We start from the raw sequence: 69,721 nt of genomic DNA on the forward strand, positions 1-69,721 counted from the left end.
CCCCCCCCCCCACCCCCCCCCCCCCCCACCCCCCCCCCCCCCCACCCCCCCCCCCCCCCACCCCCCCCCCCCCCCACCCCCCCCCCCCCCCACCCCCCCCCCCCCCCACCCCCCCCCCCCCCCACCCCCCCCCCCCCCCACCCCCCCCCCCCCCCACCCCCCCCCCCCCCCACCCCCCCCCCCCCCCACCCCCCCCCCCCCCCACCCCCCCCCCCCCCCACCCCCCCCCCCCCCCACCCCCCCCCCCCCCCACCCCCCCCCCCCCCCACCCCCCCCCCCCCCCACCCCCCCCCCCCCCCACCCCCCCCCCCCCCCACCCCCCCCCCCCCCCACCCCCCCCCCCCCCCACCCCCCCCCCCCCCCACCCCCCCCCCCCCCCACCCCCCCCCCCCCCCACCCCCCCCCCCCCCCACCCCCCCCCCCCCCCACCCCCCCCCCCCCCCACCCCCCCCCCCCCCCACCCCCCCCCCCCCCCACCCCCCCCCCCCCCCACCCCCCCCCCCCCCCACCCCCCCCCCCCCCCACCCCCCCCCCCCCCCACCCCCCCCCCCCCCCACCCCCCCCCCCCCCCACCCCCCCCCCCCCCCACCCCCCCCCCCCCCCACCCCCCCCCCCCCCCACCCCCCCCCCCCCCCACCCCCCCCCCCCCCCACCCCCCCCCCCCCCCACCCCCCCCCCCCCCCACCCCCCCCCCCCCCCACCCCCCCCCCCCCCCACCCCCCCCCCCCCCCACCCCCCCCCCCCCCCACCCCCCCCCCCCCCCACCCCCCCCCCCCCCCACCCCCCCCCCCCCCCACCCCCCCCCCCCCCCACCCCCCCCCCCCCCCACCCCCCCCCCCCCCCACCCCCCCCCCCCCCCACCCCCCCCCCCCCCCACCCCCCCCCCCCCCCACCCCCCCCCCCCCCCACCCCCCCCCCCCCCCACCCCCCCCCCCCCCCACCCCCCCCCCCCCCCACCCCCCCCCCCCCCCACCCCCCCCCCCCCCCACCCCCCCCCCCCCCCACCCCCCCCCCCCCCCACCCCCCCCCCCCCCCACCCCCCCCCCCCCCCACCCCCCCCCCCCCCCACCCCCCCCCCCCCCCACCCCCCCCCCCCCCCACCCCCCCCCCCCCCCACCCCCCCCCCCCCCCACCCCCCCCCCCCCCCACCCCCCCCCCCCCCCACCCCCCCCCCCCCCCACCCCCCCCCCCCCCCACCCCCCCCCCCCCCCACCCCCCCCCCCCCCCACCCCCCCCCCCCCCCACCCCCCCCCCCCCCCACCCCCCCCCCCCCCCACCCCCCCCCCCCCCCACCCCCCCCCCCCCCCACCCCCCCCCCCCCCCACCCCCCCCCCCCCCCACCCCCCCCCCCCCCCACCCCCCCCCCCCCCCACCCCCCCCCCCCCCCACCCCCCCCCCCCCCCACCCCCCCCCCCCCCCACCCCCCCCCCCCCCCACCCCCCCCCCCCCCCACCCCCCCCCCCCCCCACCCCCCCCCCCCCCCACCCCCCCCCCCCCCCACCCCCCCCCCCCCCCACCCCCCCCCCCCCCCACCCCCCCCCCCCCCCACCCCCCCCCCCCCCCACCCCCCCCCCCCCCCACCCCCCCCCCCCCCCACCCCCCCCCCCCCCCACCCCCCCCCCCCCCCACCCCCCCCCCCCCCCACCCCCCCCCCCCCCCACCCCCCCCCCCCCCCACCCCCCCCCCCCCCCACCCCCCCCCCCCCCCACCCCCCCCCCCCCCCACCCCCCCCCCCCCCCACCCCCCCCCCCCCCCACCCCCCCCCCCCCCCACCCCCCCCCCCCCCCACCCCCCCCCCCCCCCACCCCCCCCCCCCCCCACCCCCCCCCCCCCCCACCCCCCCCCCCCCCCACCCCCCCCCCCCCCCACCCCCCCCCCCCCCCACCCCCCCCCCCCCCCACCCCCCCCCCCCCCCACCCCCCCCCCCCCCCACCCCCCCCCCCCCCCACCCCCCCCCCCCCCCACCCCCCCCCCCCCCCACCCCCCCCCCCCCCCACCCCCCCCCCCCCCCACCCCCCCCCCCCCCCACCCCCCCCCCCCCCCACCCCCCCCCCCCCCCACCCCCCCCCCCCCCCACCCCCCCCCCCCCCCACCCCCCCCCCCCCCCACCCCCCCCCCCCCCCACCCCCCCCCCCCCCCACCCCCCCCCCCCCCCACCCCCCCCCCCCCCCACCCCCCCCCCCCCCCACCCCCCCCCCCCCCCACCCCCCCCCCCCCCCACCCCCCCCCCCCCCCACCCCCCCCCCCCCCCACCCCCCCCCCCCCCCACCCCCCCCCCCCCCCACCCCCCCCCCCCCCCACCCCCCCCCCCCCCCACCCCCCCCCCCCCCCACCCCCCCCCCCCCCCACCCCCCCCCCCCCCCACCCCCCCCCCCCCCCACCCCCCCCCCCCCCCACCCCCCCCCCCCCCCACCCCCCCCCCCCCCCACCCCCCCCCCCCCCCACCCCCCCCCCCCCCCACCCCCCCCCCCCCCCACCCCCCCCCCCCCCCACCCCCCCCCCCCCCCACCCCCCCCCCCCCCCACCCCCCCCCCCCCCCACCCCCCCCCCCCCCCACCCCCCCCCCCCCCCACCCCCCCCCCCCCCCACCCCCCCCCCCCCCCACCCCCCCCCCCCCCCACCCCCCCCCCCCCCCACCCCCCCCCCCCCCCACCCCCCCCCCCCCCCACCCCCCCCCCCCCCCACCCCCCCCCCCCCCCACCCCCCCCCCCCCCCACCCCCCCCCCCCCCCACCCCCCCCCCCCCCCACCCCCCCCCCCCCCCACCCCCCCCCCCCCCCACCCCCCCCCCCCCCCACCCCCCCCCCCCCCCACCCCCCCCCCCCCCCACCCCCCCCCCCCCCCACCCCCCCCCCCCCCCACCCCCCCCCCCCCCCACCCCCCCCCCCCCCCACCCCCCCCCCCCCCCACCCCCCCCCCCCCCCACCCCCCCCCCCCCCCACCCCCCCCCCCCCCCACCCCCCCCCCCCCCCACCCCCCCCCCCCCCCACCCCCCCCCCCCCCCACCCCCCCCCCCCCCCACCCCCCCCCCCCCCCACCCCCCCCCCCCCCCACCCCCCCCCCCCCCCACCCCCCCCCCCCCCCACCCCCCCCCCCCCCCACCCCCCCCCCCCCCCACCCCCCCCCCCCCCCACCCCCCCCCCCCCCCACCCCCCCCCCCCCCCACCCCCCCCCCCCCCCACCCCCCCCCCCCCCCACCCCCCCCCCCCCCCACCCCCCCCCCCCCCCACCCCCCCCCCCCCCCACCCCCCCCCCCCCCCACCCCCCCCCCCCCCCACCCCCCCCCCCCCCCACCCCCCCCCCCCCCCACCCCCCCCCCCCCCCACCCCCCCCCCCCCCCACCCCCCCCCCCCCCCACCCCCCCCCCCCCCCACCCCCCCCCCCCCCCACCCCCCCCCCCCCCCACCCCCCCCCCCCCCCACCCCCCCCCCCCCCCACCCCCCCCCCCCCCCACCCCCCCCCCCCCCCACCCCCCCCCCCCCCCACCCCCCCCCCCCCCCACCCCCCCCCCCCCCCACCCCCCCCCCCCCCCACCCCCCCCCCCCCCCACCCCCCCCCCCCCCCACCCCCCCCCCCCCCCACCCCCCCCCCCCCCCACCCCCCCCCCCCCCCACCCCCCCCCCCCCCCACCCCCCCCCCCCCCCACCCCCCCCCCCCCCCACCCCCCCCCCCCCCCACCCCCCCCCCCCCCCACCCCCCCCCCCCCCCACCCCCCCCCCCCCCCACCCCCCCCCCCCCCCACCCCCCCCCCCCCCCACCCCCCCCCCCCCCCACCCCCCCCCCCCCCCACCCCCCCCCCCCCCCACCCCCCCCCCCCCCCACCCCCCCCCCCCCCCACCCCCCCCCCCCCCCACCCCCCCCCCCCCCCACCCCCCCCCCCCCCCACCCCCCCCCCCCCCCACCCCCCCCCCCCCCCACCCCCCCCCCCCCCCACCCCCCCCCCCCCCCACCCCCCCCCCCCCCCACCCCCCCCCCCCCCCACCCCCCCCCCCCCCCACCCCCCCCCCCCCCCACCCCCCCCCCCCCCCACCCCCCCCCCCCCCCACCCCCCCCCCCCCCCACCCCCCCCCCCCCCCACCCCCCCCCCCCCCCACCCCCCCCCCCCCCCACCCCCCCCCCCCCCCACCCCCCCCCCCCCCCACCCCCCCCCCCCCCCACCCCCCCCCCCCCCCACCCCCCCCCCCCCCCACCCCCCCCCCCCCCCACCCCCCCCCCCCCCCACCCCCCCCCCCCCCCACCCCCCCCCCCCCCCACCCCCCCCCCCCCCCACCCCCCCCCCCCCCCACCCCCCCCCCCCCCCACCCCCCCCCCCCCCCACCCCCCCCCCCCCCCACCCCCCCCCCCCCCCACCCCCCCCCCCCCCCACCCCCCCCCCCCCCCACCCCCCCCCCCCCCCACCCCCCCCCCCCCCCACCCCCCCCCCCCCCCACCCCCCCCCCCCCCCACCCCCCCCCCCCCCCACCCCCCCCCCCCCCCACCCCCCCCCCCCCCCACCCCCCCCCCCCCCCACCCCCCCCCCCCCCCACCCCCCCCCCCCCCCACCCCCCCCCCCCCCCACCCCCCCCCCCCCCCACCCCCCCCCCCCCCCACCCCCCCCCCCCCCCACCCCCCCCCCCCCCCACCCCCCCCCCCCCCCACCCCCCCCCCCCCCCACCCCCCCCCCCCCCCACCCCCCCCCCCCCCCACCCCCCCCCCCCCCCACCCCCCCCCCCCCCCACCCCCCCCCCCCCCCACCCCCCCCCCCCCCCACCCCCCCCCCCCCCCACCCCCCCCCCCCCCCACCCCCCCCCCCCCCCACCCCCCCCCCCCCCCACCCCCCCCCCCCCCCACCCCCCCCCCCCCCCACCCCCCCCCCCCCCCACCCCCCCCCCCCCCCACCCCCCCCCCCCCCCACCCCCCCCCCCCCCCACCCCCCCCCCCCCCCACCCCCCCCCCCCCCCACCCCCCCCCCCCCCCACCCCCCCCCCCCCCCACCCCCCCCCCCCCCCACCCCCCCCCCCCCCCACCCCCCCCCCCCCCCACCCCCCCCCCCCCCCACCCCCCCCCCCCCCCACCCCCCCCCCCCCCCACCCCCCCCCCCCCCCACCCCCCCCCCCCCCCACCCCCCCCCCCCCCCACCCCCCCCCCCCCCCACCCCCCCCCCCCCCCACCCCCCCCCCCCCCCACCCCCCCCCCCCCCCACCCCCCCCCCCCCCCACCCCCCCCCCCCCCCACCCCCCCCCCCCCCCACCCCCCCCCCCCCCCACCCCCCCCCCCCCCCACCCCCCCCCCCCCCCACCCCCCCCCCCCCCCACCCCCCCCCCCCCCCACCCCCCCCCCCCCCCACCCCCCCCCCCCCCCACCCCCCCCCCCCCCCACCCCCCCCCCCCCCCACCCCCCCCCCCCCCCACCCCCCCCCCCCCCCACCCCCCCCCCCCCCCACCCCCCCCCCCCCCCACCCCCCCCCCCCCCCACCCCCCCCCCCCCCCACCCCCCCCCCCCCCCACCCCCCCCCCCCCCCACCCCCCCCCCCCCCCACCCCCCCCCCCCCCCACCCCCCCCCCCCCCCACCCCCCCCCCCCCCCACCCCCCCCCCCCCCCACCCCCCCCCCCCCCCACCCCCCCCCCCCCCCACCCCCCCCCCCCCCCACCCCCCCCCCCCCCCACCCCCCCCCCCCCCCACCCCCCCCCCCCCCCACCCCCCCCCCCCCCCACCCCCCCCCCCCCCCACCCCCCCCCCCCCCCACCCCCCCCCCCCCCCACCCCCCCCCCCCCCCACCCCCCCCCCCCCCCACCCCCCCCCCCCCCCACCCCCCCCCCCCCCCACCCCCCCCCCCCCCCACCCCCCCCCCCCCCCACCCCCCCCCCCCCCCACCCCCCCCCCCCCCCACCCCCCCCCCCCCCCACCCCCCCCCCCCCCCACCCCCCCCCCCCCCCACCCCCCCCCCCCCCCACCCCCCCCCCCCCCCACCCCCCCCCCCCCCCACCCCCCCCCCCCCCCACCCCCCCCCCCCCCCACCCCCCCCCCCCCCCACCCCCCCCCCCCCCCACCCCCCCCCCCCCCCACCCCCCCCCCCCCCCACCCCCCCCCCCCCCCACCCCCCCCCCCCCCCACCCCCCCCCCCCCCCACCCCCCCCCCCCCCCACCCCCCCCCCCCCCCACCCCCCCCCCCCCCCACCCCCCCCCCCCCCCACCCCCCCCCCCCCCCACCCCCCCCCCCCCCCACCCCCCCCCCCCCCCACCCCCCCCCCCCCCCACCCCCCCCCCCCCCCACCCCCCCCCCCCCCCACCCCCCCCCCCCCCCACCCCCCCCCCCCCCCACCCCCCCCCCCCCCCACCCCCCCCCCCCCCCACCCCCCCCCCCCCCCACCCCCCCCCCCCCCCACCCCCCCCCCCCCCCACCCCCCCCCCCCCCCACCCCCCCCCCCCCCCACCCCCCCCCCCCCCCACCCCCCCCCCCCCCCACCCCCCCCCCCCCCCACCCCCCCCCCCCCCCACCCCCCCCCCCCCCCACCCCCCCCCCCCCCCACCCCCCCCCCCCCCCACCCCCCCCCCCCCCCACCCCCCCCCCCCCCCACCCCCCCCCCCCCCCACCCCCCCCCCCCCCCACCCCCCCCCCCCCCCACCCCCCCCCCCCCCCACCCCCCCCCCCCCCCACCCCCCCCCCCCCCCACCCCCCCCCCCCCCCACCCCCCCCCCCCCCCACCCCCCCCCCCCCCCACCCCCCCCCCCCCCCACCCCCCCCCCCCCCCACCCCCCCCCCCCCCCACCCCCCCCCCCCCCCACCCCCCCCCCCCCCCACCCCCCCCCCCCCCCACCCCCCCCCCCCCCCACCCCCCCCCCCCCCCACCCCCCCCCCCCCCCACCCCCCCCCCCCCCCACCCCCCCCCCCCCCCACCCCCCCCCCCCCCCACCCCCCCCCCCCCCCACCCCCCCCCCCCCCCACCCCCCCCCCCCCCCACCCCCCCCCCCCCCCACCCCCCCCCCCCCCCACCCCCCCCCCCCCCCACCCCCCCCCCCCCCCACCCCCCCCCCCCCCCACCCCCCCCCCCCCCCACCCCCCCCCCCCCCCACCCCCCCCCCCCCCCACCCCCCCCCCCCCCCACCCCCCCCCCCCCCCACCCCCCCCCCCCCCCACCCCCCCCCCCCCCCACCCCCCCCCCCCCCCACCCCCCCCCCCCCCCACCCCCCCCCCCCCCCACCCCCCCCCCCCCCCACCCCCCCCCCCCCCCACCCCCCCCCCCCCCCACCCCCCCCCCCCCCCACCCCCCCCCCCCCCCACCCCCCCCCCCCCCCACCCCCCCCCCCCCCCACCCCCCCCCCCCCCCACCCCCCCCCCCCCCCACCCCCCCCCCCCCCCACCCCCCCCCCCCCCCACCCCCCCCCCCCCCCACCCCCCCCCCCCCCCACCCCCCCCCCCCCCCACCCCCCCCCCCCCCCACCCCCCCCCCCCCCCACCCCCCCCCCCCCCCACCCCCCCCCCCCCCCACCCCCCCCCCCCCCCACCCCCCCCCCCCCCCACCCCCCCCCCCCCCCACCCCCCCCCCCCCCCACCCCCCCCCCCCCCCACCCCCCCCCCCCCCCACCCCCCCCCCCCCCCACCCCCCCCCCCCCCCACCCCCCCCCCCCCCCACCCCCCCCCCCCCCCACCCCCCCCCCCCCCCACCCCCCCCCCCCCCCACCCCCCCCCCCCCCCACCCCCCCCCCCCCCCACCCCCCCCCCCCCCCACCCCCCCCCCCCCCCACCCCCCCCCCCCCCCACCCCCCCCCCCCCCCACCCCCCCCCCCCCCCACCCCCCCCCCCCCCCACCCCCCCCCCCCCCCACCCCCCCCCCCCCCCACCCCCCCCCCCCCCCACCCCCCCCCCCCCCCACCCCCCCCCCCCCCCACCCCCCCCCCCCCCCACCCCCCCCCCCCCCCACCCCCCCCCCCCCCCACCCCCCCCCCCCCCCACCCCCCCCCCCCCCCACCCCCCCCCCCCCCCACCCCCCCCCCCCCCCACCCCCCCCCCCCCCCACCCCCCCCCCCCCCCACCCCCCCCCCCCCCCACCCCCCCCCCCCCCCACCCCCCCCCCCCCCCACCCCCCCCCCCCCCCACCCCCCCCCCCCCCCACCCCCCCCCCCCCCCACCCCCCCCCCCCCCCACCCCCCCCCCCCCCCACCCCCCCCCCCCCCCACCCCCCCCCCCCCCCACCCCCCCCCCCCCCCACCCCCCCCCCCCCCCACCCCCCCCCCCCCCCACCCCCCCCCCCCCCCACCCCCCCCCCCCCCCACCCCCCCCCCCCCCCACCCCCCCCCCCCCCCACCCCCCCCCCCCCCCACCCCCCCCCCCCCCCACCCCCCCCCCCCCCCACCCCCCCCCCCCCCCACCCCCCCCCCCCCCCACCCCCCCCCCCCCCCACCCCCCCCCCCCCCCACCCCCCCCCCCCCCCACCCCCCCCCCCCCCCACCCCCCCCCCCCCCCACCCCCCCCCCCCCCCACCCCCCCCCCCCCCCACCCCCCCCCCCCCCCACCCCCCCCCCCCCCCACCCCCCCCCCCCCCCACCCCCCCCCCCCCCCACCCCCCCCCCCCCCCACCCCCCCCCCCCCCCACCCCCCCCCCCCCCCACCCCCCCCCCCCCCCACCCCCCCCCCCCCCCACCCCCCCCCCCCCCCACCCCCCCCCCCCCCCACCCCCCCCCCCCCCCACCCCCCCCCCCCCCCACCCCCCCCCCCCCCCACCCCCCCCCCCCCCCACCCCCCCCCCCCCCCACCCCCCCCCCCCCCCACCCCCCCCCCCCCCCACCCCCCCCCCCCCCCACCCCCCCCCCCCCCCACCCCCCCCCCCCCCCACCCCCCCCCCCCCCCACCCCCCCCCCCCCCCACCCCCCCCCCCCCCCACCCCCCCCCCCCCCCACCCCCCCCCCCCCCCACCCCCCCCCCCCCCCACCCCCCCCCCCCCCCACCCCCCCCCCCCCCCACCCCCCCCCCCCCCCACCCCCCCCCCCCCCCACCCCCCCCCCCCCCCACCCCCCCCCCCCCCCACCCCCCCCCCCCCCCACCCCCCCCCCCCCCCACCCCCCCCCCCCCCCACCCCCCCCCCCCCCCACCCCCCCCCCCCCCCACCCCCCCCCCCCCCCACCCCCCCCCCCCCCCACCCCCCCCCCCCCCCACCCCCCCCCCCCCCCACCCCCCCCCCCCCCCACCCCCCCCCCCCCCCACCCCCCCCCCCCCCCACCCCCCCCCCCCCCCACCCCCCCCCCCCCCCACCCCCCCCCCCCCCCACCCCCCCCCCCCCCCACCCCCCCCCCCCCCCACCCCCCCCCCCCCCCACCCCCCCCCCCCCCCACCCCCCCCCCCCCCCACCCCCCCCCCCCCCCACCCCCCCCCCCCCCCACCCCCCCCCCCCCCCACCCCCCCCCCCCCCCACCCCCCCCCCCCCCCACCCCCCCCCCCCCCCACCCCCCCCCCCCCCCACCCCCCCCCCCCCCCACCCCCCCCCCCCCCCACCCCCCCCCCCCCCCACCCCCCCCCCCCCCCACCCCCCCCCCCCCCCACCCCCCCCCCCCCCCACCCCCCCCCCCCCCCACCCCCCCCCCCCCCCACCCCCCCCCCCCCCCACCCCCCCCCCCCCCCACCCCCCCCCCCCCCCACCCCCCCCCCCCCCCACCCCCCCCCCCCCCCACCCCCCCCCCCCCCCACCCCCCCCCCCCCCCACCCCCCCCCCCCCCCACCCCCCCCCCCCCCCACCCCCCCCCCCCCCCACCCCCCCCCCCCCCCACCCCCCCCCCCCCCCACCCCCCCCCCCCCCCACCCCCCCCCCCCCCCACCCCCCCCCCCCCCCACCCCCCCCCCCCCCCACCCCCCCCCCCCCCCACCCCCCCCCCCCCCCACCCCCCCCCCCCCCCACCCCCCCCCCCCCCCACCCCCCCCCCCCCCCACCCCCCCCCCCCCCCACCCCCCCCCCCCCCCACCCCCCCCCCCCCCCACCCCCCCCCCCCCCCACCCCCCCCCCCCCCCACCCCCCCCCCCCCCCACCCCCCCCCCCCCCCACCCCCCCCCCCCCCCACCCCCCCCCCCCCCCACCCCCCCCCCCCCCCACCCCCCCCCCCCCCCACCCCCCCCCCCCCCCACCCCCCCCCCCCCCCACCCCCCCCCCCCCCCACCCCCCCCCCCCCCCACCCCCCCCCCCCCCCACCCCCCCCCCCCCCCACCCCCCCCCCCCCCCACCCCCCCCCCCCCCCACCCCCCCCCCCCCCCACCCCCCCCCCCCCCCACCCCCCCCCCCCCCCACCCCCCCCCCCCCCCACCCCCCCCCCCCCCCACCCCCCCCCCCCCCCACCCCCCCCCCCCCCCACCCCCCCCCCCCCCCACCCCCCCCCCCCCCCACCCCCCCCCCCCCCCACCCCCCCCCCCCCCCACCCCCCCCCCCCCCCACCCCCCCCCCCCCCCACCCCCCCCCCCCCCCACCCCCCCCCCCCCCCACCCCCCCCCCCCCCCACCCCCCCCCCCCCCCACCCCCCCCCCCCCCCACCCCCCCCCCCCCCCACCCCCCCCCCCCCCCACCCCCCCCCCCCCCCACCCCCCCCCCCCCCCACCCCCCCCCCCCCCCACCCCCCCCCCCCCCCACCCCCCCCCCCCCCCACCCCCCCCCCCCCCCACCCCCCCCCCCCCCCACCCCCCCCCCCCCCCACCCCCCCCCCCCCCCACCCCCCCCCCCCCCCACCCCCCCCCCCCCCCACCCCCCCCCCCCCCCACCCCCCCCCCCCCCCACCCCCCCCCCCCCCCACCCCCCCCCCCCCCCACCCCCCCCCCCCCCCACCCCCCCCCCCCCCCACCCCCCCCCCCCCCCACCCCCCCCCCCCCCCACCCCCCCCCCCCCCCACCCCCCCCCCCCCCCACCCCCCCCCCCCCCCACCCCCCCCCCCCCCCACCCCCCCCCCCCCCCACCCCCCCCCCCCCCCACCCCCCCCCCCCCCCACCCCCCCCCCCCCCCACCCCCCCCCCCCCCCACCCCCCCCCCCCCCCACCCCCCCCCCCCCCCACCCCCCCCCCCCCCCACCCCCCCCCCCCCCCACCCCCCCCCCCCCCCACCCCCCCCCCCCCCCACCCCCCCCCCCCCCCACCCCCCCCCCCCCCCACCCCCCCCCCCCCCCACCCCCCCCCCCCCCCACCCCCCCCCCCCCCCACCCCCCCCCCCCCCCACCCCCCCCCCCCCCCACCCCCCCCCCCCCCCACCCCCCCCCCCCCCCACCCCCCCCCCCCCCCACCCCCCCCCCCCCCCACCCCCCCCCCCCCCCACCCCCCCCCCCCCCCACCCCCCCCCCCCCCCACCCCCCCCCCCCCCCACCCCCCCCCCCCCCCACCCCCCCCCCCCCCCACCCCCCCCCCCCCCCACCCCCCCCCCCCCCCACCCCCCCCCCCCCCCACCCCCCCCCCCCCCCACCCCCCCCCCCCCCCACCCCCCCCCCCCCCCACCCCCCCCCCCCCCCACCCCCCCCCCCCCCCACCCCCCCCCCCCCCCACCCCCCCCCCCCCCCACCCCCCCCCCCCCCCACCCCCCCCCCCCCCCACCCCCCCCCCCCCCCACCCCCCCCCCCCCCCACCCCCCCCCCCCCCCACCCCCCCCCCCCCCCACCCCCCCCCCCCCCCACCCCCCCCCCCCCCCACCCCCCCCCCCCCCCACCCCCCCCCCCCCCCACCCCCCCCCCCCCCCACCCCCCCCCCCCCCCACCCCCCCCCCCCCCCACCCCCCCCCCCCCCCACCCCCCCCCCCCCCCACCCCCCCCCCCCCCCACCCCCCCCCCCCCCCACCCCCCCCCCCCCCCACCCCCCCCCCCCCCCACCCCCCCCCCCCCCCACCCCCCCCCCCCCCCACCCCCCCCCCCCCCCACCCCCCCCCCCCCCCACCCCCCCCCCCCCCCACCCCCCCCCCCCCCCACCCCCCCCCCCCCCCACCCCCCCCCCCCCCCACCCCCCCCCCCCCCCACCCCCCCCCCCCCCCACCCCCCCCCCCCCCCACCCCCCCCCCCCCCCACCCCCCCCCCCCCCCACCCCCCCCCCCCCCCACCCCCCCCCCCCCCCACCCCCCCCCCCCCCCACCCCCCCCCCCCCCCACCCCCCCCCCCCCCCACCCCCCCCCCCCCCCACCCCCCCCCCCCCCCACCCCCCCCCCCCCCCACCCCCCCCCCCCCCCACCCCCCCCCCCCCCCACCCCCCCCCCCCCCCACCCCCCCCCCCCCCCACCCCCCCCCCCCCCCACCCCCCCCCCCCCCCACCCCCCCCCCCCCCCACCCCCCCCCCCCCCCACCCCCCCCCCCCCCCACCCCCCCCCCCCCCCACCCCCCCCCCCCCCCACCCCCCCCCCCCCCCACCCCCCCCCCCCCCCACCCCCCCCCCCCCCCACCCCCCCCCCCCCCCACCCCCCCCCCCCCCCACCCCCCCCCCCCCCCACCCCCCCCCCCCCCCACCCCCCCCCCCCCCCACCCCCCCCCCCCCCCACCCCCCCCCCCCCCCACCCCCCCCCCCCCCCACCCCCCCCCCCCCCCACCCCCCCCCCCCCCCACCCCCCCCCCCCCCCACCCCCCCCCCCCCCCACCCCCCCCCCCCCCCACCCCCCCCCCCCCCCACCCCCCCCCCCCCCCACCCCCCCCCCCCCCCACCCCCCCCCCCCCCCACCCCCCCCCCCCCCCACCCCCCCCCCCCCCCACCCCCCCCCCCCCCCACCCCCCCCCCCCCCCACCCCCCCCCCCCCCCACCCCCCCCCCCCCCCACCCCCCCCCCCCCCCACCCCCCCCCCCCCCCACCCCCCCCCCCCCCCACCCCCCCCCCCCCCCACCCCCCCCCCCCCCCACCCCCCCCCCCCCCCACCCCCCCCCCCCCCCACCCCCCCCCCCCCCCACCCCCCCCCCCCCCCACCCCCCCCCCCCCCCACCCCCCCCCCCCCCCACCCCCCCCCCCCCCCACCCCCCCCCCCCCCCACCCCCCCCCCCCCCCACCCCCCCCCCCCCCCACCCCCCCCCCCCCCCACCCCCCCCCCCCCCCACCCCCCCCCCCCCCCACCCCCCCCCCCCCCCACCCCCCCCCCCCCCCACCCCCCCCCCCCCCCACCCCCCCCCCCCCCCACCCCCCCCCCCCCCCACCCCCCCCCCCCCCCACCCCCCCCCCCCCCCACCCCCCCCCCCCCCCACCCCCCCCCCCCCCCACCCCCCCCCCCCCCCACCCCCCCCCCCCCCCACCCCCCCCCCCCCCCACCCCCCCCCCCCCCCACCCCCCCCCCCCCCCACCCCCCCCCCCCCCCACCCCCCCCCCCCCCCACCCCCCCCCCCCCCCACCCCCCCCCCCCCCCACCCCCCCCCCCCCCCACCCCCCCCCCCCCCCACCCCCCCCCCCCCCCACCCCCCCCCCCCCCCACCCCCCCCCCCCCCCACCCCCCCCCCCCCCCACCCCCCCCCCCCCCCACCCCCCCCCCCCCCCACCCCCCCCCCCCCCCACCCCCCCCCCCCCCCACCCCCCCCCCCCCCCACCCCCCCCCCCCCCCACCCCCCCCCCCCCCCACCCCCCCCCCCCCCCACCCCCCCCCCCCCCCACCCCCCCCCCCCCCCACCCCCCCCCCCCCCCACCCCCCCCCCCCCCCACCCCCCCCCCCCCCCACCCCCCCCCCCCCCCACCCCCCCCCCCCCCCACCCCCCCCCCCCCCCACCCCCCCCCCCCCCCACCCCCCCCCCCCCCCACCCCCCCCCCCCCCCACCCCCCCCCCCCCCCACCCCCCCCCCCCCCCACCCCCCCCCCCCCCCACCCCCCCCCCCCCCCACCCCCCCCCCCCCCCACCCCCCCCCCCCCCCACCCCCCCCCCCCCCCACCCCCCCCCCCCCCCACCCCCCCCCCCCCCCACCCCCCCCCCCCCCCACCCCCCCCCCCCCCCACCCCCCCCCCCCCCCACCCCCCCCCCCCCCCACCCCCCCCCCCCCCCACCCCCCCCCCCCCCCACCCCCCCCCCCCCCCACCCCCCCCCCCCCCCACCCCCCCCCCCCCCCACCCCCCCCCCCCCCCACCCCCCCCCCCCCCCACCCCCCCCCCCCCCCACCCCCCCCCCCCCCCACCCCCCCCCCCCCCCACCCCCCCCCCCCCCCACCCCCCCCCCCCCCCACCCCCCCCCCCCCCCACCCCCCCCCCCCCCCACCCCCCCCCCCCCCCACCCCCCCCCCCCCCCACCCCCCCCCCCCCCCACCCCCCCCCCCCCCCACCCCCCCCCCCCCCCACCCCCCCCCCCCCCCACCCCCCCCCCCCCCCACCCCCCCCCCCCCCCACCCCCCCCCCCCCCCACCCCCCCCCCCCCCCACCCCCCCCCCCCCCCACCCCCCCCCCCCCCCACCCCCCCCCCCCCCCACCCCCCCCCCCCCCCACCCCCCCCCCCCCCCACCCCCCCCCCCCCCCACCCCCCCCCCCCCCCACCCCCCCCCCCCCCCACCCCCCCCCCCCCCCACCCCCCCCCCCCCCCACCCCCCCCCCCCCCCACCCCCCCCCCCCCCCACCCCCCCCCCCCCCCACCCCCCCCCCCCCCCACCCCCCCCCCCCCCCACCCCCCCCCCCCCCCACCCCCCCCCCCCCCCACCCCCCCCCCCCCCCACCCCCCCCCCCCCCCACCCCCCCCCCCCCCCACCCCCCCCCCCCCCCACCCCCCCCCCCCCCCACCCCCCCCCCCCCCCACCCCCCCCCCCCCCCACCCCCCCCCCCCCCCACCCCCCCCCCCCCCCACCCCCCCCCCCCCCCACCCCCCCCCCCCCCCACCCCCCCCCCCCCCCACCCCCCCCCCCCCCCACCCCCCCCCCCCCCCACCCCCCCCCCCCCCCACCCCCCCCCCCCCCCACCCCCCCCCCCCCCCACCCCCCCCCCCCCCCACCCCCCCCCCCCCCCACCCCCCCCCCCCCCCACCCCCCCCCCCCCCCACCCCCCCCCCCCCCCACCCCCCCCCCCCCCCACCCCCCCCCCCCCCCACCCCCCCCCCCCCCCACCCCCCCCCCCCCCCACCCCCCCCCCCCCCCACCCCCCCCCCCCCCCACCCCCCCCCCCCCCCACCCCCCCCCCCCCCCACCCCCCCCCCCCCCCACCCCCCCCCCCCCCCACCCCCCCCCCCCCCCACCCCCCCCCCCCCCCACCCCCCCCCCCCCCCACCCCCCCCCCCCCCCACCCCCCCCCCCCCCCACCCCCCCCCCCCCCCACCCCCCCCCCCCCCCACCCCCCCCCCCCCCCACCCCCCCCCCCCCCCACCCCCCCCCCCCCCCACCCCCCCCCCCCCCCACCCCCCCCCCCCCCCACCCCCCCCCCCCCCCACCCCCCCCCCCCCCCACCCCCCCCCCCCCCCACCCCCCCCCCCCCCCACCCCCCCCCCCCCCCACCCCCCCCCCCCCCCACCCCCCCCCCCCCCCACCCCCCCCCCCCCCCACCCCCCCCCCCCCCCACCCCCCCCCCCCCCCACCCCCCCCCCCCCCCACCCCCCCCCCCCCCCACCCCCCCCCCCCCCCACCCCCCCCCCCCCCCACCCCCCCCCCCCCCCACCCCCCCCCCCCCCCACCCCCCCCCCCCCCCACCCCCCCCCCCCCCCACCCCCCCCCCCCCCCACCCCCCCCCCCCCCCACCCCCCCCCCCCCCCACCCCCCCCCCCCCCCACCCCCCCCCCCCCCCACCCCCCCCCCCCCCCACCCCCCCCCCCCCCCACCCCCCCCCCCCCCCACCCCCCCCCCCCCCCACCCCCCCCCCCCCCCACCCCCCCCCCCCCCCACCCCCCCCCCCCCCCACCCCCCCCCCCCCCCACCCCCCCCCCCCCCCACCCCCCCCCCCCCCCACCCCCCCCCCCCCCCACCCCCCCCCCCCCCCACCCCCCCCCCCCCCCACCCCCCCCCCCCCCCACCCCCCCCCCCCCCCACCCCCCCCCCCCCCCACCCCCCCCCCCCCCCACCCCCCCCCCCCCCCACCCCCCCCCCCCCCCACCCCCCCCCCCCCCCACCCCCCCCCCCCCCCACCCCCCCCCCCCCCCACCCCCCCCCCCCCCCACCCCCCCCCCCCCCCACCCCCCCCCCCCCCCACCCCCCCCCCCCCCCACCCCCCCCCCCCCCCACCCCCCCCCCCCCCCACCCCCCCCCCCCCCCACCCCCCCCCCCCCCCACCCCCCCCCCCCCCCACCCCCCCCCCCCCCCACCCCCCCCCCCCCCCACACCCTTCCCCCGCACCACCCCCCCCCCCGCCCACCCCCCCCCCCCCCCAACCCCCCCCCCCCCCCCCCCCCCCCCCCCCCACCCCAGAGGAGGAGGAGGAGGAGGAGTTTGGAAAGACACATTGTAAGGTAGGTGGGGCTAAGAGAGTTCTGAGAGAACCCCATGGGTCTGTACTGCCCAGCGTCACCCAGCAGACTTCATGTAGAGGAGTGCGGAAGCAAAACTTGGGGCCTTTCCCCACTTAACTTCTGCTGTGCGCTACTCTCCCCAAATAGCGTGGGGTCCCGCGGCACTCCCCACTACAGAGGCGGCAACAACGCAGCCGCCCCGAAGCTGCCGCTCTTGAGCCCCCCTCCGCGAGCGTCATTCCTGGCACTCTTCAAAACGGCGCCTTTTGATGACCCTGTGCAGAGCGTGGGGTCGTGGGGAAGCCCGGCGCGCGCCAGAAATGACGCGGGCTGAGAGTAGCGCACAGCAAAGGGGAAACGACCAAAGTGGGGAAACGGCCTTGGTCCTTCAGGTTGGAGTCTGCCATCGAGGTGGTGAAGAGGGGAATCAAACCCGAATCTCCAAATTAGACTGCTCTTGGCTGTCATTGCTCAGTTAAAAAATATTAAATGTTTTGAGATCGTTCCATGGGGCTGTAATGTCCTGGTTCTTGCTCAGGGGATTCCCTTTACCTTTGAAATTGATATTACACAGCAGAAGGGCAGGTCCAATCTAAAACAAGAGATTTTCCCCCCTTTATCACATGTAATGTTTATTTTGTATAATGAAATGCATCACAACATTTAGATTTTTTTTAAAAAATGCAACTGTTTAGGGAAATGCTCTTTATGCATGCTAGGGAAAATAGTTGCTATCTTTGGAATCCCCCTTGCACCGCAGTGGCACGATTAAATGCGTTGCTCTGTCTACAATTGGCAGGTGATCATATTTTGCTGCAAGCCAGGAAAAAAGGGTTAACTGCCAATTGCTGAGTCACAATCTCTTAACGGCTTAGCTATGGCCCCTTCCGCACTGTAGGATTCGACCTTAGATCGACTTGGGTCCGACGCGGGTACTCCGCACAGCTGTAGCGTCGGACTCGTGTCTGACTCGACTCACCCTCCTCTCGCCATTAAATTTTCAAGCTCGACTGGGAAGTCGAGTCGACTGGCGAACTCAGGTTGCACTCAAGCTGAAGCCGGCGAAGTGCGGAATCTCCCTCACCTCAACTCCCAGCCAGCCAATCACAGCGCAGTATTTTGCCCATGCGCAGAACGGGAGACTCATGGTGGCAGTGAGAAGCGCGCCTTTAAAAAAATCCTCCTACGTAGCTCCTACCTAGGTAAACGGGGAAAAAGGGACACGCACTCACGTTTCCCGCCATAGAACGGCAGCCAATCGGGAATGAGGAGCGGAAGACATGAGGAGATGGTCCCGCCCTCTGAACTCGGCTCCGGAGACACGAGTCAGCTGCTGTGCGGAGAAATGGAGGAGTCGAGCTCAGGTAACGATTTCCGCGGACACGAGTCAAACCTGAGTTGCCTTGTGTGTGCAGAAGGGCCCTATGAGTGAGGCGCTCCAACCTGGATGGCCCAACCTAGCCCATTTTCATCAAGTCTCAGAAGTTATCAGGATCAGCCCTGCTTACTATTCGGATGGGAGACCTCTGAGGAATTCCAGAGTCACTATGAGGAGGAAGGCAATAGTACACCACCTTTGAATACCTTTTGCCTTGAAAACCCTACCAGGCTGCTAGACGTCAGCTGTGACTTGACAACATTTTCCACAACCAAAGGGCCAGGTTTTCATTTTCGAGTCAGACTGGATTGGGAAGCTTCTCTCTTCATTTATCCCTTGAAATTTTATAAATACAGAGCCTTGAACCACGTTATCTTTTATCTACAAATGGGGAAATCTTTACCTGTTGAATGAATGCCTGCATCAAACCTAATCCAGCTGAGTTTATGTAATGGCAACCTCAAAGATGCATATGTGCAAATGTAACCCCCATGCTCAGAATGGGTTGACCCAGTAAGGGATGGAGACTCAAAGCAGCAGGAGGCTGCAGAGCTCATGTAGTTGGAGGAGACAAGGCTACCAGACTCGGACCTTGGTTGTATAAGCCCTTAACACCTTGTTAAGGCAACTGCAATGTTGTTGGGAACCAGTGGGAAGGTAGTTGTTTATTTTTGCTATGTTATAAATGTTGGAGTTTATTGTTTCAGGTTTTCTTTTTGTGGTTGTAATGAGTGAGAGTTCTCCTGGAAACCTTCATCATGTTGAATCCTGTTCACCAAGCCCTTGGAGTCTTCAGGAGCCAACCCACTTGCAAAGAAGAATTGGACTTGCCAGTATCCGTAGACTGTAAATATAAGGACTTGAAAATGCAACCTGAATAGGACCTTGAAGTTAAATGTTGATGTTTGATGTTATATGTTAAGAAAGTAAACCATACTGATTTTAAAAATTTGTTGTTGCAAACTCATTCCAAGTTCTGCCCCACAGAACCCACAAGCTGAGGTTACACAAACCCTTTTGAAACCCAACATTTTTTAAAAAATAGAATCCCTCATAGAGGCCTCAGTAAATCTTGCAAAAGACATACCTTGCAGAAATGCGTGGGCTTCAAAGCTGCCTTACCCCATCCGAGCTTCAAGAGTTTGACTCCAGTCACTGTTTCCTTAGTGGACTTTGCAGTTGATGGAGTTCCTGATCTATAAATTTGCCCCATTTTGAAAGGACGTGTAGATTCGGTTTCTGTTTGTAGCCATAAGAGTAAGTCAAGATAGAAGCTTGATCTAGTGGGGTTCCCAGCTCTGGGTTGGGAAATACCTAGGGCAGTGTTTCCCAACCTTTTTGAGGTCAGGGTACCCTTGACCTCACTCTTCATATCTCACAGTACCCCTGCCGCCACCCTCCACCTTCCCCTCCCATTGACCCTGCTTGCCACACACCCCACTTCCCCTCCCAGGGTGAAGGGTAGCACTAGGGGGGGGTGGCGGTAGTGTTGCCACGGTACCCCTGGGACATGCTCACGGCACCCCAGGGTACCACGGAACCCTGGTTGAGAATGGCTGACTTAGGGATTTGGGGTGGGGGTGGTAAGGTCTGAGGAGGACAAGGTTTGGGGAAGGGAGATAAGATATGCAGATAAGACCTAGTGTTTCTGGAAGGAATCGTACATTATATGTGGATTGCATTTGAAAGGTGGATTTTCAAACTGTGAAGGCATAATTCAGGGTGTGCAAGTGTTCAAGTGGAACCTGTAAGGACTTGCAGGAGAGGATGGACTATTTGAGGGATTGTTTTAATAACCCCAAACACAAAGATAAGACTTGGTGTTTCTGTCACATAGAAGGAACAGTATATTATACGTGGATTGAACTTGAAAAAAAAATGCATTTTCAAGCGGTGACGGCATAATGCATTGTCGAAGGCTTTCACAGCCAGAATGGAGTGTCGTGGGATTTCCAGGCTGTATGCTACTGGAACATGGCCATACAGTCCGGAAATCCCATAACACTTCTGTGAAGGTATAGTTCAGGGTATTCAAGTGTGCAAAATGGGAACCTGTAAGGACTTGCAGGAGGTATCTCATTTCCCGCTCCCCCAATATTTCCTCTTTCTCTTTCCGGAACGCCCCCATAGCCTCCCCCCTTTCATTGTCTCCCTCTAGAATTGTCAATCTCCAGGTGGGGCTTGGAGAAATCCTGGAATCGCAGCAGATGTCTCAAGTCCAGAGATCAGCTCCCCCTTAGGTTTGCCAGCTCCGCATTAAGAAATCCCTGGAGCTTTGTTGGGGAAGCTGTTGGAGGATGAGATTTGGGGAGGAAAGTAACCTCATCAGGGTGTAACACCATAAAGTCTATCCTCCAAAGTATTTTATCCAGAGAAACTTATCTCTGGGCGTTTCCCCACTTGCCACGACCCCCCGTATGCCCCACGCTGCTCTCAGCGTGCGTCATTTCTGGCGCGTGCCCGGGCTTCTCCACGACTGGGCTTCCCCAGGACCCCACTCTGCGTGGGGTCATCCAAAGGCACCGTTTGGAAGAGCACCAGGAATGACACGTGCTGAGGGGGCGCAACAGCGGCAGCGTCGGGGCAGCTGCGTTGTCGCTGCCCCTGTAGTGGGGAGTGCCGGGGGACCCCACGCTACTTGGCGACAGTAGTGCGGGGCAGAAAGTAAGTGGGAAAACGCCCTCTGTCCTCTGGACAACAGTGGTAATTTGGCGTGATCTTTATCCCCACCTGGAGGATGGTAATACTAGTTTCCCTGGAGGAAATGGCTGCTTTTAAGGGTGGAGTCTATGGCATTATAACCCTTTGAGGTCCCTCCTTTCCTCAAACTCCACTTTCCCCAGGCTCAACCCTCAATCTGTAGGAATATTTCATTTACAAATTCAAAAACCTTTAATGGCATAAAAGAGGTGGTGATATACAAAATATGTTAAAACCAGATAACCAAAGCTTACAAAAAGGAATATGCTAACCAGGGTTTCACAACCCTATCTCCTTCTCTACTCCTCTACACCATCTTAAACTTTCCTATGTAGAAAAACTATGGCTCAGTTGTGTGATAACAGCCAGTGGGCCTGACTAACCTGAATGGTAGGGAACCCTCAGGAAATTGTAGGGTGGCACCTCACTTTCCCCCGTATTCCCCTTCCCGCACTATTCTTTTTCTGTTCCCCAGGCAACTCTCATATCCTCCCCCCTTTCCCGGCCTTATTGTCTCCTTCTTAGCCATTCATTAACTTACCTACTGCCCACCTCCAGAGGTGGTATCCAGCAGGTTCTCACCAGTTCCCGAGAGTGGGCTACTAATTATTTGTGTGTGCCAAGAGGGGGTTACTAATTGGGTCCGCTTTTCCATTAGAAATCCCATTAGGTCCAAAAATCATAAAGTCCTGTTGTTTCCTATGTGGCTGGTTAACGAAGGTAGAAAACGGGATAATTCTCCCTGTTGGGCTGTTTTAAAAACATGTTTTAGTAATATGGTCAAGTTCCTTGTTTCAGGAAAGTGTCCTTCTTTTGATTTCTAGAAACAAAATTAAGTATTTGAAAGTATTAAGTCATTTAACAGGCAGCCAATTAGAGGAGAAGTAGTTGTTTCTGTTGGCAGTAGACGATAGGACTTGCTATAATGAGTTTAAATTATGGACAGAAAGATGCCAGCTGGAAATTAGGAACTTTTTTTTACAGTAAGAGTTTTTTACAGTAACAGAGAAATTATTAATGCCCCGCCCCGGAATGCCCGGCCACGCCCCCATCGTGCCCCGCCCAGCCCCATTGGCGCTACGCCACTGTTTGAATCCCACCACCTTGGGAACCTGTTACTAAAATTTTTGGATCCCACCACTGCCCACCTCCCATCTTTTACTATATTGATTTACTTCATTTATGCCCCACTTTTCTTCACAGTGGGCACCAAAGCAACTTCCATGATTCCCCGGTCCTCCTTTTTACTGACAGAACAACCCGGTAAAGTAGATTAGGCTGAAAGCATGTGATTGGCCCAAAATCACTCAGTCAGCTTCCAGTGAGGATTCAGACCTGGGTATCTGGGACCCTCCTCTGAAGCTCTGAGTCCTACAACACACTGGCATTCATAAGGTTGCTGCTGATGGACAGTAGCAAGCAGCCAGCCTTAGTAGAATCATGCAAGCCAAGTGGTATGGAGTCACACAGAGGTTAATGCCAGGCGTGGGGTTGCCAATCTCAGATGGAACCGGAAGAACTCCTAGAATTACAACTGATCGCCAGACGACAGAAAGCTGAATCCCTGGAGAAAATAAATGTTTTGTAGGGTGGACTATATGGCAGTCTATCCTGTTGGGGCCTCTTCTCTCTGCAAAACCTGCCTTCTTCAGACTCCACTACAAAATCTCTAGGAATTCCCCAACCTGAAACTTGCAACTCTAGCTAGGCCTGCCCAAATGAGTCCCCCCCCCCCAGGGGAAAACAGCCCTGTACAGGACCTTGCTCCTTCCTTCTGCCCTTGACTGACAGAACCAAGCTTGGAATACTGTGGTTGCCTAGCAACAGCCCCTGAGTGAATCTGCTGCTTAAAGCTACAGGTACTCCTTGTGTCATTTTAAGAATTTTTAAACTCTCCCCAATATTTTTTTTCCTGCAAACATGGGGTTTTTTCAGGGTGGTAGAAAGATCTGCCTTGCCTGGATTCTCAGCTTTGGTTGGCTTCACTATGAGTATATAGATATAGATGTAGTGTATAGATATAGACTATGACTTTTTGTCAGATTTGATTGAGATAAATACAAGTGCCACAAAATATTTCTTTGCATGTGCAGAAGTTTTAATACTTTAAGAAGGGGTGGATATCATAAGACTGAAAGGCTACGTTTTAATAACCAGAAGATCCAAAATTATGGAGATTATTAACCAAGGATGGTTTTGGAAGGCAAGAAAAGATCTGCATTGAGTGGCGGCCGCTGGAGAGTTCTCGTTAAAGGCATCTATTTCAGGTTCTGGGGGAAGATCTTCTGTTGCTTCTCTTGAGAAAATCCTTCAACGGTCCTGCCGCCACTGCTGCCACTGAAGCATCCGCCACCACTTCCGCCTCCACAACTTCCACCACCAGTACGGCTGCTGCCACTGCATCCGCCACCACTATGGCTGCTACCGTAGCACCCACTGCTTCCAACGCTACTGCTGCCTCCAAAACATCCTCCGCTGCTTTGGACTACTTGAAAAGATCCTCTGTCACTGCATCCACCACCAGTACGGCTGCTGCCACTGCATCCGCCACCACTATGGCTGCTACCGTAGCATCCACTGCTTCCAACACTACTGCTGCCTCCATAACATCCTCCGCTGCTTTGGACCACTTGAGAATATCCTCTGTCACTGCATCCGCCACCACTACGGCTGCTACTGGAGCATCCACTACTTCCAACACTACTGCTGCCTCCATAACATCCTCCGCTGCTTTGGATCACTTGAGGAGATCCTCTGTCACTGCATCCGCCACCACTATGGCTGCTACCGTAGCATCCACTGCTTCCAACGCTACTGCTGCCTCCATAACATCCTCCTTTCGCTTTGGACGCCCGAGAATATCCTCTGTCGCTGCATCCGCCACCACTAACTAACGCTTTACCGTATGGCATCCACTGCTTCCAACGCTACTGCTGCCTCCATAACATCCTCCGGCTGGCACGGATCAGCCTGAGGAGATCCTCTGTCACTGCATCCGCCACCACTACGGCTGCTACTGGAGCATCCACTGCTTCCAACGCTACTGCTGCCTCCACAGCTTCCTCCGCTGCTTTGGACCACTTCAGAAGATCCTCTATTGCTGCATCCGCTACCAGAGCAGCTTGCTCCTCTTTGTGCTTGTTGGCTCATTGCTCTGGTGGCTTAAGCGATCCTGGAGCACATAAAAGGGAGAGAGAAAGCTCAGATTGGTATTTTCAGAAAAGGTCTACATGGAAACATTCTTAAATGTTGCTGTTAAGACCACACCATCTTCCCTTCCCACAATTCTTGTTGAGCCTTTTTAATTAAGCTCCTGAGATGTTGTTCTCCTTCTTGGATGCACAAAACGAGGAGGGATGTCCATATGTGTTGGTAGAGGCAGAAAAGGGCCCGTTTCTGCTATGGGACAAGTGACTTTCTAACATTCCAAGCGTGACAAATTGTCTTTCTCAACTCCAACAAAAAATGAAAAATTGCACTTAGAAGAAGAAGAAGTAGAGGAGCTTGGATTTATATCCCACCTTTCTCTCCTGGAAGGAGTCTCAAAGTGGCTTACAAACTCCTTCCCTTCCTCTCCCCACAACAGATACCTTGTAAGCTAGGTGGTGCTGACAGAATTGAGAGAATTGTGACTGGCTCAAGCTCACCCAGCAGACTTTGTGTGGAGGAGTGGGGAAACAAATCAAGTTTACCTGATTGGAGTCTGCCACTCATGTGGAAAAGTGGGGAATCAAATCTGGTTCTTCATATTAGAGTCTGCCCCTTCTAACCACTATACCATGCTTGCTCTTACCACGCTTACCACGCTCTATTTGAGCATGAGTAGGACATCCTGGACCAACCCAAAGATTATTGGATTAATGTCTGCCAACCAGAACATTCGTTTATGAAACGACTATTGTTTGTTCCTCTCTATTTCCTACAGTATTACTTGTTCAAAACTGGCTAGGAGCAAGGAAGATAGTTCCCTCTGCCCAGAGATGATCCAAGGGATTGTCTGGACCTCAACAATAAAAAAAATATGGAAACAAACCCACAAAAATGCTTCCAAACCTACTTTGATTCTTTAAGGTTTGAAATTATCTAATACGATTATACTCTGTCAAATTGCAACCAGTTTCAAGGCACGAGATGAACAGAAGCAATCTTGGTTTTCTGTGATGGTCTCCCATCAAAGGACTAACCCTGCTTAGCTTCCATAAGGCAAGAGACATTGAGAAATGGTTTGCCATTGCTTGCCTCTGCGTGGCAATCCTGGATTTCCTCAGTGGTCCCTCATCCAATTACTACATATAGGGGCTTTCCGCACTACAGAAGGGAGCTAAGGTCAACTCGGTTCCCTTCAGTGGGGGGCGATTCCAGGCTGTCTGCACAGCAACTTACTTGGCCCCATGGAACCGAGCTAAGTGGGCAGGATCATCTTGGTGCCTGTTTCGCTCCTCGATCGTGATTGGAGCTTGTGTTACCATGGGAAACAGGAGCGTTCTTTTTTTTCAGTTTTTACAGTTTACAGTTTACAGTTACATGCCCGCCACGACTCTCCTGTTCTGCGCATGCCACAAAAGCCGTGCCTGATTGGTTGAATGGATGAGGTGTCGTTTCGATGCATTCACACTTCGAAGCTTCGAAGCGGTATCGACCTTGTTCCAGCAGAAAGGTGCAGTTCATAACTGCGACAGGTATGTCGCAGTTCTGGGGGGGGGGAACTGAGACAAAACAACGTTGAGCTCAGTTGCAGTGCGGATACACTGAAGTGAACCTAGATAGGAACCAGTAAAACTCTGTCAGTGCAGAAAGCCCCATAGTGGTAGAAGGGGACTCCTTGTTGTGGGGAACAGAAATAGTACTTCGTAGGCCTGACAGGATGTTTTGAAAGGTGTGCTGTCTCCCTGGGGCAAAAATCTATGATGTACCAGAGAGGCTGACAAGATTCATCAAGCCCACTGACTGTTACCAGAGGTGAGATCCAGCAGGTTCTCACCAGTTCCCAAGAGTGGGTTACTAATTATTTGTGTGGGCCGAGAGGGGGTTACTAATTGGGTCTGCTTTTCCATTAGAAATTCCATTAGATCCAAAAATCACAAAGTCCTGTTGTTTCCTATGTGGCTGGTTAGCGAAGGTAGAAAACGGGATCATTCTCCCTGTTGGGCTGTTTTAAAAACATGTGTTTTAGAAATATGGTAAAGTTCCTTGTTTCAGGAAAGTATCCTCCTTTTGATTTCTAGAAACAAAATTAAGTATTTGAAAGTATCAAGTGTTTGACAGGCAGTCAATGAGAGAAGAAGTCGTTGTTTCTGTTGGCAGCAGACGATAGGACTTGCTATAATGAGTTTAAATTACGGACAGAAAGATGCCAGCTGGAAATGAGGAACTTTTTTTTACAGTAAGAGTTTTTTACAGTAACAGAGAAATTTATTTATTTATTTATTTATTTATTTATTTATTTATTTATTTATTCTTTCAACTTTTATACCACCCTATCCCCAGGGGGCTCCGGGCGGTGTACAATGTACAAACATAATACAGTCATGAAATAGTTAAAACCTTTAAAAGCAGCGATAGAAACAATAAAAGACTAAATATAATAAGTATAAGTGGCGTCCGACAGCCCCATTTTCAAAATCCTCTCCCAAGGTGTAAGGGGCCGTCCCATTAGGTGACAGAAGGCCCAGGTGTAAGGGGCCAAGAACAAAGAGGGGGGGCACCATCAGTGGCCGGATCCTCCAAAGGCCTCCAAATTATTAATGCCCTGCCCCTGGAATGCCCGGCCACTCCCCCATTGTGCCCCGCCCATCCTCATTGGTGCTACGCCACTGTTTGAATCCCACCACCATGGGAACTATTACTAAAATGTTTGGATCTCACCACTGACTGTTACCCCTTCCTTTTGTTCCATGGGGGAACCAATAACACTGCAAGGTATAGCTTTCAGGAATTTCATGTTGCAGCCAACATATGGCAACCCCATAGGGTATTCAAGGCAAGAAGAGTTCAAAAGTGGTTTGTCATTGTCTGTCTCTGGGTAGCAACCTTGGTTCTCCTTGGTGGCCTCCCATCCAAGGACTCACCAGAGAAACCACCTAGCATGATCGTTTAGCTACACACCTGCCCACACAAATAAATATTAATAATTTGTTTCATGTCAATTGTTGGAGAGATCAGAAAGGGATATAATATGTCCTTCAGTTTCTGTAAAAGTGTCCCCGCCAGTCAGTACAGAACGAGATGTCTCAGAAGAACTAAGCATCCAATAAATCCAAGCAAGTCAAAGAGAAGAAAGGTCTTTGCACTTACCCTGATGATCACTGAGGAAATGTCGTCCAAGCAACTGCAGCTGAGTGTATGAGAAGCATCAACCAAGGAGGGCCTTTTATACCATCTGTCAGTGTCCCCTTTCACAACCGAGCACGTGGCAAAATTGCCACTTGGTTTTCGAACCAGCCGCGGCTTGTCCTTAATTTTGCCCCCATTTTTGCGCTCGTCATCGCTTTTGACTCACGCCAACGTGAGATGCGTATCTGAAATATGTGTATGGGTCTGATAGCAGGACATGCGACTGCTTTCTATCACCTGATAACTATGTAAACACTTGCTTTAAATATGTGGGTGGCACAGTCTTTCCTAATATTTTCTGACATCTCATTTGAATTGATAGAATGAGTCACCTATTGGAAGAGACTTGATTCACCTGAGCCATCACCTTCCAAATATCTGAGCCCCATGAGAGTCACATTTATCCCAATTTTTGTGATATTATTCATTTGTCAAGGGTGGCACCTAGTTGATTGAAGTGCATTCCAGCACCATTGTAGCCTGATGGTATCTGGGTGACTGAAATACATTCCTGTCAATGTAATTGCTGCAAAATATATATGATACCATGTTGTAAAGGGACATTCTTTCCTTGATCTTTACTCTTCCTTTCACATGCCTTATAGACAACAAGGCTTATCCCTGACACCTTCCATGGGAAAAGGGCAGAGGTGGGATCCAACCAGTTCTCACCACTTCTTTAGAAGTGGTTACTATTTTTTTCTGAGTGCCGAGAAGGGGTTACTAAAGCAACCTCCCTGCCCAATAGGGACTGGAGGTGCGTGTGTGCGGCGGCGCAGTGGTGGGATCCAAAAATGTTAGTAACAGGTTCCCATGGTGGTGGGATTCAAACAGTGGCATAGTGCCAATGGGGCTGGGCGGGGCACGACGGGGGCATGGCCGGACATTCCGGGGGTGGGGCATTAATAATGTCTCTGTTACTGTAAAAAACTCTTACTGTTAAAAAAACAGTTCCTAATTTCCAGCTGGTATCTTTCTGTCCATAATTGAAACTCATTATAGCAAGTCCTATCGTCTACTGCCAACAGAAACAACTACTTCTCCTCTGACTGCCTGTCAAGTACTTAATACTTTCAAATACTTAGTTTTGTTTCTAGAAATCAAAAGAAGGATACTTTCCTCAAACAAGGAACTTGACCATATTTCTAAAGCATGTTTTTAAAACAGCCCAACAGGGAGAATGATCCCGTTTTCTACCTTCGCTAACCAGCCACATAGGAAACCACAGGACTTTATGATTTTTGGACCTAATGGGATTTCTAACGGAAAAGCAGACCCAATTGGTAACCCCCCTCTCGGCACACACAAATAATTAGTGACCCACTCTCGGGAACTGGTGAGAACCTGCTGGATCCCACCTCGAATCCCACCACTGGAAAAGGGGTTGTTTCCACTGACTCGTGGGGGTGGAAGTCCAGGTGTCTGTACTTTTATCTGTCACTGACCTTCAGGTGCTGCGGAATAACTCTTTCTTACATTCTTTGGAAAAACGGGAGGGGGGATTGTTTCTGAATAAAAGAAGGCAGATGGGTCAGAACTTCTTGCAAGCTGGGCGCTTTGTTACCTTTTAAATAAACGTTACCGATCAACAGTCCAGAGCCTGTTTATTGCTTCAAGGATCGAGATCTAACATCATTCCTGTTCCTTTCCTGCCCAGTATAATTGATTTAGATTGAATATGGACGATGGTTTCAAGTCTTTGGCTTAATATCAAAGAAACAGCTTGAGAAGGAAACTAGTGTCGAGAACGGATGGGTTTGTTAGGAAATGGAAAAGAAACAGCATTGGAACAAATAAGAAGGATTCTGGGTGAGGGGGAAAATGTGTGAAACTTCCTACTGACCATCAGGCACTTCTTGATATCATAGAATAGATCTACATGTATGTATTATAGCCAATTGTCCAGTCACATGCATAGAAAGAAAGATGGTCAACTGGGCACTTCATTCCACTGAGACAAAAAACAAGGACAGAGAGAGAGAGAAAGAGCAGCATTGTATGATGTTGTAACCCCCATGCTCAGAATGGGTTTACCCAGAAAGGGGTGGAGACTCAAAGCAGCAGGAGGCTGCAGAGCTCATGTAGTTTGGAGGAGACAAGGCTACCAGACTCGGACCTTGATTTCTATAAGCCCTTAACACCTTGTTAAGGTAACTGCAATGTTGTTGGGAACTAGTGGGAAGGTAGTTGTTTATTTTTGCTATGTTGTAAATGTTGGAGTTTATTATTTCAGGGTTTTTTGTGTTTGTAATGGGTGAGAGTTCTCCTGGAAACCTTCATCATGTTGAATCCTGTTCACCAAGCTCTTGGGGTCTTCAGGAGCCAACCCACTTGCAGGAAGAATTGGACTTGGCAATATCAGAAGACTGTAAATATAAGGACTTGAAAATGCAACCTGAACAGGACCTTGAAGTGTGATGTTAAATGTTGATGTTTGATGTTATATGTTAACAAAGTAAACCATTTTGTTTTTAAAATTTGTTGTTGCAAACTCATTCCACGTTCTGCCCCACAGAACCCACAGATAGAGGTTACAACGTCACTTCCAGTTGTACTCAGAAGTGACATCACAATGCTTTAGGAATTCTCCAGTCTTTCAATTGACAACCATAGAAATTTGAGGAATTCCTAGAGCATTGAGATATTACTTCTGGGTACAGCCAGAAATGGCATTGCGATATTGGTCCTCCCTGCATGAGTTTTGCTTCACTGGAGCTAATGGTGATGTGCCGGGCCGCAGTGAGAGGGGGACTGTGCATGAGGCATGTGTGCACCCTATGTCCTTGCCACACCCCTGCCTGCCCTTGTCCTGCCCCAAAATGCCTGTGGAACACCCTGGAATGTCCTCACCATGCCCCCGCCGCATCCCTGCACTGGCATTGCACCCGGTGCGTCATGCTCCCCCTGTCCCCTTGGTGCTACGCCACTGGTGAAGGGCACAGAATGCTGGAATCCATTAATTTATCCCAATAAGTATGTTTCTGCCCAAACACTACCAGAGTTGTTTTGTGTCTGTCTTCCTCAGAGAATTGGAGGCTGTGATGTACCCTCTGCTTCCAAATGCCACGAGGAAATTTTTCCCTTCAAAACTGTATCAGCCTGTCCCTTGAAGGAAAAAAATCTGAGCAGGCCTTGCTATATGTTTCGATATTAAAATATAGCGTGAGAGTGTTTTTAATTAAAAATATCTGTTTTCCCACCTTACAAAACAAAAATAAACAAAAAAGTGAACTGGGTTGCTTATGCTCAGATACCAGACACCCCCTAGAAATGTAAGGAATCAGCAAGGTCCAGTCCAAAAGTAACCTTTAATAGTTCTTTATTGAGCTGGCTTTATTGAGCTGGCAGATTCTGACCCCCCCCCCTTTTCGGACAGCCGCTTTTACGGGCCTCTTTTCCCCCCAAGAGCTGAACATAAACAATTAGCAGTTCCCACCTAACAAACCAAAAGCAGTTTCACACAGGGCTATATCACACAGACAGAAAGCAAGGTTAAGCAAGTGATAACAGACTTACTGGGCATTCAGCCCAACGTAGCAAAGGAATCCTCTCCAAGGCCAAACCCTCAACTATAAAAAGACACAACCTTACAGAAAGCAGGAGAGTGTTGTTTTCTTAATTCTCCTTTCCTAGTCAGAAAAGAAATCAGGCACAAGAGGTTTTTTAATCTCTGAAGATGGCAGCCACAGACGCAGGCAAACAATTGTGAAAGTGGATTGAAAGTGCATTGTTCTGCATGTGCGGAAGGGCCCTAGCAGCCAGCCAACCAGGAGCTGCAAATGTTAACTTTTTGTTTTCAGGAGTCTTTGCTCTGGTTACTTCTCAGTAAAATCCTGGAATCCATCATAGGTTGATTCCGCACTTGCGTTATCGACCTAAGTTTGAGCTGCATTCGACCTAAATGCTCCGCACAACCACTGGGATCGACGTGGTTTTGTACCAGCTTCGCTCCGTGTAATGGTCAAATTTCCGACTCCAGTTGGGAACTACTACTTCTTCAGGGAACCACGTTCGAACTCAGCTCGATTCCAGTAAAGTGCGGAATCTCTGGTGCCAGGAGTCCCCCATTCAGCCAATCACAGCTGAGTGTTTCGGGCATGCGTACAGCTGGCCAATCAAAAAATGCCACCTTTGTCCCTCCATTCCTGTGGCAGTTTTTTAATAACATGTGTGGGGATAGACGGAACATGGCCATAGAACAGTAGCCAATCGGAACGGAGCAGCGAAGAGGCACAGGATGATTCCGCCCTCTGAGCTAGGATCAAGCTTGTTGCAGTGGGGAACAACAATGGCTTCAACCTAGGTCAGTACCCTCCTCAGGGAACTGGGTCGAACCTTTTTTACTCATGTGCGGAATCGCCCATAAAGGCTCTAGAAACTGAGGGTGGAGAAAGAGGGAGTTTGACCTTGTGCAAAGCAGCCAATAAGAGGGCTGGTAACGGAATGCTACTTAAAGCTGTTCTCTTATGATTTGGTGCATGTTTTTGCTGTAGAACTCCACACTTCCCTCCCTGTAGAAACAATATGGGATTGGCCAGTCTTTGGGGTCAAGCTAGTGTTGCCAGGCCCATCCCAAGCCACGCCCCCTGCTGCCCATCAGGAGACCAGTTGGGAGCCTAGCTTCCACGTTTTGATGAGATCAGACTACATCCTTCATCCTTCATCTGACTTACACTGTGACATCGTAATTGCAGGGTATGAGATTAAACACAGCAAAGATCAGGTTTCAGCTCACTTCAGTGTATTGCCTTACAAAATTTCCAAGCATGAATATTTATAAGAAAAGATGAAGAATACAAATTGTCTAGGACCTCATAAAACCAAACAAAATAGTATTCCCCTTGCCCACAACTGTCACGTTAAATCTGTTCAGGGAGAAAGTGGGAAAAACGATTTAATTAAAAAATTGGACTCATATAAAACCAAATTAAGTATTATTTTTAATGAAATAAATATGTTAACATACTATATGGAATGGAATCTTTAAATCTCTTTTGCCACTATTTGTGTTCCTTCTAATACTAATATTAATACTAATATCTAATACTTATGCTTTGTTTTCAGATTTCTGCTATTTTAATCCTGTTATTTCTCTTAATAGATGCCTTACTCGATTGAGTACATTGGTTTGTGGTGTATAAGTCTAAATGAAAATAATGGACTATAAAATGAACAATTTTTTAAAAAAATGTTCAATCAATAAGAATCCTTAATCAATAAGAATTTCAAGGATTAATTGAAATGGTTTGTGGGAATCTAGATTAATTCAGATCAAATAGAAGGACATTCATAAAATCCAGTCCCATTTGAGTCATCACGAACATCACTGAGACCTTCGGGGATAGGGCGGTCTATTAAATCCAACAAGCAAACAAATAAATAGCCAGATCTCATTACATCTCAGAAGCTAACCCTGGCAAGTATCCAGATGGAAGACCTCCAAAGAATACCAGGGTCATAACATGAAGGCACGCAATTGCAAACCCTCTGAAACTCTTGCCTTGAAACTCTGAAACTCTTGCCTCTTGCCCAGAAGTCATGATAAGTCAGATATGGTTTAAATGTTTGAGACGTTTGGAAATCATTGATAGAAACTTGTATAAATTTATGTCTAGATGAATTACCATTGTTATTATATTTCCTTCCTTCCTTCCTTCCTTCCTTCCTTCCTTCCTTCCTTCCTTCCTTCTTTCTTTCTTTCTTTCTTTCTTTCTTTCTTTCTTTCTTTCTTTCAAGGGAAGGTGGATCAATAGTCAAAACCATTGTAGCAGAATGACAATAAATATAGGGACACTGTCATAGAGTCATAGCTGTTATTAATACATTCTCAATTCCACCATTGTCACAAGTGGTGTTACCCCAAGACCTGCTCCCCACACACTCCCCACACACAAGACCCACTCCCCACATACTGAGAGCCATGATCCCCTAAGCATTATGCAGCTAGGAATACACAAAGCGAGGCCTACTTGTGTCACACCAGAGAAACAATAACACAACCATGTGCAATCAAGTGTTTTGCATAATGAAAGATATCACACACCATAATCAAGGACTCATGCAGTGACACACAGGGATCACTCATACCCAGACCAAAATGAACATCTGGCAAGGGCAGGACAGTAGCATTCCATGCCATTCGAGAGCATCCCTCCAGATACAACCTGTCTGGAAAGCTAAGTAAGTATTTCATCAACAAAACTTCATCCTCTGACCTATTAGAGCCCCCTTCAATACAATAGTATAAGAGGTTTCCACGGTCACAACATTTTGAGTTGGGTTTTCTCCTGCGGTGCCTGGACTGGGCCTGGGGGGCTGCCGCCAACCCCGAGCCATCCGGAGCACGTGGCTTGTGGTGATGGACAGACCTGCTGGGGCCCCTCCTCACAGGCCTGGATTTTGCCCCCTCCTGAGGCTGCCTCGAGCGGCGCTGCTTCCTGCCACTGCCCTGAGTCAGCTTACTGCCCAGGGGAGCAGAGGTGAAACCAGGGCAGCTCCAGTGGGGAAGTAGCCCTCTGCTGCTGGGGTGGGAGGAAGTGTGGCTGTGCAGTGGGCAATTGCTGTTCCTGTATGGCAGTGGCCTCCCAGGCATCCGGGACTCTTTGGTCTGCATGGGGCTGCTGGTGTCTTGGAGTAGGGGGTGGGAAGGAGGAGAGCAGACGAGACACCAAACAGCACCGCCAGAGCCATCCAGCTTGGGCTGCCTGATGCTACCTCTGGCTGCATGGTGCACCCACCTGCCCCGCTCACCACTGGCACCGGCAGCCCCCCCCCCACCGGGGTGCATTGCCACCACACCCCAACTTTACAGCAGCAGCAAAAACCTGCCAGCTTCATGGAGGCCAGAACACTTCTGTGAGAAGATGGGAAAGGGCGGCCGCCCATGCCTCCCCCCAAAAAACCTCAGTTCTTGTCCCAGGCTCCATTTTCTGTTGATAAGCCACTGCTGTCCATTCCATACGTTCAAGCGGGAGATGTTTTGCAGGCGGCTTAGGGGGGAAAACGTGCAATTTGAAGCGTGCTGCAAAACCTGTCGGATTTCAGCGTTTGCCCTCTGCATGATGACTCTACGGCATGCCCTGCTGAGGTTGCACTCCTCTATAAACACCACCCTCCCCAGACTCCACTCCTAAAATCTCCAAGTATTTCTTAATTCATGGCTGGCAACTCTCCCTGCCTGCTTGAAAGGAATATGGGACATAAGAACATAAGAACAAGCCGGCTGGATCAGACCAGAGTCCATCTAGTCCAGCTCTCTGCTACTCGCAGTGGCCCACCAGGTGCCTTTGGGAGCTCACATGCAGGATGTGAAAGCAATGGCCTTCTGCTGCTGCTGCTGCTCCTGAGCACCTGGACTGTTAAGGCATTTGCAATCTCAGATCAAAGAGGATCAAGATTGGTAGCCATAATCAAGATTGGTAGTCATAACTTGAAAATTTGGCAATGTCCCAATCTTACAACTGATCTCTGGATGATTGAGATCAGTTCTTCTAAAGAAAACGCTGGAGTATAGGCCTAATTGAACCCTCACTCTCACACACAAGACCTCTGGAATTTTGCACAATGTACTAGCTGTGGGATCAGATACAATACAAGAATACTCATTTAGTTGGAACCTGTGGGAAAGAATTACTGATTTCTAGGTACATCCTAGGGATCTCTTGGAATTATAAGTCATCTCAAGACTACAGAGATCAGTCCCTTGGAGCCAATGGCTGCTTCGAAGGTCAGGCTGTATGGCATTGTACCCACTGAGGCTCCTCCCCTTCCCAAACCCCGCCTTCTGAAGACTCCACCCCCCAATCTCCAGGAATTTTCCATCTCCAAATTGGCAACCAAATTAGTGGGTTAACTGTTGTTTTCTGTTCTTTCATTGGCCAAGAAAAAAAATAAGAACATGGAGACACAAAGAGACAACTGGATGAAAATATTTATTACAATATTTACATTGTGTCTTCCCCCATCCTAAATATGGCTCACAAATTGCCATTTAAAACACATGATACAGAATAAAACACCAAAGACACGGTCTTTCAGTACTTTCTAAAAAATTCCCAAACTTCCTCACAGAAAGCATTCTATAGTCAACCAAATGGAACTCAGCGGCCAGCCTCCCCAAAAGCCCGGTAGAACAGCTCAGTTTTGCAGGCCCTGCGGAACTCACCAAGGTCCCGCAGGGCCTGAACAGTTGGAGGAAGAGCGTTCCACCAGGCCGGGGCCAGGGCCTCAAAAGCCCTGGCCCGGGTAGAGACCAGCCGCATCATAGAGGAGTGGGGGACCACCAGCAAATTCACCTCTGCCGAACGGAAAGGTCAAGTTGGGACATTTGGGGTAAGGCGGTCCCAAAGGTATGAGGGTCCCAGGCCATAAAGGGCCTTAAAGGTCAGTACCAACACCTTGAAGACGATCTGGAATTCCACTGGGAGCCAGTGTAGGCGGCGCAGCTCAGGGCTGATATGATCCCTGGCTGAACTACCTGTAAGAAGGCAAGCCGTCGCATTCTGGACCAGCTTCAGTTTCCAGATCAGCCGCAAGGGAAGGCCCGCATAGAGCGAGTTGCAATAGTCTATCCTGGAGGTGACCATTGCATGGATCACAGTGGCCAGGCCAGTCTGGGAGAGATCAGGGGCCAGCTGCCGGGCCTGGTGAAGATGGAAAAAAGCAACCCGGGTATATGTGCCACCTAGGTCTCCATTGAGAGAGACGAATCCAGGTGGACACGCAGGTTGCGGCTGAAAATCCTCACTGGCGGCTGAAAATCCTCAATCCCCCCTTCCTGGCCCAGCCAAAGAACTTCCATCTTCATTGGATTAAGTTTTAATCTGTATTGTCGAAGGCTTTCATGGCCGGAATCACTGGGGTACTGTGTGGTTTCCGGGCTGTATGGCCATGTTCTAGCAGCACTGCTGCTAGGAGCAGCAGTGGTGTAGGAGGTTAAGAGCACGTGTATCTAATCTGGAGGAACCGCGTTTGATTCCCAGCTCTGCCGCCTGAGCTGTGGAGGCTTATCTGGGGAATTCAGATTAGCCTGTGCACTCCCACACACGCCAGCTGGGTGACCTTGGGCTAGTCACAGCTTCTTGGAGCTCTCTCAGTCCCGCCCACATCACAGGGCGTTTGTTGTGAGGGGGGAAGGGAAAGGAGATTGTACGCCCCTTTGAGTCTTCTGCAGGAGAGAAAGGGGGGATATAAATCCAAACTCTTCTTCTTCTTCTCTCCTGACGTTTCTCTTGCATCTGTGGCTGGCATCTTCAGAGGATCTGATCAGGAGAGAATGCTGCTAGAACACGGCCATACAGCCCGGAAACCACACAGCACCCCAAGTTTTTATCTGCTCTGCTTCAACCACCCAGCAACTGCCTCCAAACAATACTGTAGAGCCGCAGGGGCAGGGCCCGCTCCCCCCTCCATCAACAGAAAGAGCTGAGTGTCATCAGCATACTGGTGACAGATCAGCCCAAAACTCCGCACCAGCTGAGCAAGGGGTCGCATTTAAATGTTAAACAACAGTGGGGACATCAGCGTTCCCTGGAGCACATCGCCATGAAGCGGGCACGGCTGGGAGGCCTGATCCCCGCACCACACTTGCTGACTCCGTTCCCAGAGAAACGAGGCAAGCCACTGAAGGACAGTGCCCCCCACCCCGGCAGCGGCCAGGCAGTGGGTCAAAAGGTCATGATCGACCACATCAAACGCTGTGGTAAGATCCAATAATATCAGCAGCGCCGATCCGCCTCGGTCAAGCTGCATGCGGAGTGTGTCTGTGACGGCGACGAGGACGGTCTCCGTCCCATGCCCAGCACGGAAACCAGACTGGAAGGGATCGAGAGCTAACGTGTCCTCCAGAGTTGCACATTGTGTTGACATAACTAAGATGTTACACGGTGCCTTTCTACGGGTGCTGTCCTGGTGGAATTTGGGAGAGAAGTCCACAAAATGTACACATTTGCATGCAAGAAACTTCATTTATTCCTTCCTTAAGATTTCACAGCAGGGATATAACAGGGAGCATCAACAGGAGATGCTAGTTGATGTTGGAGTGCAGGAGAGACAGAAACTGTCACAGGACTCTGTGCGTCATAGTTTGGGTTCCAATGGCAAGTACCGACTTCCACATTTGTGGACTGACTTCCTGTTGACCGCCTGGAGCAGATCCTCCTGCACAGAAGTCCCCAGCACTCACAAATGCACCCACACAAACTCCTGCAGTAGACACCAAATTGACCAAACCAGTATCCTCCCCAGCTGCCTCCATGGGTTTCACGACTTCCGTGGCGATATTGAACAGAAGGTCTTCCGCCGCAGCATCGGCCACAACATCTGCGATGACCGCCACGTCTGCAACCACAACAGCTACAGCAGCAGCAGCTACATTGGCCTTGCGGATGGCTCATCTTTGTCTGCAGACGGGGAAACCTTGGAGAACAAGCGGGGAGAATAATTGTGAGCCGGATTCATTTAATTCTGCTGTTTAATTCACAACATAAGAACAAGCCAGCTGGATCAGACCAGTGTCCATCTAGTCCAGCTCTCTGTTACTCACAGTGGCCCACCAGGTGCCTTTGGGAGCTCACATGCAGGATGTGAAAGCAATGGCCTTTCTGTGGCTGTTGCTCCCGAGAACCTGGACTGTTAAGGCATTTGCAATCTCAGCAGTGGCGTATCTGCCTAGGGACAAGGGGTACCCCTTGTCCCTGGGCGGCACTCTTCTGGTCACATGGGGTGTGTGCAAAATCGGGTCCCCATGTGACCAGGAAGTCCTGCTGTCTCATTGTTTTCGCGTGCCTTGACCCCATCCAAGGCATGCAAAAAATGACGAGCACCCTCAACCCCACCCTGTACTCCCCCCTCTTTTCAGAAGAGACTGCAGGCTGCTGGCTGGGAACCAAGCCAGCAGGGGGAGTCTGGGGGGAAGGTAGGCACCCTAGACTTTACCCATGTCCATGGTGACATGGGCAGGGTTGAGGGCAGTGGAGATGGAGCCTGGGGGCATCAGGGGCGGAGCTAGGGTGGTGGGGGGCAGAGCCTGGGGGGCGTCCTGGAAACAATTTGTCTCCGGGTGCCATTTGCCCCTGGTACGCTTCTGAATCTCAGATCAAGGAGTGTTAAGGCATTTGCAATCTGAGATCAAGGAGGATCAAGATTGGTAGCCATAAATCGACTTCTCCATAAATCTGTCCAAGCCCCTTTTAAAGCTATCCAGGTTAGTGGCCATCACCACCTTCTGTGGCAGCATATTCCAAACACAAATCACAGGTTGTCAGATCTCGGCAGATCAGCAGATCAGCCCTGGTTAGCATTTGGATTAAAAATCCCCCAAGGAAGTCCAGGGTGGCTAAACAGAGGCAGGGAATGGTAAATCACTTATGTTAATCTTTTCCCTTGAAAACCCTACTGGTTGTCGCAAGTTGGATGTGGTTGGCTGACATTTTCTACCACCAATCTCTTGATGGCATTTCCTGCCACCAAACTCTTTGTCATCTGACACCAGGGCACCGTGGGATATCGATCAATTCCACGGGGTCTCCAAAACAGAGGGTTCACTGGGCTTTTGGATGAGGCAGCCATGAGTCCATTTCATCTTGTTGCCCCTCTGACTTTATCGACCTTTCTTCCCCACCCAAATAGTAACTGACTTTATGATAGGATGGGGATGGAGAAGAAGAAGAAGAAGAAGAAGAAGAAGAAGAAGAAGAAGAAGAAGAAGAAGAAGAAGAAGAAGAAGAAGAAGAAGAAGAAGAAGAAGAAGAAGAAGAAGAAGAAGAAGAGGAGGAGGAGGAGGAGGAGGAGGAGGAGGAGGAGTTTGGATTTATACTCCACTTACAAGCTCCTTTCCCTTCCTCTCTCCACAACAACCTTGTGAGGTAAGTGGGGCTGAGAGAGTTCCAAGAGAATTGTGACTAGCCCAAGGCAACCCAGCAGGAATGTCGAAGTGCAGAAACACATCTGATTCACCAGATAAACCTCTGCCACTCAAGAGGAGGAGTGGGGAGTCAAACCCAGCTCTCCAGATCAGAATCCACCTGCTCTTAACCACTACTCCACACTGGCTCTGTGTTTGTAAGCTATGTTTGTAAGCTGTCCTGAACCCAGCTGTCACTGGGAAAGGGAGAGATATCAAATTTAATAAAAAATAAAAATAAAATAAAATTGCAGCCTCATGAGTCATGATGGGATGAAAGAGAAAGACCTAGTTCATCTGGACAGAATGAATTTTTTTGTAGAGGAATGGGGAAGGGCAAACATTCATGCTGCAGCTCATCATATAAATCCACCCGACTGAGTTCTACTTGACACTGAAATCTAGTCCAGATTAACAACCATCTATCCATCCACCATCTATCTACCCCATTATTGAGTCGTGGCTTGGTAGTAGAAAGGACCTTTAAGTCACATCTGACTTATGTTGACTCCATAAAGTTTTCAAGCTAGGAGACCTTCGGAGGTGGTTTGCCATTGTCTGCCTCCGCGTGGGCTAGGAGAGTTCTGAGAGAACTGGGACTGACTCAAGGCCATCTGGCAGGCCCATATGAAGATATGGGGGAATAAACTTGGTTCACCAGATTAGAGTCCCCAGTTCTTAACCACTTCATCATGCTGGCGTGCAATCCGATATTTTAACAATTTGCTATGATAAATGTAAAGTCTGATAATATACCCCAATAAAACAGCTTGATATTGCCCTATAAAAAATCCTTCTCTTTTCAGGGAAGGAGGAATTCCACTAAATTCAAATGCCATCTTCTCTGTAGCAAAAAATTACACACACAAACAAAGGAAAACAAAACGCTGTATGATAAAATAGAAAGAACCCATAACAAAAAATAACTCTCCCACCGGCTTCTTTAGTAAGAAAAACAACATTTCATTGGTTTGAAGATTATCCTGAGCAGTTATTGAAATGATTAAACCACGTTCATCCAGCAATGTAACATTGTTTACATGTAAATTGCTTTTCAATTCATCGTAAATTCCTTCAAACGCCCTTGAGAAAATTATAAGCCTCTTTTAAAGCATCTACGTAAGGAATTTAATTCCTCTGGCTGATTAGGCACAAGGTGTTTGCTGCGTGGTGGAGGCGAATGTCTGCCCTGACAAGATTTCTTGTGCAGAAGTATTTCCTGAAGCCCCTCTTTCACTTTCCACTCTCTCCATGGCAACCAAATATACTTCTAGCATCATTTTAATTTTGCTTCCCTGCCATAAGAACATAAGAACATAAGAACATAAGAACTAGCCTGCTGGATCAGACCAGAGTCTATCTAGTCCAGCTCTCTGCTACTCGCAGTGGCCCACCAGGTGCCTTTGGGAGCTCACATGCAGGATGTGAAAGCAATGGCCTTCTGCGGCTGTTGCTCCTGAGTACCTGGACGGTTAAGGCATTTGCAATCTCAGATCAAAGAGGATCAAGATTGGTAGCCATAAATCGACTTCTCCTCCATAAATCTGTCCAAGCCCCCTTTAAAGCTATCCAGGTTAGTAGCCATCACCACCTCCTGTGGCAGCATATTCCAAACACCAATCACATGTTGTGTGAAGAAGTGTTTCCTTTTATTAGTCCTAATTCTTCCCTCCAGCATTTTCAATGTATGCCCCCTGGTTCTAGTATTGTGAGAAAGAGAGAAAAATGTCTCTCTGTCAACATTTTCTACCCCACGCATAATTTTATAGACTTCAATCGTATCCCCCCTCAGACGTCTCCTCTCCAAACTAAAGAGTCCCAAACGCTGCAGCCTCTCCTCATAAGGAAGGTGCTCCAGTCCCTCAATCATCCTCATTACCCTTCTCTGCACTTTTTCTATCTCTTCAATATCCTTTTTGAGATGCCAGAGTGGGACAGATTTGCCAGTTGGCCCAGGTTTGCCCGGGGCCTCTTCCCTCTACCCACAGCCAGGCTGCCTAGTCTTCAGATTTTTTTTTTAAAAAAAATACATATTGATAGATTGATGAATCGATACTAACACTAAAAAAGTAAAAAATAATAATGCCAGTCGATCTGTCCAAACACCTAATTTGCTCCTGTGTTTGACCAACAAACTGGGACATCTCCAGCCTTGTAGTTTTATACACAAGCAGTAAGTAATTCCAGACCACCCTGGGAGAAGTCTTAATGCGTGGATTTACAGCACATTGAGAGACAGACGATCATGAACCTGGGGAGCTTAGCAAATGGCTGCTCACATTGTCCTTTTGTGGTTTTGCAGTTTGCATGCCGCCATTACTCTCCCCGAAAAGAGCAGCAGTGGCGTAGGAGGTTAAGAGCTCATGTATCTAATCTGGAGGAACCGGGTTTGATTCCCAGCTCTGCCGCCTGAGCTGTGGAGGCTTACCTGGGGAATTCAGATTAGCCTGTACACTCCCACATATGCCAGCTGGGTGACCTTGGGCTAGTCACAGCTTTTTGGAGCTCTCTCAGCCCCACCTACCTCACAGGGTGTTTGTTGTGAGGGGGGAAGGGCAAGGAGATTGTCAGCCCTTTTGAGTCTCCTGCAGGAGAGAAAGGGGGGATATAAATCCAAACTCTTCTTCTTCTTCTTACTTCCCACCCATAAAAGACAATCAGATGCTGCATTTAAGACTTTTATTTGATGGTTCACCTTTTTTTAATGTCGATTCATCGATCTATCAATAGCTCGATAGACTGATATGTCGATTTATTGATAAGATTAAAGGTAAAAATTAAAGACCCTATAAAAATTAAAGCATGTATGTGCAATAGAGGACCTAATGCCTGCCCTACTGCAAAAATTGGTGGAGGATAATAATGCCAAACATGCTCCGAAACAATGGCTGTTTCCCCATATACCTGGGTGAGTGGTTGCTGCACACTACTCCCAGTGCGTGTCATTTCTGGTGCGCTCCTGGGCTTCCCCACGACATCAAAAGGCGCCGTTTCGAGGAGCGCCAGGAATGTTGCGCGCTGAGGGGGCGCGACAGCGGCAGCGTCGGGGCGGCTGCGTTGTCACCGCCCCTGTAGTGGGGAGTGCTGGGGGACCCCACGCTACTTGGGGAGAGTAGCGCGCAGTAGCAGGTAAGTGGGGAAACGCTCAACGACTCCCTGACCACTGAAGTCACAGGAACCTGGCTATGCATAATCGGCTTCTGTAATGCAGAGTCAAAAATTAAAATATCATCCAATCTGTTTCTACTGCCAGGCAAAGCTACTGACTAAACGTCAAACTGAACCTTAACTTTGCAATGAAAGTCAGTTCAGAGACCTTTATTAGGCATCAGGAGATAATGCAGATAAAAAACTGTGTGATAGTATGATCCAGGTACAATTTGACAAAGTAAAACAACTGCTCATTTTTCATAAAGTACAAACTTCAGGAAAATTAAAAAAAAAGGAGACCCAAAGAATTATTTCACAGTATTGAGCAAGGATTTGGCCACCATTTCCAATTGCTTGGGATCCTCATTGTTCAAGATGTGGTTCAATTTAAAATTAGGGGGGCACGGGTAAACCAATTTTGGGACCTCGAAAAACGAGCTAGGTCTGAGATCTGTAAATTTTGGGCAGATGCATAGAATGTGCTCCAGTGACGACTCCGAGGTTAAACAATATGCACATATACGCTTTTGCTGAAAAGATATCATAAATCTCTCCAAGGAAAAGATAAGAGGAAATGTATTAGTTCTCGCTCTGATGAATAGCCACCTCAACTTAGCAATGAAAGCCTTTGGTGAACGAAAATCTTTTTAGCAGTAAAAGACAAATACAGCATCAGAACGTGCCACATTTACCTACTCTGAAGAAGAGATGAGTTTTATACCCTGATTATTTTTTTTAAAAAAAAGAGGCTCAAAGCAGCTTTCAAACTCCTTTATTTCCCCACAACAGGCACCTTGTGAGGTAAATGGGGCTGAGAGAGTTCTGAGAGAACTGTGACTAGCCCAAGGTCACCCAGAAGGCTTCAATCGGTGGAGTGGGAAAACAAAACAGTCCACCAGTTTAGAGTCTGCCACTCATGTGGAGGAGGAAAGGATCAAACCCAGTTATCCAGATTAGATTCCACCGCTCTTAACCACCACACCACACTGGCTCATGGGCTGTAGGTTTGGGAAAGACCCTGGATGAAGTCTTGAGAGCACCATCGAAAGTAGGAACAACCAATGCTGAATTGGCTGGGCCAATAATTGAAAGTGGTCTACGACACTTGTTTTGCTTTGTTATCTAAGCCGGTCACTTGTCCGCTGATGCTGATCATTGTGGTGGAAAAAAACTCTGGAGGGAATTGTGTGTGAACTTGCAAGTAACAGACAATCCTTTGAAGTACCCCTAATCTCTTCGGTCTTTAACATAGAGAGCTGGGGATTCCTTAGACCACAGCTGTCAAAATCACGGTCCTCCAGATGTTATGGACAACAGTTCCCATCATGCTGGCAGGGGATGATGGGAACTGTAGTCCATAACATCTGGAGGGCTGCGAGTTTGACACCTGTGCCTTAGAGCATCACTTGGACACGATGTCACTTTTGGGCTCAGACACAATTCCCCTGCCGAGACAAACTTCCACCCACTTCAATGGTCCGCAGACTTAGCAACCCATTCTAACAATAATGGCATGTGGATTGCCAGAAAGGGGTCTCATAATTTACAGATGTTCCCTTGGCAGTGTCTGGGCTGCTTTCAACCCTGCAAGGCTAGATTTAGCAGAAGGCCTCGTCCTCCAGCCAACGCATCCGTTAATGGCAAACAGAAGACATGTTATCATACTCACCTCGTCGGTTAACAAGAAGAGGCTTCCAAGGCGAGTCTAGTTGAGCATATGAGAAATCTCTAGGAAGAAATGTTGTTCCTTTAGAACGCCTGCCAGCATCCTTGTTTGAAATGAGGCACGTCTTGAGAGGTCCAAATGGCTTTTAAACATCCAGTGCCTACGTTGATATATGTCATGTTCACTGTTCATTAATTTTGACTCACACAGCATGAGGTACCTTCATCGGTGTTGGTGTAGGTGTATTGGTCTGGCAGTGTGTGTGGGTGTCGTCCGTCACCCACAACCACATAATTACTAGCTGCAGTGATGTGTGTGGCCCACAAGTATTTCCCAATGCCTTTGGCACCTGATACAGTTACATGGAACAAAACATCTAATGGAAGAGAAAGTCTAGTTTATTTGGCCCTCCTTCTGGCATCTCCCATGGGAGATGATATAGACATTTAGCAAATAATATTTCTTTAGTCCTCTAGAATAGGAATAATCAATCCCAATTGTTGCCAGACAAGACTGGGGTCAAACTGGGAGGCATGTTTACAATGTCCCATCTGAATCCTCACATTGGTTTTATTTAGAGCAGACCTGGGCATTATACGGCCCGCGGGCCACATCCGGCCCGCCGGATGACCCTGACTGGCCCCCCTGCCGTGCTGGGGAGCGAGGCGTCTTTGAAAGCCCTGCAGAAGCCGGTTGCCTTGGCTGCCGGCTTCTGCGGGGCTTTCAAAAGCGCCTCGCCCCCCTGCCTTTTGGCCCGGCCCTCCACAATATTTTCTGTTTCTCATGCGGCCCCATGGAAAAAATAATTGCCCACCACTGATTTAGAGAGTTCTGAGTTGAGATAGATTCGTCTTAATTTTTGCTTGATTCTGTTTAACAAGAGAGGAAATAGAAGCTCATCTTTTTTTCCAATCCCCAGTCAATCTGCATCTAGCAGATTGGATCCTTTTGGATTTTGAGGATTTTGAGGAATGTGTCACTAAAAGCATAAAGACCCCAAATAAAGAGTTCTTGAAAGATGTTACCCAAACGGTGGACTGTCACCACGTGTGCTTGTTTTCCAAGACAACCAGATAGCAGAAGGTTTCAGTTCAATAACTTTACCAGCTAGTAAAGAAAGGCAGACGGTGCAAGAGGCTCGGCTTCTTGATTGCCAATTTTCCTCTGTATTTGTACAATGGGGTGCATGTATAACAGATACAAATGCAGCACAGTCTTACCTAGCAGCCACTGCTTACCTCCTGAGAGGAGAGCAGTGGCGTACCGCTAATGGTGACATGGGGTATCCCATGTCCCTGGGCACGTGCCATTTTGTCACGTGGGGGTGTGTGTGCCAGGCACTGGCTGGGTCCCTGCACCCGGCTTCTCCCACGGCATGGCGACCCGGCTAGCGCCCGGTGGCTCCCCCCGTGCTGGAACACCACTCACCAGCTGATTTGATTGCCGTGGCCACAGACTGGCTTCCGCACCCCCAGGGAGGCCAGGGAGGTGGGGGGGCCCCCCCCCCACCCCCCCCCCCCCCCACCCCCCCCCCCCCCCACCCCCCCCCCCCCCCACCCCCCCCCCCCCCCACCCCCCCCCCCCCCCACCCCCCCCCCCCCCCACCCCCCCCCCCCCCCACCCCCCCCCCCCCCCACCCCCCCCCCCCCCCACCCCCCCCCCCCCCCACCCCCCCCCCCCCCCACCCCCCCCCCCCCCCACCCCCCCCCCCCCCCACCCCCCCCCCCCCCCACCCCCCCCCCCCCCCACCCCCCCCCCCCCCCACCCCCCCCCCCCCCCACCCCCCCCCCCCCCCACCCCCCCCCCCCCCCACCCCCCCCCCCCCCCACCCCCCCCCCCCCCCACCCCCCCCCCCCCCCACCCCCCCCCCCCCCCACCCCCCCCCCCCCCCACCCCCCCCCCCCCCCACCCCCCCCCCCCCCCACCCCCCCCCCCCCCCACCCCCCCCCCCCCCCACCCCCCCCCCCCCCCACCCCCCCCCCCCCCCACCCCCCCCCCCCCCCACCCCCCCCCCCCCCCACCCCCCCCCCCCCCCACCCCCCCCCCCCCCCACCCCCCCCCCCCCCCACCCCCCCCCCCCCCCACCCCCCCCCCCCCCCACCCCCCCCCCCCCCCACCCCCCCCCCCCCCCACCCCCCCCCCCCCCCACCCCCCCCCCCCCCCACCCCCCCCCCCCCCCACCCCCCCCCCCCCCCACCCCCCCCCCCCCCCACCCCCCCCCCCCCCCACCCCCCCCCCCCCCCACCCCCCCCCCCCCCCACCCCCCCCCCCCCCCACCCCCCCCCCCCCCCACCCCCCCCCCCCCCCACCCCCCCCCCCCCCCACCCCCCCCCCCCCCCACCCCCCCCCCCCCCCACCCCCCCCCCCCCCCACCCCCCCCCCCCCCCACCCCCCCCCCCCCCCACCCCCCCCCCCCCCCACCCCCCCCCCCCCCCACCCCCCCCCCCCCCCACCCCCCCCCCCCCCCACCCCCCCCCCCCCCCACCCCCCCCCCCCCCCACCCCCCCCCCCCCCCACCCCCCCCCCCCCCCACCCCCCCCCCCCCCCACCCCCCCCCCCCCCCACCCCCCCCCCCCCCCACCCCCCCCCCCCCCCACCCCCCCCCCCCCCCACCCCCCCCCCCCCCCACCCCCCCCCCCCCCCACCCCCCCCCCCCCCCACCCCCCCCCCCCCCCACCCCCCCCCCCCCCCACCCCCCCCCCCCCCCACCCCCCCCCCCCCCCACCCCCCCCCCCCCCCACCCCCCCCCCCCCCCACCCCCCCCCCCCCCCACCCCCCCCCCCCCCCACCCCCCCCCCCCCCCACCCCCCCCCCCCCCCACCCCCCCCCCCCCCCACCCCCCCCCCCCCCCACCCCCCCCCCCCCCCACCCCCCCCCCCCCCCACCCCCCCCCCCCCCCACCCCCCCCCCCCCCCACCCCCCCCCCCCCCCACCCCCCCCCCCCCCCACCCCCCCCCCCCCCCACCCCCCCCCCCCCCCACCCCCCCCCCCCCCCACCCCCCCCCCCCCCCACCCCCCCCCCCCCCCACCCCCCCCCCCCCCCACCCCCCCCCCCCCCCACCCCCCCCCCCCCCCACCCCCCCCCCCCCCCACCCCCCCCCCCCCCCACCCCCCCCCCCCCCCACCCCCCCCCCCCCCCACCCCCCCCCCCCCCCACCCCCCCCCCCCCCCACCCCCCCCCCCCCCCACCCCCCCCCCCCCCCACCCCCCCCCCCCCCCACCCCCCCCCCCCCCCACCCCCCCCCCCCCCCACCCCCCCCCCCCCCCACCCCCCCCCCCCCCCACCCCCCCCCCCCCCCACCCCCCCCCCCCCCCACCCCCCCCCCCCCCCACCCCCCCCCCCCCCCACCCCCCCCCCCCCCCACCCCCCCCCCCCCCCACCCCCCCCCCCCCCCACCCCCCCCCCCCCCCACCCCCCCCCCCCCCCACCCCCCCCCCCCCCCACCCCCCCCCCCCCCCACCCCCCCCCCCCCCCACCCCCCCCCCCCCCCACCCCCCCCCCCCCCCACCCCCCCCCCCCCCCACCCCCCCCCCCCCCCACCCCCCCCCCCCCCCACCCCCCCCCCCCCCCACCCCCCCCCCCCCCCACCCCCCCCCCCCCCCACCCCCCCCCCCCCCCACCCCCCCCCCCCCCCACCCCCCCCCCCCCCCACCCCCCCCCCCCCCCACCCCCCCCCCCCCCCACCCCCCCCCCCCCCCACCCCCCCCCCCCCCCACCCCCCCCCCCCCCCACCCCCCCCCCCCCCCACCCCCCCCCCCCCCCACCCCCCCCCCCCCCCACCCCCCCCCCCCCCCACCCCCCCCCCCCCCCACCCCCCCCCCCCCCCACCCCCCCCCCCCCCCACCCCCCCCCCCCCCCACCCCCCCCCCCCCCCACCCCCCCCCCCCCCCACCCCCCCCCCCCCCCACCCCCCCCCCCCCCCACCCCCCCCCCCCCCCACCCCCCCCCCCCCCCACCCCCCCCCCCCCCCACCCCCCCCCCCCCCCACCCCCCCCCCCCCCCACCCCCCCCCCCCCCCACCCCCCCCCCCCCCCACCCCCCCCCCCCCCCACCCCCCCCCCCCCCCACCCCCCCCCCCCCCCACCCCCCCCCCCCCCCACCCCCCCCCCCCCCCACCCCCCCCCCCCCCCACCCCCCCCCCCCCCCACCCCCCCCCCCCCCCACCCCCCCCCCCCCCCACCCCCCCCCCCCCCCACCCCCCCCCCCCCCCACCCCCCCCCCCCCCCACCCCCCCCCCCCCCCACCCCCCCCCCCCCCCACCCCCCCCCCCCCCCACCCCCCCCCCCCCCCACCCCCCCCCCCCCCCACCCCCCCCCCCCCCCACCCCCCCCCCCCCCCACCCCCCCCCCCCCCCACCCCCCCCCCCCCCCACCCCCCCCCCCCCCCACCCCCCCCCCCCCCCACCCCCCCCCCCCCCCACCCCCCCCCCCCCCCACCCCCCCCCCCCCCCACCCCCCCCCCCCCCCACCCCCCCCCCCCCCCACCCCCCCCCCCCCCCACCCCCCCCCCCCCCCACCCCCCCCCCCCCCCACCCCCCCCCCCCCCCACCCCCCCCCCCCCCCACCCCCCCCCCCCCCCACCCCCCCCCCCCCCCACCCCCCCCCCCCCCCACCCCCCCCCCCCCCCACCCCCCCCCCCCCCCACCCCCCCCCCCCCCCACCCCCCCCCCCCCCCACCCCCCCCCCCCCCCACCCCCCCCCCCCCCCACCCCCCCCCCCCCCCACCCCCCCCCCCCCCCACCCCCCCCCCCCCCCACCCCCCCCCCCCCCCACCCCCCCCCCCCCCCACCCCCCCCCCCCCCCACCCCCCCCCCCCCCCACCCCCCCCCCCCCCCACCCCCCCCCCCCCCCACCCCCCCCCCCCCCCACCCCCCCCCCCCCCCACCCCCCCCCCCCCCCACCCCCCCCCCCCCCCACCCCCCCCCCCCCCCACCCCCCCCCCCCCCCACCCCCCCCCCCCCCCACCCCCCCCCCCCCCCACCCCCCCCCCCCCCCACCCCCCCCCCCCCCCACCCCCCCCCCCCCCCACCCCCCCCCCCCCCCACCCCCCCCCCCCCCCACCCCCCCCCCCCCCCACCCCCCCCCCCCCCCACCCCCCCCCCCCCCCACCCCCCCCCCCCCCCACCCCCCCCCCCCCCCACCCCCCCCCCCCCCCACCCCCCCCCCCCCCCACCCCCCCCCCCCCCCACCCCCCCCCCCCCCCACCCCCCCCCCCCCCCACCCCCCCCCCCCCCCACCCCCCCCCCCCCCCACCCCCCCCCCCCCCCACCCCCCCCCCCCCCCACCCCCCCCCCCCCCCACCCCCCCCCCCCCCCACCCCCCCCCCCCCCCACCCCCCCCCCCCCCCACCCCCCCCCCCCCCCACCCCCCCCCCCCCCCACCCCCCCCCCCCCCCACCCCCCCCCCCCCCCACCCCCCCCCCCCCCCACCCCCCCCCCCCCCCACCCCCCCCCCCCCCCACCCCCCCCCCCCCCCACCCCCCCCCCCCCCCACCCCCCCCCCCCCCCACCCCCCCCCCCCCCCACCCCCCCCCCCCCCCACCCCCCCCCCCCCCCACCCCCCCCCCCCCCCACCCCCCCCCCCCCCCACCCCCCCCCCCCCCCACCCCCCCCCCCCCCCACCCCCCCCCCCCCCCACCCCCCCCCCCCCCCACCCCCCCCCCCCCCCACCCCCCCCCCCCCCCACCCCCCCCCCCCCCCACCCCCCCCCCCCCCCACCCCCCCCCCCCCCCACCCCCCCCCCCCCCCACCCCCCCCCCCCCCCACCCCCCCCCCCCCCCACCCCCCCCCCCCCCCACCCCCCCCCCCCCCCACCCCCCCCCCCCCCCACCCCCCCCCCCCCCCACCCCCCCCCCCCCCCACCCCCCCCCCCCCCCACCCCCCCCCCCCCCCACCCCCCCCCCCCCCCACCCCCCCCCCCCCCCACCCCCCCCCCCCCCCACCCCCCCCCCCCCCCACCCCCCCCCCCCCCCACCCCCCCCCCCCCCCACCCCCCCCCCCCCCCACCCCCCCCCCCCCCCACCCCCCCCCCCCCCCACCCCCCCCCCCCCCCACCCCCCCCCCCCCCCACCCCCCCCCCCCCCCACCCCCCCCCCCCCCCACCCCCCCCCCCCCCCACCCCCCCCCCCCCCCACCCCCCCCCCCCCCCACCCCCCCCCCCCCCCACCCCCCCCCCCCCCCACCCCCCCCCCCCCCCACCCCCCCCCCCCCCCACCCCCCCCCCCCCCCACCCCCCCCCCCCCCCACCCCCCCCCCCCCCCACCCCCCCCCCCCCCCACCCCCCCCCCCCCCCACCCCCCCCCCCCCCCACCCCCCCCCCCCCCCACCCCCCCCCCCCCCCACCCCCCCCCCCCCCCACCCCCCCCCCCCCCCACCCCCCCCCCCCCCCACCCCCCCCCCCCCCCACCCCCCCCCCCCCCCACCCCCCCCCCCCCCCACCCCCCCCCCCCCCCACCCCCCCCCCCCCCCACCCCCCCCCCCCCCCACCCCCCCCCCCCCCCACCCCCCCCCCCCCCCACCCCCCCCCCCCCCCACCCCCCCCCCCCCCCACCCCCCCCCCCCCCCACCCCCCCCCCCCCCCACCCCCCCCCCCCCCCACCCCCCCCCCCCCCCACCCCCCCCCCCCCCCACCCCCCCCCCCCCCCACCCCCCCCCCCCCCCACCCCCCCCCCCCCCCACCCCCCCCCCCCCCCACCCCCCCCCCCCCCCACCCCCCCCCCCCCCCACCCCCCCCCCCCCCCACCCCCCCCCCCCCCCACCCCCCCCCCCCCCCACCCCCCCCCCCCCCCACCCCCCCCCCCCCCCACCCCCCCCCCCCCCCACCCCCCCCCCCCCCCACCCCCCCCCCCCCCCACCCCCCCCCCCCCCCACCCCCCCCCCCCCCCACCCCCCCCCCCCCCCACCCCCCCCCCCCCCCACCCCCCCCCCCCCCCACCCCCCCCCCCCCCCACCCCCCCCCCCCCCCACCCCCCCCCCCCCCCACCCCCCCCCCCCCCCACCCCCCCCCCCCCCCACCCCCCCCCCCCCCCACCCCCCCCCCCCCCCACCCCCCCCCCCCCCCACCCCCCCCCCCCCCCACCCCCCCCCCCCCCCACCCCCCCCCCCCCCCACCCCCCCCCCCCCCCACCCCCCCCCCCCCCCACCCCCCCCCCCCCCCACCCCCCCCCCCCCCCACCCCCCCCCCCCCCCACCCCCCCCCCCCCCCACCCCCCCCCCCCCCCACCCCCCCCCCCCCCCACCCCCCCCCCCCCCCACCCCCCCCCCCCCCCACCCCCCCCCCCCCCCACCCCCCCCCCCCCCCACCCCCCCCCCCCCCCACCCCCCCCCCCCCCCACCCCCCCCCCCCCCCACCCCCCCCCCCCCCCACCCCCCCCCCCCCCCACCCCCCCCCCCCCCCACCCCCCCCCCCCCCCACCCCCCCCCCCCCCCACCCCCCCCCCCCCCCACCCCCCCCCCCCCCCACCCCCCCCCCCCCCCACCCCCCCCCCCCCCCACCCCCCCCCCCCCCCACCCCCCCCCCCCCCCACCCCCCCCCCCCCCCACCCCCCCCCCCCCCCACCCCCCCCCCCCCCCACCCCCCCCCCCCCCCACCCCCCCCCCCCCCCACCCCCCCCCCCCCCCACCCCCCCCCCCCCCCACCCCCCCCCCCCCCCACCCCCCCCCCCCCCCACCCCCCCCCCCCCCCACCCCCCCCCCCCCCCACCCCCCCCCCCCCCCACCCCCCCCCCCCCCCACCCCCCCCCCCCCCCACCCCCCCCCCCCCCCACCCCCCCCCCCCCCCACCCCCCCCCCCCCCCACCCCCCCCCCCCCCCACCCCCCCCCCCCCCCACCCCCCCCCCCCCCCACCCCCCCCCCCCCCCACCCCCCCCCCCCCCCACCCCCCCCCCCCCCCACCCCCCCCCCCCCCCACCCCCCCCCCCCCCCACCCCCCCCCCCCCCCACCCCCCCCCCCCCCCACCCCCCCCCCCCCCCACCCCCCCCCCCCCCCACCCCCCCCCCCCCCCACCCCCCCCCCCCCCCACCCCCCCCCCCCCCCACCCCCCCCCCCCCCCACCCCCCCCCCCCCCCACCCCCCCCCCCCCCCACCCCCCCCCCCCCCCACCCCCCCCCCCCCCCACCCCCCCCCCCCCCCACCCCCCCCCCCCCCCACCCCCCCCCCCCCCCACCCCCCCCCCCCCCCACCCCCCCCCCCCCCCACCCCCCCCCCCCCCCACCCCCCCCCCCCCCCACCCCCCCCCCCCCCCACCCCCCCCCCCCCCCACCCCCCCCCCCCCCCACCCCCCCCCCCCCCCACCCCCCCCCCCCCCCACCCCCCCCCCCCCCCACCCCCCCCCCCCCCCACCCCCCCCCCCCCCCACCCCCCCCCCCCCCCACCCCCCCCCCCCCCCACCCCCCCCCCCCCCCACCCCCCCCCCCCCCCACCCCCCCCCCCCCCCACCCCCCCCCCCCCCCACCCCCCCCCCCCCCCACCCCCCCCCCCCCCCACCCCCCCCCCCCCCCACCCCCCCCCCCCCCCACCCCCCCCCCCCCCCACCCCCCCCCCCCCCCACCCCCCCCCCCCCCCACCCCCCCCCCCCCCCACCCCCCCCCCCCCCCACCCCCCCCCCCCCCCACCCCCCCCCCCCCCCACCCCCCCCCCCCCCCACCCCCCCCCCCCCCCACCCCCCCCCCCCCCCACCCCCCCCCCCCCCCACCCCCCCCCCCCCCCACCCCCCCCCCCCCCCACCCCCCCCCCCCCCCACCCCCCCCCCCCCCCACCCCCCCCCCCCCCCACCCCCCCCCCCCCCCACCCCCCCCCCCCCCCACCCCCCCCCCCCCCCACCCCCCCCCCCCCCCACCCCCCCCCCCCCCCACCCCCCCCCCCCCCCACCCCCCCCCCCCCCCACCCCCCCCCCCCCCCACCCCCCCCCCCCCCCACCCCCCCCCCCCCCCACCCCCCCCCCCCCCCACCCCCCCCCCCCCCCACCCCCCCCCCCCCCCACCCCCCCCCCCCCCCACCCCCCCCCCCCCCCACCCCCCCCCCCCCCCACCCCCCCCCCCCCCCACCCCCCCCCCCCCCCACCCCCCCCCCCCCCCACCCCCCCCCCCCCCCACCCCCCCCCCCCCCCACCCCCCCCCCCCCCCACCCCCCCCCCCCCCCACCCCCCCCCCCCCCCACCCCCCCCCCCCCCCACCCCCCCCCCCCCCCACCCCCCCCCCCCCCCACCCCCCCCCCCCCCCACCCCCCCCCCCCCCCACCCCCCCCCCCCCCCACCCCCCCCCCCCCCCACCCCCCCCCCCCCCCACCCCCCCCCCCCCCCACCCCCCCCCCCCCCCACCCCCCCCCCCCCCCACCCCCCCCCCCCCCCACCCCCCCCCCCCCCCACCCCCCCCCCCCCCCACCCCCCCCCCCCCCCACCCCCCCCCCCCCCCACCCCCCCCCCCCCCCACCCCCCCCCCCCCCCACCCCCCCCCCCCCCCACCCCCCCCCCCCCCCACCCCCCCCCCCCCCCACCCCCCCCCCCCCCCACCCCCCCCCCCCCCCACCCCCCCCCCCCCCCACCCCCCCCCCCCCCCACCCCCCCCCCCCCCCACCCCCCCCCCCCCCCACCCCCCCCCCCCCCCACCCCCCCCCCCCCCCACCCCCCCCCCCCCCCACCCCCCCCCCCCCCCACCCCCCCCCCCCCCCACCCCCCCCCCCCCCCACCCCCCCCCCCCCCCACCCCCCCCCCCCCCCACCCCCCCCCCCCCCCACCCCCCCCCCCCCCCACCCCCCCCCCCCCCCACCCCCCCCCCCCCCCACCCCCCCCCCCCCCCACCCCCCCCCCCCCCCACCCCCCCCCCCCCCCACCCCCCCCCCCCCCCACCCCCCCCCCCCCCCACCCCCCCCCCCCCCCACCCCCCCCCCCCCCCACCCCCCCCCCCCCCCACCCCCCCCCCCCCCCACCCCCCCCCCCCCCCACCCCCCCCCCCCCCCACCCCCCCCCCCCCCCACCCCCCCCCCCCCCCACCCCCCCCCCCCCCCACCCCCCCCCCCCCCCACCCCCCCCCCCCCCCACCCCCCCCCCCCCCCACCCCCCCCCCCCCCCACCCCCCCCCCCCCCCACCCCCCCCCCCCCCCACCCCCCCCCCCCCCCACCCCCCCCCCCCCCCACCCCCCCCCCCCCCCACCCCCCCCCCCCCCCACCCCCCCCCCCCCCCACCCCCCCCCCCCCCCACCCCCCCCCCCCCCCACCCCCCCCCCCCCCCACCCCCCCCCCCCCCCACCCCCCCCCCCCCCCACCCCCCCCCCCCCCCACCCCCCCCCCCCCCCACCCCCCCCCCCCCCCACCCCCCCCCCCCCCCACCCCCCCCCCCCCCCACCCCCCCCCCCCCCCACCCCCCCCCCCCCCCACCCCCCCCCCCCCCCACCCCCCCCCCCCCCCACCCCCCCCCCCCCCCACCCCCCCCCCCCCCCACCCCCCCCCCCCCCCACCCCCCCCCCCCCCCACCCCCCCCCCCCCCCACCCCCCCCCCCCCCCACCCCCCCCCCCCCCCACCCCCCCCCCCCCCCACCCCCCCCCCCCCCCACCCCCCCCCCCCCCCACCCCCCCCCCCCCCCACCCCCCCCCCCCCCCACCCCCCCCCCCCCCCACCCCCCCCCCCCCCCACCCCCCCCCCCCCCCACCCCCCCCCCCCCCCACCCCCCCCCCCCCCCACCCCCCCCCCCCCCCACCCCCCCCCCCCCCCACCCCCCCCCCCCCCCACCCCCCCCCCCCCCCACCCCCCCCCCCCCCCACCCCCCCCCCCCCCCACCCCCCCCCCCCCCCACCCCCCCCCCCCCCCACCCCCCCCCCCCCCCACCCCCCCCCCCCCCCACCCCCCCCCCCCCCCACCCCCCCCCCCCCCCACCCCCCCCCCCCCCCACCCCCCCCCCCCCCCACCCCCCCCCCCCCCCACCCCCCCCCCCCCCCACCCCCCCCCCCCCCCACCCCCCCCCCCCCCCACCCCCCCCCCCCCCCACCCCCCCCCCCCCCCACCCCCCCCCCCCCCCACCCCCCCCCCCCCCCACCCCCCCCCCCCCCCACCCCCCCCCCCCCCCACCCCCCCCCCCCCCCACCCCCCCCCCCCCCCACCCCCCCCCCCCCCCACCCCCCCCCCCCCCCACCCCCCCCCCCCCCCACCCCCCCCCCCCCCCACCCCCCCCCCCCCCCACCCCCCCCCCCCCCCACCCCCCCCCCCCCCCACCCCCCCCCCCCCCCACCCCCCCCCCCCCCCACCCCCCCCCCCCCCCACCCCCCCCCCCCCCCACCCCCCCCCCCCCCCACCCCCCCCCCCCCCCACCCCCCCCCCCCCCCACCCCCCCCCCCCCCCACCCCCCCCCCCCCCCACCCCCCCCCCCCCCCACCCCCCCCCCCCCCCACCCCCCCCCCCCCCCACCCCCCCCCCCCCCCACCCCCCCCCCCCCCCACCCCCCCCCCCCCCCACCCCCCCCCCCCCCCACCCCCCCCCCCCCCCACCCCCCCCCCCCCCCACCCCCCCCCCCCCCCACCCCCCCCCCCCCCCACCCCCCCCCCCCCCCACCCCCCCCCCCCCCCACCCCCCCCCCCCCCCACCCCCCCCCCCCCCCACCCCCCCCCCCCCCCACCCCCCCCCCCCCCCACCCCCCCCCCCCCCCACCCCCCCCCCCCCCCACCCCCCCCCCCCCCCACCCCCCCCCCCCCCCACCCCCCCCCCCCCCCACCCCCCCCCCCCCCCACCCCCCCCCCCCCCCACCCCCCCCCCCCCCCACCCCCCCCCCCCCCCACCCCCCCCCCCCCCCACCCCCCCCCCCCCCCACCCCCCCCCCCCCCCACCCCCCCCCCCCCCCACCCCCCCCCCCCCCCACCCCCCCCCCCCCCCACCCCCCCCCCCCCCCACCCCCCCCCCCCCCCACCCCCCCCCCCCCCCACCCCCCCCCCCCCCCACCCCCCCCCCCCCCCACCCCCCCCCCCCCCCACCCCCCCCCCCCCCCACCCCCCCCCCCCCCCACCCCCCCCCCCCCCCACCCCCCCCCCCCCCCACCCCCCCCCCCCCCCACCCCCCCCCCCCCCCACCCCCCCCCCCCCCCACCCCCCCCCCCCCCCACCCCCCCCCCCCCCCACCCCCCCCCCCCCCCACCCCCCCCCCCCCCCACCCCCCCCCCCCCCCACCCCCCCCCCCCCCCACCCCCCCCCCCCCCCACCCCCCCCCCCCCCCACCCCCCCCCCCCCCCACCCCCCCCCCCCCCCACCCCCCCCCCCCCCCACCCCCCCCCCCCCCCACCCCCCCCCCCCCCCACCCCCCCCCCCCCCCACCCCCCCCCCCCCCCACCCCCCCCCCCCCCCACCCCCCCCCCCCCCCACCCCCCCCCCCCCCCACCCCCCCCCCCCCCCACCCCCCCCCCCCCCCACCCCCCCCCCCCCCCACCCCCCCCCCCCCCCACCCCCCCCCCCCCCCACCCCCCCCCCCCCCCACCCCCCCCCCCCCCCACCCCCCCCCCCCCCCACCCCCCCCCCCCCCCACCCCCCCCCCCCCCCACCCCCCCCCCCCCCCACCCCCCCCCCCCCCCACCCCCCCCCCCCCCCACCCCCCCCCCCCCCCACCCCCCCCCCCCCCCACCCCCCCCCCCCCCCACCCCCCCCCCCCCCCACCCCCCCCCCCCCCCACCCCCCCCCCCCCCCACCCCCCCCCCCCCCCACCCCCCCCCCCCCCCACCCCCCCCCCCCCCCACCCCCCCCCCCCCCCACCCCCCCCCCCCCCCACCCCCCCCCCCCCCCACCCCCCCCCCCCCCCACCCCCCCCCCCCCCCACCCCCCCCCCCCCCCACCCCCCCCCCCCCCCACCCCCCCCCCCCCCCACCCCCCCCCCCCCCCACCCCCCCCCCCCCCCACCCCCCCCCCCCCCCACCCCCCCCCCCCCCCACCCCCCCCCCCCCCCACCCCCCCCCCCCCCCACCCCCCCCCCCCCCCACCCCCCCCCCCCCCCACCCCCCCCCCCCCCCACCCCCCCCCCCCCCCACCCCCCCCCCCCCCCACCCCCCCCCCCCCCCACCCCCCCCCCCCCCCACCCCCCCCCCCCCCCACCCCCCCCCCCCCCCACCCCCCCCCCCCCCCACCCCCCCCCCCCCCCACCCCCCCCCCCCCCCACCCCCCCCCCCCCCCACCCCCCCCCCCCCCCACCCCCCCCCCCCCCCACCCCCCCCCCCCCCCACCCCCCCCCCCCCCCACCCCCCCCCCCCCCCACCCCCCCCCCCCCCCACCCCCCCCCCCCCCCACCCCCCCCCCCCCCCACCCCCCCCCCCCCCCACCCCCCCCCCCCCCCACCCCCCCCCCCCCCCACCCCCCCCCCCCCCCACCCCCCCCCCCCCCCACCCCCCCCCCCCCCCACCCCCCCCCCCCCCCACCCCCCCCCCCCCCCACCCCCCCCCCCCCCCACCCCCCCCCCCCCCCACCCCCCCCCCCCCCCACCCCCCCCCCCCCCCACCCCCCCCCCCCCCCACCCCCCCCCCCCCCCACCCCCCCCCCCCCCCACCCCCCCCCCCCCCCACCCCCCCCCCCCCCCACCCCCCCCCCCCCCCACCCCCCCCCCCCCCCACCCCCCCCCCCCCCCACCCCCCCCCCCCCCCACCCCCCCCCCCCCCCACCCCCCCCCCCCCCCACCCCCCCCCCCCCCCACCCCCCCCCCCCCCCACCCCCCCCCCCCCCCACCCCCCCCCCCCCCCACCCCCCCCCCCCCCCACCCCCCCCCCCCCCCACCCCCCCCCCCCCCCACCCCCCCCCCCCCCCACCCCCCCCCCCCCCCACCCCCCCCCCCCCCCACCCCCCCCCCCCCCCACCCCCCCCCCCCCCCACCCCCCCCCCCCCCCACCCCCCCCCCCCCCCACCCCCCCCCCCCCCCACCCCCCCCCCCCCCCACCCCCCCCCCCCCCCACCCCCCCCCCCCCCCACCCCCCCCCCCCCCCACCCCCCCCCCCCCCCACCCCCCCCCCCCCCCACCCCCCCCCCCCCCCACCCCCCCCCCCCCCCACCCCCCCCCCCCCCCACCCCCCCCCCCCCCCACCCCCCCCCCCCCCCACCCCCCCCCCCCCCCACCCCCCCCCCCCCCCACCCCCCCCCCCCCCCACCCCCCCCCCCCCCCACCCCCCCCCCCCCCCACCCCCCCCCCCCCCCACCCCCCCCCCCCCCCACCCCCCCCCCCCCCCACCCCCCCCCCCCCCCACCCCCCCCCCCCCCCACCCCCCCCCCCCCCCACCCCCCCCCCCCCCCACCCCCCCCCCCCCCCACCCCCCCCCCCCCCCACCCCCCCCCCCCCCCACCCCCCCCCCCCCCCACCCCCCCCCCCCCCCACCCCCCCCCCCCCCCACCCCCCCCCCCCCCCACCCCCCCCCCCCCCCACCCCCCCCCCCCCCCACCCCCCCCCCCCCCCACCCCCCCCCCCCCCCACCCCCCCCCCCCCCCACCCCCCCCCCCCCCCACCCCCCCCCCCCCCCACCCCCCCCCCCCCCCACCCCCCCCCCCCCCCACCCCCCCCCCCCCCCACCCCCCCCCCCCCCCACCCCCCCCCCCCCCCACCCCCCCCCCCCCCCACCCCCCCCCCCCCCCACCCCCCCCCCCCCCCACCCCCCCCCCCCCCCACCCCCCCCCCCCCCCACCCCCCCCCCCCCCCACCCCCCCCCCCCCCCACCCCCCCCCCCCCCCACCCCCCCCCCCCCCCACCCCCCCCCCCCCCCACCCCCCCCCCCCCCCACCCCCCCCCCCCCCCACCCCCCCCCCCCCCCACCCCCCCCCCCCCCCACCCCCCCCCCCCCCCACCCCCCCCCCCCCCCACCCCCCCCCCCCCCCACCCCCCCCCCCCCCCACCCCCCCCCCCCCCCACCCCCCCCCCCCCCCACCCCCCCCCCCCCCCACCCCCCCCCCCCCCCACCCCCCCCCCCCCCCACCCCCCCCCCCCCCCACCCCCCCCCCCCCCCACCCCCCCCCCCCCCCACCCCCCCCCCCCCCCACCCCCCCCCCCCCCCACCCCCCCCCCCCCCCACCCCCCCCCCCCCCCACCCCCCCCCCCCCCCACCCCCCCCCCCCCCCACCCCCCCCCCCCCCCACCCCCCCCCCCCCCCACCCCCCCCCCCCCCCACCCCCCCCCCCCCCCACCCCCCCCCCCCCCCACCCCCCCCCCCCCCCACCCCCCCCCCCCCCCACCCCCCCCCCCCCCCACCCCCCCCCCCCCCCACCCCCCCCCCCCCCCACCCCCCCCCCCCCCCACCCCCCCCCCCCCCCACCCCCCCCCCCCCCCACCCCCCCCCCCCCCCACCCCCCCCCCCCCCCACCCCCCCCCCCCCCCACCCCCCCCCCCCCCCACCCCCCCCCCCCCCCACCCCCCCCCCCCCCCACCCCCCCCCCCCCCCACCCCCCCCCCCCCCCACCCCCCCCCCCCCCCACCCCCCCCCCCCCCCACCCCCCCCCCCCCCCACCCCCCCCCCCCCCCACCCCCCCCCCCCCCCACCCCCCCCCCCCCCCACCCCCCCCCCCCCCCACCCCCCCCCCCCCCCACCCCCCCCCCCCCCCACCCCCCCCCCCCCCCACCCCCCCCCCCCCCCACCCCCCCCCCCCCCCACCCCCCCCCCCCCCCACCCCCCCCCCCCCCCACCCCCCCCCCCCCCCACCCCCCCCCCCCCCCACCCCCCCCCCCCCCCACCCCCCCCCCCCCCCACCCCCCCCCCCCCCCACCCCCCCCCCCCCCCACCCCCCCCCCCCCCCACCCCCCCCCCCCCCCACCCCCCCCCCCCCCCACCCCCCCCCCCCCCCACCCCCCCCCCCCCCCACCCCCCCCCCCCCCCACCCCCCCCCCCCCCCACCCCCCCCCCCCCCCACCCCCCCCCCCCCCCACCCCCCCCCCCCCCCACCCCCCCCCCCCCCCACCCCCCCCCCCCCCCACCCCCCCCCCCCCCCACCCCCCCCCCCCCCCACCCCCCCCCCCCCCCACCCCCCCCCCCCCCCACCCCCCCCCCCCCCCACCCCCCCCCCCCCCCACCCCCCCCCCCCCCCACCCCCCCCCCCCCCCACCCCCCCCCCCCCCCACCCCCCCCCCCCCCCACCCCCCCCCCCCCCCACCCCCCCCCCCCCCCACCCCCCCCCCCCCCCACCCCCCCCCCCCCCCACCCCCCCCCCCCCCCACCCCCCCCCCCCCCCACCCCCCCCCCCCCCCACCCCCCCCCCCCCCCACCCCCCCCCCCCCCCACCCCCCCCCCCCCCCACCCCCCCCCCCCCCCACCCCCCCCCCCCCCCACCCCCCCCCCCCCCCACCCCCCCCCCCCCCCACCCCCCCCCCCCCCCACCCCCCCCCCCCCCCACCCCCCCCCCCCCCCACCCCCCCCCCCCCCCACCCCCCCCCCCCCCCACCCCCCCCCCCCCCCACCCCCCCCCCCCCCCACCCCCCCCCCCCCCCACCCCCCCCCCCCCCCACCCCCCCCCCCCCCCACCCCCCCCCCCCCCCACCCCCCCCCCCCCCCACCCCCCCCCCCCCCCACCCCCCCCCCCCCCCACCCCCCCCCCCCCCCACCCCCCCCCCCCCCCACCCCCCCCCCCCCCCACCCCCCCCCCCCCCCACCCCCCCCCCCCCCCACCCCCCCCCCCCCCCACCCCCCCCCCCCCCCACCCCCCCCCCCCCCCACCCCCCCCCCCCCCCACCCCCCCCCCCCCCCACCCCCCCCCCCCCCCACCCCCCCCCCCCCCCACCCCCCCCCCCCCCCACCCCCCCCCCCCCCCACCCCCCCCCCCCCCCACCCCCCCCCCCCCCCACCCCCCCCCCCCCCCACCCCCCCCCCCCCCCACCCCCCCCCCCCCCCACCCCCCCCCCCCCCCACCCCCCCCCCCCCCCACCCCCCCCCCCCCCCACCCCCCCCCCCCCCCACCCCCCCCCCCCCCCACCCCCCCCCCCCCCCACCCCCCCCCCCCCCCACCCCCCCCCCCCCCCACCCCCCCCCCCCCCCACCCCCCCCCCCCCCCACCCCCCCCCCCCCCCACCCCCCCCCCCCCCCACCCCCCCCCCCCCCCACCCCCCCCCCCCCCCACCCCCCCCCCCCCCCACCCCCCCCCCCCCCCACCCCCCCCCCCCCCCACCCCCCCCCCCCCCCACCCCCCCCCCCCCCCACCCCCCCCCCCCCCCACCCCCCCCCCCCCCCACCCCCCCCCCCCCCCACCCCCCCCCCCCCCCACCCCCCCCCCCCCCCACCCCCCCCCCCCCCCACCCCCCCCCCCCCCCACCCCCCCCCCCCCCCACCCCCCCCCCCCCCCACCCCCCCCCCCCCCCACCCCCCCCCCCCCCCACCCCCCCCCCCCCCCACCCCCCCCCCCCCCCACCCCCCCCCCCCCCCACCCCCCCCCCCCCCCACCCCCCCCCCCCCCCACCCCCCCCCCCCCCCACCCCCCCCCCCCCCCACCCCCCCCCCCCCCCACCCCCCCCCCCCCCCACCCCCCCCCCCCCCCACCCCCCCCCCCCCCCACCCCCCCCCCCCCCCACCCCCCCCCCCCCCCACCCCCCCCCCCCCCCACCCCCCCCCCCCCCCACCCCCCCCCCCCCCCACCCCCCCCCCCCCCCACCCCCCCCCCCCCCCACCCCCCCCCCCCCCCACCCCCCCCCCCCCCCACCCCCCCCCCCCCCCACCCCCCCCCCCCCCCACCCCCCCCCCCCCCCACCCCCCCCCCCCCCCACCCCCCCCCCCCCCCACCCCCCCCCCCCCCCACCCCCCCCCCCCCCCACCCCCCCCCCCCCCCACCCCCCCCCCCCCCCACCCCCCCCCCCCCCCACCCCCCCCCCCCCCCACCCCCCCCCCCCCCCACCCCCCCCCCCCCCCACCCCCCCCCCCCCCCACCCCCCCCCCCCCCCACCCCCCCCCCCCCCCACCCCCCCCCCCCCCCACCCCCCCCCCCCCCCACCCCCCCCCCCCCCCACCCCCCCCCCCCCCCACCCCCCCCCCCCCCCACCCCCCCCCCCCCCCACCCCCCCCCCCCCCCACCCCCCCCCCCCCCCACCCCCCCCCCCCCCCACCCCCCCCCCCCCCCACCCCCCCCCCCCCCCACCCCCCCCCCCCCCCACCCCCCCCCCCCCCCACCCCCCCCCCCCCCCACCCCCCCCCCCCCCCACCCCCCCCCCCCCCCACCCCCCCCCCCCCCCACCCCCCCCCCCCCCCACCCCCCCCCCCCCCCACCCCCCCCCCCCCCCACCCCCCCCCCCCCCCACCCCCCCCCCCCCCCACCCCCCCCCCCCCCCACCCCCCCCCCCCCCCACCCCCCCCCCCCCCCACCCCCCCCCCCCCCCACCCCCCCCCCCCCCCACCCCCCCCCCCCCCCACCCCCCCCCCCCCCCACCCCCCCCCCCCCCCACCCCCCCCCCCCCCCACCCCCCCCCCCCCCCACCCCCCCCCCCCCCCACCCCCCCCCCCCCCCACCCCCCCCCCCCCCCACCCCCCCCCCCCCCCACCCCCCCCCCCCCCCACCCCCCCCCCCCCCCACCCCCCCCCCCCCCCACCCCCCCCCCCCCCCACCCCCCCCCCCCCCCACCCCCCCCCCCCCCCACCCCCCCCCCCCCCCACCCCCCCCCCCCCCCACCCCCCCCCCCCCCCACCCCCCCCCCCCCCCACCCCCCCCCCCCCCCACCCCCCCCCCCCCCCACCCCCCCCCCCCCCCACCCCCCCCCCCCCCCACCCCCCCCCCCCCCCACCCCCCCCCCCCCCCACCCCCCCCCCCCCCCACCCCCCCCCCCCCCCACCCCCCCCCCCCCCCACCCCCCCCCCCCCCCACCCCCCCCCCCCCCCACCCCCCCCCCCCCCCACCCCCCCCCCCCCCCACCCCCCCCCCCCCCCACCCCCCCCCCCCCCCACCCCCCCCCCCCCCCACCCCCCCCCCCCCCCACCCCCCCCCCCCCCCACCCCCCCCCCCCCCCACCCCCCCCCCCCCCCACCCCCCCCCCCCCCCACCCCCCCCCCCCCCCACCCCCCCCCCCCCCCACCCCCCCCCCCCCCCACCCCCCCCCCCCCCCACCCCCCCCCCCCCCCACCCCCCCCCCCCCCCACCCCCCCCCCCCCCCACCCCCCCCCCCCCCCACCCCCCCCCCCCCCCACCCCCCCCCCCCCCCACCCCCCCCCCCCCCCACCCCCCCCCCCCCCCACCCCCCCCCCCCCCCACCCCCCCCCCCCCCCACCCCCCCCCCCCCCCACCCCCCCCCCCCCCCACCCCCCCCCCCCCCCACCCCCCCCCCCCCCCACCCCCCCCCCCCCCCACCCCCCCCCCCCCCCACCCCCCCCCCCCCCCACCCCCCCCCCCCCCCACCCCCCCCCCCCCCCACCCCCCCCCCCCCCCACCCCCCCCCCCCCCCACCCCCCCCCCCCCCCACCCCCCCCCCCCCCCACCCCCCCCCCCCCCCACCCCCCCCCCCCCCCACCCCCCCCCCCCCCCACCCCCCCCCCCCCCCACCCCCCCCCCCCCCCACCCCCCCCCCCCCCCACCCCCCCCCCCCCCCACCCCCCCCCCCCCCCACCCCCCCCCCCCCCCACCCCCCCCCCCCCCCACCCCCCCCCCCCCCCACCCCCCCCCCCCCCCACCCCCCCCCCCCCCCACCCCCCCCCCCCCCCACCCCCCCCCCCCCCCACCCCCCCCCCCCCCCACCCCCCCCCCCCCCCACCCCCCCCCCCCCCCACCCCCCCCCCCCCCCACCCCCCCCCCCCCCCACCCCCCCCCCCCCCCACCCCCCCCCCCCCCCACCCCCCCCCCCCCCCACCCCCCCCCCCCCCCACCCCCCCCCCCCCCCACCCCCCCCCCCCCCCACCCCCCCCCCCCCCCACCCCCCCCCCCCCCCACCCCCCCCCCCCCCCACCCCCCCCCCCCCCCACCCCCCCCCCCCCCCACCCCCCCCCCCCCCCACCCCCCCCCCCCCCCACCCCCCCCCCCCCCCACCCCCCCCCCCCCCCACCCCCCCCCCCCCCCACCCCCCCCCCCCCCCACCCCCCCCCCCCCCCACCCCCCCCCCCCCCCACCCCCCCCCCCCCCCACCCCCCCCCCCCCCCACCCCCCCCCCCCCCCACCCCCCCCCCCCCCCACCCCCCCCCCCCCCCACCCCCCCCCCCCCCCACCCCCCCCCCCCCCCACCCCCCCCCCCCCCCACCCCCCCCCCCCCCCACCCCCCCCCCCCCCCACCCCCCCCCCCCCCCACCCCCCCCCCCCCCCACCCCCCCCCCCCCCCACCCCCCCCCCCCCCCACCCCCCCCCCCCCCCACCCCCCCCCCCCCCCACCCCCCCCCCCCCCCACCCCCCCCCCCCCCCACCCCCCCCCCCCCCCACCCCCCCCCCCCCCCACCCCCCCCCCCCCCCACCCCCCCCCCCCCCCACCCCCCCCCCCCCCCACCCCCCCCCCCCCCCACCCCCCCCCCCCCCCACCCCCCCCCCCCCCCACCCCCCCCCCCCCCCACCCCCCCCCCCCCCCACCCCCCCCCCCCCCCACCCCCCCCCCCCCCCACCCCCCCCCCCCCCCACCCCCCCCCCCCCCCACCCCCCCCCCCCCCCACCCCCCCCCCCCCCCACCCCCCCCCCCCCCCACCCCCCCCCCCCCCCACCCCCCCCCCCCCCCACCCCCCCCCCCCCCCACCCCCCCCCCCCCCCACCCCCCCCCCCCCCCACCCCCCCCCCCCCCCACCCCCCCCCCCCCCCACCCCCCCCCCCCCCCACCCCCCCCCCCCCCCACCCCCCCCCCCCCCCACCCCCCCCCCCCCCCACCCCCCCCCCCCCCCACCCCCCCCCCCCCCCACCCCCCCCCCCCCCCACCCCCCCCCCCCCCCACCCCCCCCCCCCCCCACCCCCCCCCCCCCCCACCCCCCCCCCCCCCCACCCCCCCCCCCCCCCACCCCCCCCCCCCCCCACCCCCCCCCCCCCCCACCCCCCCCCCCCCCCACCCCCCCCCCCCCCCACCCCCCCCCCCCCCCACCCCCCCCCCCCCCCACCCCCCCCCCCCCCCACCCCCCCCCCCCCCCACCCCCCCCCCCCCCCACCCCCCCCCCCCCCCACCCCCCCCCCCCCCCACCCCCCCCCCCCCCCACCCCCCCCCCCCCCCACCCCCCCCCCCCCCCACCCCCCCCCCCCCCCACCCCCCCCCCCCCCCACCCCCCCCCCCCCCCACCCCCCCCCCCCCCCACCCCCCCCCCCCCCCACCCCCCCCCCCCCCCACCCCCCCCCCCCCCCACCCCCCCCCCCCCCCACCCCCCCCCCCCCCCACCCCCCCCCCCCCCCACCCCCCCCCCCCCCCACCCCCCCCCCCCCCCACCCCCCCCCCCCCCCACCCCCCCCCCCCCCCACCCCCCCCCCCCCCCACCCCCCCCCCCCCCCACCCCCCCCCCCCCCCACCCCCCCCCCCCCCCACCCCCCCCCCCCCCCACCCCCCCCCCCCCCCACCCCCCCCCCCCCCCACCCCCCCCCCCCCCCACCCCCCCCCCCCCCCACCCCCCCCCCCCCCCACCCCCCCCCCCCCCCACCCCCCCCCCCCCCCACCCCCCCCCCCCCCCACCCCCCCCCCCCCCCACCCCCCCCCCCCCCCACCCCCCCCCCCCCCCACCCCCCCCCCCCCCCACCCCCCCCCCCCCCCACCCCCCCCCCCCCCCACCCCCCCCCCCCCCCACCCCCCCCCCCCCCCACCCCCCCCCCCCCCCACCCCCCCCCCCCCCCACCCCCCCCCCCCCCCACCCCCCCCCCCCCCCACCCCCCCCCCCCCCCACCCCCCCCCCCCCCCACCCCCCCCCCCCCCCACCCCCCCCCCCCCCCACCCCCCCCCCCCCCCACCCCCCCCCCCCCCCACCCCCCCCCCCCCCCACCCCCCCCCCCCCCCACCCCCCCCCCCCCCCACCCCCCCCCCCCCCCACCCCCCCCCCCCCCCACCCCCCCCCCCCCCCACCCCCCCCCCCCCCCACCCCCCCCCCCCCCCACCCCCCCCCCCCCCCACCCCCCCCCCCCCCCACCCCCCCCCCCCCCCACCCCCCCCCCCCCCCACCCCCCCCCCCCCCCACCCCCCCCCCCCCCCACCCCCCCCCCCCCCCACCCCCCCCCCCCCCCACCCCCCCCCCCCCCCACCCCCCCCCCCCCCCACCCCCCCCCCCCCCCACCCCCCCCCCCCCCCACCCCCCCCCCCCCCCACCCCCCCCCCCCCCCACCCCCCCCCCCCCCCACCCCCCCCCCCCCCCACCCCCCCCCCCCCCCACCCCCCCCCCCCCCCACCCCCCCCCCCCCCCACCCCCCCCCCCCCCCACCCCCCCCCCCCCCCACCCCCCCCCCCCCCCACCCCCCCCCCCCCCCACCCCCCCCCCCCCCCACCCCCCCCCCCCCCCACCCCCCCCCCCCCCCACCCCCCCCCCCCCCCACCCCCCCCCCCCCCCACCCCCCCCCCCCCCCACCCCCCCCCCCCCCCACCCCCCCCCCCCCCCACCCCCCCCCCCCCCCACCCCCCCCCCCCCCCACCCCCCCCCCCCCCCACCCCCCCCCCCCCCCACCCCCCCCCCCCCCCACCCCCCCCCCCCCCCACCCCCCCCCCCCCCCACCCCCCCCCCCCCCCACCCCCCCCCCCCCCCACCCCCCCCCCCCCCCACCCCCCCCCCCCCCCACCCCCCCCCCCCCCCACCCCCCCCCCCCCCCACCCCCCCCCCCCCCCACCCCCCCCCCCCCCCACCCCCCCCCCCCCCCACCCCCCCCCCCCCCCACCCCCCCCCCCCCCCACCCCCCCCCCCCCCCACCCCCCCCCCCCCCCACCCCCCCCCCCCCCCACCCCCCCCCCCCCCCACCCCCCCCCCCCCCCACCCCCCCCCCCCCCCACCCCCCCCCCCCCCCACCCCCCCCCCCCCCCACCCCCCCCCCCCCCCACCCCCCCCCCCCCCCACCCCCCCCCCCCCCCACCCCCCCCCCCCCCCACCCCCCCCCCCCCCCACCCCCCCCCCCCCCCACCCCCCCCCCCCCCCACCCCCCCCCCCCCCCACCCCCCCCCCCCCCCACCCCCCCCCCCCCCCACCCCCCCCCCCCCCCACCCCCCCCCCCCCCCACCCCCCCCCCCCCCCACCCCCCCCCCCCCCCACCCCCCCCCCCCCCCACCCCCCCCCCCCCCCACCCCCCCCCCCCCCCACCCCCCCCCCCCCCCACCCCCCCCCCCCCCCACCCCCCCCCCCCCCCACCCCCCCCCCCCCCCACCCCCCCCCCCCCCCACCCCCCCCCCCCCCCACCCCCCCCCCCCCCCACCCCCCCCCCCCCCCACCCCCCCCCCCCCCCACCCCCCCCCCCCCCCACCCCCCCCCCCCCCCACCCCCCCCCCCCCCCACCCCCCCCCCCCCCCACCCCCCCCCCCCCCCACCCCCCCCCCCCCCCACCCCCCCCCCCCCCCACCCCCCCCCCCCCCCACCCCCCCCCCCCCCCACCCCCCCCCCCCCCCACCCCCCCCCCCCCCCACCCCCCCCCCCCCCCACCCCCCCCCCCCCCCACCCCCCCCCCCCCCCACCCCCCCCCCCCCCCACCCCCCCCCCCCCCCACCCCCCCCCCCCCCCACCCCCCCCCCCCCCCACCCCCCCCCCCCCCCACCCCCCCCCCCCCCCACCCCCCCCCCCCCCCACCCCCCCCCCCCCCCACCCCCCCCCCCCCCCACCCCCCCCCCCCCCCACCCCCCCCCCCCCCCACCCCCCCCCCCCCCCACCCCCCCCCCCCCCCACCCCCCCCCCCCCCCACCCCCCCCCCCCCCCACCCCCCCCCCCCCCCACCCCCCCCCCCCCCCACCCCCCCCCCCCCCCACCCCCCCCCCCCCCCACCCCCCCCCCCCCCCACCCCCCCCCCCCCCCACCCCCCCCCCCCCCCACCCCCCCCCCCCCCCACCCCCCCCCCCCCCCACCCCCCCCCCCCCCCACCCCCCCCCCCCCCCACCCCCCCCCCCCCCCACCCCCCCCCCCCCCCACCCCCCCCCCCCCCCACCCCCCCCCCCCCCCACCCCCCCCCCCCCCCACCCCCCCCCCCCCCCACCCCCCCCCCCCCCCACCCCCCCCCCCCCCCACCCCCCCCCCCCCCCACCCCCCCCCCCCCCCACCCCCCCCCCCCCCCACCCCCCCCCCCCCCCACCCCCCCCCCCCCCCACCCCCCCCCCCCCCCACCCCCCCCCCCCCCCACCCCCCCCCCCCCCCACCCCCCCCCCCCCCCACCCCCCCCCCCCCCCACCCCCCCCCCCCCCCACCCCCCCCCCCCCCCACCCCCCCCCCCCCCCACCCCCCCCCCCCCCCACCCCCCCCCCCCCCCACCCCCCCCCCCCCCCACCCCCCCCCCCCCCCACCCCCCCCCCCCCCCACCCCCCCCCCCCCCCACCCCCCCCCCCCCCCACCCCCCCCCCCCCCCACCCCCCCCCCCCCCCACCCCCCCCCCCCCCCACCCCCCCCCCCCCCCACCCCCCCCCCCCCCCACCCCCCCCCCCCCCCACCCCCCCCCCCCCCCACCCCCCCCCCCCCCCACCCCCCCCCCCCCCCACCCCCCCCCCCCCCCACCCCCCCCCCCCCCCACCCCCCCCCCCCCCCACCCCCCCCCCCCCCCACCCCCCCCCCCCCCCACCCCCCCCCCCCCCCACCCCCCCCCCCCCCCACCCCCCCCCCCCCCCACCCCCCCCCCCCCCCACCCCCCCCCCCCCCCACCCCCCCCCCCCCCCACCCCCCCCCCCCCCCACCCCCCCCCCCCCCCACCCCCCCCCCCCCCCACCCCCCCCCCCCCCCACCCCCCCCCCCCCCCACCCCCCCCCCCCCCCACCCCCCCCCCCCCCCACCCCCCCCCCCCCCCACCCCCCCCCCCCCCCACCCCCCCCCCCCCCCACCCCCCCCCCCCCCCACCCCCCCCCCCCCCCACCCCCCCCCCCCCCCACCCCCCCCCCCCCCCACCCCCCCCCCCCCCCACCCCCCCCCCCCCCCACCCCCCCCCCCCCCCACCCCCCCCCCCCCCCACCCCCCCCCCCCCCCACCCCCCCCCCCCCCCACCCCCCCCCCCCCCCACCCCCCCCCCCCCCCACCCCCCCCCCCCCCCACCCCCCCCCCCCCCCACCCCCCCCCCCCCCCACCCCCCCCCCCCCCCACCCCCCCCCCCCCCCACCCCCCCCCCCCCCCACCCCCCCCCCCCCCCACCCCCCCCCCCCCCCACCCCCCCCCCCCCCCACCCCCCCCCCCCCCCACCCCCCCCCCCCCCCACCCCCCCCCCCCCCCACCCCCCCCCCCCCCCACCCCCCCCCCCCCCCACCCCCCCCCCCCCCCACCCCCCCCCCCCCCCACCCCCCCCCCCCCCCACCCCCCCCCCCCCCCACCCCCCCCCCCCCCCACCCCCCCCCCCCCCCACCCCCCCCCCCCCCCACCCCCCCCCCCCCCCACCCCCCCCCCCCCCCACCCCCCCCCCCCCCCACCCCCCCCCCCCCCCACCCCCCCCCCCCCCCACCCCCCCCCCCCCCCACCCCCCCCCCCCCCCACCCCCCCCCCCCCCCACCCCCCCCCCCCCCCACCCCCCCCCCCCCCCACCCCCCCCCCCCCCCACCCCCCCCCCCCCCCACCCCCCCCCCCCCCCACCCCCCCCCCCCCCCACCCCCCCCCCCCCCCACCCCCCCCCCCCCCCACCCCCCCCCCCCCCCACCCCCCCCCCCCCCCACCCCCCCCCCCCCCCACCCCCCCCCCCCCCCACCCCCCCCCCCCCCCACCCCCCCCCCCCCCCACCCCCCCCCCCCCCCACCCCCCCCCCCCCCCACCCCCCCCCCCCCCCACCCCCCCCCCCCCCCACCCCCCCCCCCCCCCACCCCCCCCCCCCCCCACCCCCCCCCCCCCCCACCCCCCCCCCCCCCCACCCCCCCCCCCCCCCACCCCCCCCCCCCCCCACCCCCCCCCCCCCCCACCCCCCCCCCCCCCCACCCCCCCCCCCCCCCACCCCCCCCCCCCCCCACCCCCCCCCCCCCCCACCCCCCCCCCCCCCCACCCCCCCCCCCCCCCACCCCCCCCCCCCCCCACCCCCCCCCCCCCCCACCCCCCCCCCCCCCCACCCCCCCCCCCCCCCACCCCCCCCCCCCCCCACCCCCCCCCCCCCCCACCCCCCCCCCCCCCCACCCCCCCCCCCCCCCACCCCCCCCCCCCCCCACCCCCCCCCCCCCCCACCCCCCCCCCCCCCCACCCCCCCCCCCCCCCACCCCCCCCCCCCCCCACCCCCCCCCCCCCCCACCCCCCCCCCCCCCCACCCCCCCCCCCCCCCACCCCCCCCCCCCCCCACCCCCCCCCCCCCCCACCCCCCCCCCCCCCC

The 69,721-nt window shown here is 74.4% G+C and overlaps 1 protein-coding gene across 1 annotated transcript; it reads right to left on the reverse strand.

Annotated features, from left to right (window-relative positions):
- Positions 1–22,455: 22,455 nt before the first annotated feature.
- LOC125439701 (loricrin-like) lies at positions 22,456–26,713 on the reverse strand. Its single transcript, XM_048508833.1, has 3 exons — positions 26,674–26,713; positions 23,382–23,551; positions 22,456–23,152 (listed from the first exon to the last, which is right to left on the reverse strand). The coding sequence occupies exons 2-3, from the start codon at positions 23,527–23,529 to the stop codon at positions 22,638–22,640; spliced, it is 663 nt and encodes a 220-aa protein (XP_048364790.1). The 5' UTR covers positions 23,530–23,551; positions 26,674–26,713; the 3' UTR covers positions 22,456–22,637.
- Positions 26,714–69,721: the final 43,008 nt, after the last annotated feature.

Source organism: Sphaerodactylus townsendi, linkage group LG01 (genome assembly GCF_021028975.2).
Source record: "Sphaerodactylus townsendi isolate TG3544 linkage group LG01, MPM_Stown_v2.3, whole genome shotgun sequence".
Classification (NCBI taxonomy): domain Eukaryota; kingdom Metazoa; phylum Chordata; class Lepidosauria; order Squamata; family Sphaerodactylidae; genus Sphaerodactylus; species Sphaerodactylus townsendi.

Coding starts and splice junctions, on each gene's coding strand:
- LOC125439701 (XM_048508833.1), bottom strand. CDS start 23,529: ATGAGCCAACAAGCACAAAGAGGAGCAAGCTGCTCTGGTAGCGGATGC. Junction 23,153..23,381: donor CTCCAGTAGCAGCCGTAGTG/GTGGCGGATGCA, acceptor GCAGCCATAGTG/GTGGCGGATGCAGTGACAGA.